Here is a 53,530-nt window from a genome sequence, read left to right on the forward strand (position 1 = left end):
TGAGAATTACAAAAGAGGGGGATGCAGTGATGAGGCTAGGTTCTGGGTAGAGTTGAGGCCTTTCAACAAACAGTAGCTTTTCCCTGGGGCTATTTTGTGAAAAAACTCACAGCGCCCAGCCTGGAGCCGTTCTCAGCGTTTCTGTTTTTCAATTGATTGTGGTGGCTGCTAGAGGGAGTGGCAGCCTCTGGCTCTGGTTACCCAGTGAGGAAAGCCACTCCAATGGCTGGTGCCTGAGCTGAGTGACTTTTCCCTGGATGGAGCTGAGTCTGGCAGGTCACTTCGCCGTTAAGTTCTTGTGACCTGCTAAAAGACTCGTTTTATTCCAAGGCCTGAGCTGGAGCTAGCAGCTCCTCCGAGCTTTGTCGATATCCAAGATGGAGATCACCGGTGCTGGGGGGGGAGGGGTGGCCTTCCCTCCTCTGCTCCCTGAGAAGGAGTGAGGACGTCGGGCTTGTACTCACGCCGAGTCTTGGATCCTGGGTCGTCTCTGGTCTGCAAACTGCAGGATGAAGATGTCCGCTCCTTGTCGGTTCTTGCTGGTGTTGAGTAGAATCCACTTGTCTGCTGCATCTGGCTCCTTCGTCCCGGACTCTCTGTGTCTCAGGTATGACCCCACGGCGGTGGTCACCGCCGCGACCCTGCCGCCGCAGTGGCAGCTGCTGGCAGGCGCTCAGATGTGTCTCCTTGGCTTCCCCTCTCTTGACTAACTCTCTGTCCTGTGATGGCACACTTGGTGTGATTTTCTGGCTTAGGACTGTTCACTGGAACTCTAAAACTGCTTTCTATGCGAGAGCTTGTTCAGATTCCAGCTTCTCCTCCGCCATCTTCCCGGAACTCCTTGAAGGTCCTATTTCTATGTCCAGATTAATAGGATACTGATTACAGGCTTTGCCAAAATAACTATCCAAAGCTTCAGAAACAGGTTTTAAGATTATATTCAGTTTTTTAAAAAAATTGTTGGGTCACCTATTCTTACTGCAAAACCTTCAGATATTTTAAGATAATTATTATATATAAGATAGCAATGATAATATTGTTGAAATCTACATTTCACTGTGAAGCAAAATGTTGCCCGTTACCTGCTATCACCTCAACCCTGAAAAATCCCATTAATAACATTGCTACAGGTCTCTATTTGAAATGGCTTTTTGCAAATGTGTACCACATTCACATACACACTATTCAAGATTGTGTTTTTATCTTTTCTACAAAATGACATCATAGAGTGTATAGCCTTTGAACTTCCTGCTCATTAGTTCTTTCCATTCTGTATATTCAGGACTAGTGTTCTAACACCATGGCTTAATATTTCTTTGCAAGACTGTATCTCTAGGCTTCTACTGTTAGATATCCCCTAAGTATTAAATAGAACCATGTGTTGTTATCTAGACAGACAGTACTAGAGAACAGTGAAATCAAAATCAAAATTTGTTCTTTCATAAATATCTCTTTATTTTTTCAGAACCATCCCAAAAGCCTTTGGAGAAGAGAGAAATGGTAGGAAACCCATGCAGAGGCAGAGGCAGAAGCAAAAATAAATGCAGTTGGTGGTTGAGCAGTGACAGGTTATCCAGCCCCTTGCAGCACTGGAGTTGACCCATTAGAACTCCAGGCTTCAATGGATTCATGGGAAAAAACATAATGGCTTTATCTTTAGATATAAGAGCCCAAAATAGTACTAAGAAATGTTTATAGATAGCTCAACTGACAAGCCTGAAGGTTTCCATACTGACTTTAATGTCTATATATAGAGGGAGGGGGGAGAGAGAGAGACAGAGAGAGAGAGATACAAAGCCATCCAAAATTTATAGTCCACATCAGACAGGCTAAAAGGAAGACAGTTTTGCGCTGTTCATGGGATAGTGCTTCTCTCTTCCTGCTAGTCTGCCCTTGAAACAGAATGTTTATTCAATTTCCTCCTGGTGCCTTGTCCTTATCTAACCGAGATAATAGAAGAGCTTTTGGGTAAGCTGTGAATCTCTTAACATTCTAGCCACCAGAGTTAGGCCAAATGAGAGAAGGCATCCTCATTCATCCACTCATCAACCAATATTCATTGAATGTCTATCTGCCATCTGCAGAATCCTACCCTACATATGCAGGATTCAGCCCCCAACTCAGAGAGCATAGGTTTTATAGAGGAAAGATTAAAAAGTAGATTAAATTATATAGTATATTTTAAATGATGAATGTTATAAAAAATAAACTTGGAAAGGGAGCTAGAGATTAGTGACTGGGGCTTTCCCATTTCCAACATGTACTATATTGTTTCCTGGGCTGCCTTAAAATGCCTCAAATAAGATGGCTTAAAACAACAGAAATGTAATCTACTACAGTTATCAAAATGAGAAATCAAGGTGTCAGAGAGGTCATACTTGCTCTGAAAGCCCCAGAGGAGAAGTCTTCCTTGCCTCTTCTAGTTTTTGGTGGTCTAACCATCATCAGCGTGCCTTGGCTTGTGAAGGCATAACTTCAATCTCTGCTTCCATTGTCACATGGTCATCCTCCTGTGTCTCTGTGTCTGAGTGTCCTCCTTATCATTATCCTATTCTGATATGACTCATTTCACCTTGGTTTCATCTACAAAGACTTTAGTAAGGTAGAATTCATGGTTATAAATTAGGACTTCATATATCTTTTGGGAGGACACATTTAATTTACAGTAGTAGATAGGAATGTCTCAGTGAAAGACTGACATGTGAGCAAAGTCAAAATAGTGAAGGAGTAAGTCATACAGATATCTGGGTAAAAGAATTCCAGGCAGTGGGACAGGAGAGTGCAAAGGCCTGGAGGTGAGAGGATAACTGGAATGTTGCAGGAACACCAAGTGGTCATTGTGGTAGGAACATGGGGACAAGGACAAGAGGAACTGGTGACAAGGTTGGAGAGGAAACTGGCCTGTCCTAGGGTTTTACTGGATAAGGAACTGAGCAACAGGATCTGACTTGTGGTATGAAAGGCTCTCTTGCTATTGTGTTAAAAACAACTGGAGTGTTGTGACCCAAGCCAAGATATGCCAGCAACTACCAGGAGCTGGATGAGGCAAAGGGCGAATTCACCCCTAAAAGTCAGAACTCCAAGGTTCAGATCTATGCTCTTGAGATCTATGAGGAAATAAATATTAAGTAAAGAAGAAGTAAGAGGAAGGAGGAGGAAGAGGAAGAGAAAAAGGAGAAAGAGGAAGAGGAAAGGAGAAGGAGAAAAGAAGAGGAGGGGGAGGAGAAGCAGCAGGAAAAAAAAGAAAAAAGAAAGAGGAGGAGGAAGAAAAGGAGGAGGAGACAAAGACCAAGATGAAGAAAATACTGAAGAGGAAGAGGTTGGAAACTGGGAGGCATAATCATTGTATGAAAGGATTGTTTGCCTTGGTGGTTTTTCTGAAGAAAATATGTTTCATTATTAAACACAGAAGAAAAATCAATTGGAAGATTGCTGAGAAGTGGCATTCTAAGCAGAAGAGAAAGTAACCATTAGACCACAAGCAGAAACAGTGTAGACCTTACAAAAGAGCCCTGGATATCTCTCCAAGGAGGGCTGACACCAACTCACTAAGACATGTGAAAGAAATATTCATGGGGCTGGGAAGGTGGCTCAGTGGTAGAGCACTTGCCTTGCATGCATGAGGCCCTGGGTTTGATTCCTCAGCACCACATGAGCAGAAAAAAGCTGGAAGTGGTGTTGTGGCTCAAATGGTCGAGTACTAGCTTTTGAGCACAGAGAGGCTCAGGCACAATGTACAGACCCAGAATTCAAGCCTCAGGATTGGCCAAAAAAAAAAAAAAGAAGAAAGCAATATGCATGTACAATGTCAACTCCACAAGGAGTTGTATCCCAAAATCAGAACAAAGTACCTACAGAGTGTTTATTGACTGACTTAGACATGCATTGAATGATTGATTGATTACCTAAATGGATGAATGAATGAGCAATGAAAAATAATATCTCTTATTTTCCTCCTATCTCTCAGCTTCATGTATGTTTAGTTGTCTAATGGCAAGAATTTTGTTTTGTTTTTTGTTGAAATAGGCTCTCACTTTGTAGTCCACACTGGTCTTCAACTTGCAATCCTCCTTCCCACACTCACAAATACTTGGATTATAGACAAGTGCCACCATGTCTGGCAAGACTTTTTTTTAAAACAAATTTCTGGAAAATTATTTCAAACTCCAGCTGAAGATGTCTACCTATTTCTGACAAAGGTTGTTTATTCATAGTGACTGAGCAAGGGAATAAGATCCTGGACATTGGAGTTGGCACAAGACACTCAAGGGAAATGTGCTGGAGAGTGGCCAGTCCCCAGGACTCTCCCCAGGACCTCATGGCATAAGCACCCCACGATCAACATGATGGAACAGCACGAGAAAGCTGACAAAGACAAAAAACCCAATGCAAATCCACAAGTATTTTTGAGGCAATAAAAACTAATAGAGGAATGATAGATTTTTTAAAAAAGCTGGGCGCCGGTGGCTCATGCCTGTAATCCTAGATACTCAGGAGGCTGAGATCTGAGGATCGAGGTTCACAGCCTGGCAGGAAAGTCCATGAGACTCTTATCTCCAATAAACCACCAGAAAACTGGAAGTGGCACTGTGCCTCAAGTAGTAGAATGCTAGCCTTGAGCTGAAGAGCTGAGGGACAGCACCCAGGCCCAGAGTTCAAGCCCCACAACCAACCAAACAAAATGAAACAAAGAAAAAACACTACACACCCTTCTGTAACACAAAACAAAATCCTTCACAGAATTAAAAAGAAGACAAAGCTAAAGAAAGATTTTTGCAACCCATCTAGGTAACTAGGGTTTATTGTCTAGAACATTTAAAGGATCTCCACAAGCCCTCCATAAATAAGAAAAAAATAAGCCATCAATTTAAATAGGAGAAAATGCAAACTTATGAAAATGTGTTTAATCTCACTGACAATTAGAGAAGAATTAAAACAATAATGTACATACCCATTGCAGTGGTAACATTAAAAAAATGTGGTCAGATGGAATTTGGCCAGAGTGTGGGAAGCAGATGTGATCACATGATCCCAATGGAAGTGTAAATTAGAAGGGCCACTTTGAGGAGCAATCTGGTAGTACCTACTAAAAAGAATTGAAATTCCCATCCCATTTAACCAAAGTATCTCACTCCTCGGTAACTATTCTGAAGAAATACTCATTTTTATGCATACCCATGATGTTCAATGCAATAACAATAAAAAGAGGAAACAATCTGAATATCTAACAGTGGGAAATTATGAGACATACTTGAGAGTAGTATGCAACATTTTTAAAAGAAAAGGAGACTAAGTGGTAAGATTGTTTTTCCTTGGAATGGACAACTGAAGATAATTAAGGCCTTACCTTTGCAGGAAAATTTCTACAGTAATTAATAATTTCAAACTCCAGCAGAAAACCTAACCATTTCCAACAAATATTGATTTTTCATGATCTTCAAGATATTATTAAAAACCAAAGGAACCCGCAGGAACTGAAAATAGGGTACTATTTATGAAACTAGGAAAGAAGGTGAAAGACATGACTAATGGTATGTGGGCCCCCATAAGTATGTACATAACAGAAAGAACTAGAAGGAAATATAGCCACTAAAAATATGGTGATTTAACTCTGGGAAGGGAGAGGAAAGATGAGGGGGAAGTTTACTTTTACAAGAAGACATTATATTATTACTTGAGTGGTTGAAAATGAATTATTCAAAATACTAAAATAAATTATAAACATTGTAAGAAATCAATAGAGGAGTATGAGGAAATTGTTGGGCTTCATGGGAAGTAAGAATGCTGGGTTTTCAGAAGTGATGTGTGGAGGGTACGGCCTAACATGTAGGATTCCTCTCAGTGGCAGGAAGAATCTGAGTGGGGACTGGGGTCCTTGAAGCATGATGTGCTTAGAGAACAGGAAAGGGCTTGCTGGATGTATACTTCTAAAAATGGATGCATACTTTTTCTAATTATAAGTCATCCCTGTTTATTTTCCCAAAAGCCAACTGACACAGAAAAATACAAGGAAGAAATAAATATCACCCCAAATTCCATCTTCCATAGGCAATCACTACCGGCATTTGGGTGTATTTACTTCCCGTGACTGTTTCACAGGACCCGAGCATAGTCATTGCCCATCAACTAATAGCTTTCATTGCAGCCCTTGGAACAAAATGATTAGTCCCAGAGCACTAGGTTGGGATTCAAGCAAAGTGTGTCTTCATTCATATCCCCAGGTAGGCCATGTAAAAGAAGGAATTATCCAAAAATTCACAGCCCTGCAGGTGAAAGGGAGGCCTTTTAGATGGTTTAAACATTGTTTTTTTAGGTGGAGGAAATAACTATTTCTCAGAACTGCACCTTACCCCTACTAAAATGTCTGTTTCACGTCATACACTGTCAGCAAAAGGCCAATGGTCATCATTGTTTTCCAGGAGGAGAGAGGACAGTTGGCTGGATGCCAGGGGCATGGCTGGACCTACTGAACTTGTTTTCAAAACAGCCCAAGGTTCTTGACCAATGAAACAAAGGCATTTGGATTTCAAATGCTTAGGTGGAAAAGTGCTTTTCTTCATTCCTATTGATAACCCACAAGACCTTTATGGCCAGTTGCTTGTCGACAAGAGAGGCTTAAGAGGTAGGATAGGAGGTTGCTGAAATGTTCCAAACTGGGACAGGAACTGGGATGGCTAGCTGATAGCTCTATTTAGGGTAGATGCTTCATTTTTCTCCTTAGAAGGGCAGAAATTGTCACAGACTCATGTTAGGGTGCTCAGATAAAGCCATGTTTCCAAGGTGTCTCTGATTGGAAGTCAGGTAAGGGATTGGCTATAGTTTACAGCTTTTCCTGGATTGTAGATGGGCACAAGTAGAGACGCTGTGCCTTTTCTAGTAGTCCTATTTTGATAGCACCTTCCATCCAACACAGCCATAATGACTGGAGTCTGACAGTATAGGGAAATTTTTATCCAATTCTATACCATACTTCATCTCAAGGAACTTGTAATCTAGTGGCTCAGACAGATACAAAAGGAAATGACACTAATACAGATGGCATTACATAGATTAACTATAACCGCTGCAAGGGAAGAGTAGGAAGGCAAAGGCTAAGAGTGAGCACAATAGTTTTCCAGCAGACCATGTATAGGGGTGCCTTTAGTAGTCAGGGCTTTTTCCAGCAGCCAGCCAGGCTATTGGTTGGTGTATTATGAAGTGTGTTCACTGTTTCCACAACATTAACCCAATCTTCTAGCTTCTTTCTTTTCCCTTATTCTGACTGATCACAGGTGTGCCTAAGGATCATCCTTGGGTGCTGAGTCAAGTCATAGTGTCAGTTGGATCAAGTGTTGGGCAAACATACTCATAAGGGCCATAGATTGAGTGTAGCAATGACCAGAACTGGGGCCTTTTGCTAGAGTAACAACCCACAGCAGCCTCACATTTTGCCCCTGCTGGTGAATAGCATGGTCAAAGGTGGGCACATTGGAACTCTTCAGCCCAATCCTTTCAGGCATCCTTTCCATGGACATTTAGGGTCACTGTACTCAATTCATACCTTTGCTTGAGTCTCTGTTTCAGTGACCTTGGATAGTATGCATCCTTCAGATGCCCCTCAGAAACAGAGTTGAATAAGACTCTGATGCTGCTCTGCCTTGTAACCTTGGAACCGTAGCACTGGATCAAATGACTGTGATGATTAAAATGACCCTAACAAGCTGGGCACTGGTAGCTCTCTCCTGTAATCCCAGCTACTCAGGAGGCTGAGATCTGAGGATGTGATTCAAAGCCAGCCCAGGCAGGAAAGTCTGTGAGACTCTTATCTCCCATTAACCAATAGAAAACCGGAAGTGGTGCTGTGGCTCAAGTGGTAGAGCACTTGCCTTGAGCCAAAGAGTCCAGGCTCAGAGTTCAAGCCCCACAACAAACAAAAATCAAAATAAAAAAAAATGACCCTAACCATCTCTCCAGATGTGCCTGGCACCAAAGCTTGCATTTTAGACCTAGATTTGAAGCTGGTTTGGAAACCCACCAACACTTTCCTCTTTACTGTGAGTAATTCCCAATTTCATGCTTGTCCTCACAAGAGCTCAGCCTCTATTTGTCTATATGTCATAAGCTCTGATTCTAGTTTAGGTATATTTTTACAAATTTTTCATAAGTTTTAAAACATTTTCTGGGGGATTGTCTTCCAGATTGTCTGAAAATAGGAGCTACTTGACCTCCTTCCCCCATTAAGCTTGGTCTAGGACTCTGCCAAAAGGTTTCAGAATTACCTGTAGCCCTCTAGTCTTGGAAGAAAAGAGATCCAGGAAACAATTTCACAATGCCTCAAAGAATCTAACGTCCTTGGTTAAAGACTAGCCTCCTTTAGAGAGCCCTCAAGTTATGGCTGGTCCTCCTCTAACCCTCCTCCTATTACCCACCCCCACCCCCCATACACTCCTGCCCATCTCTACTATCACTGCCTCTGCTCCACTGGAGAGAGTAAAGAGCCTTCAACCCATACTTCTGAGGTGCTATTCATTCCCCATGCCCCATGCAATAGTTTCTTGAATTTTAGGGCTCCCAAAAGTACCTTTGACCAATCAGCATGCGCTTTTTTCTTCTTGGACTGAACAGACTAATTTTCTTTGAGAAACTACCTTTTATTGTGTGGCTTAGAATTGTCAGTCAATAGGCCTTCATCTGCTTCCCCAAGGGGTAGGCCTGTGGTCCACGCCAGAATAGTTATATTGTGAATATTAATAAGAAAATTAATAAGAAAAAGCAAGGATGGGAAGAGGCACCAGCCACCATGACTACCACTAAAGATCACTTATTAAATCTTGTGAACTCCTGTAGCTCAGGCAAGATTCAGTCTTGCCTTTAGCTTTCTTGTAGAGTAAAGGAGAATTAAATATATTCTCTGCTAAAAGGCTGTGATTATAAAAAAAAAATTGACCTTAGTTTATGTAAAAGGGAAGAGAGATATCTATTATAAGTATATCTAGTAGTTCACAGACTTAAAAGGAAGACTAAAGAATCAGGAGCTATTGTTTGAATGTGTTCCCCAAATTATGTGTGTTGGAAAGTTAATCCCCAAATTCATATGTTCAAGGTATTGGGAGATAGGACTTTGGGGAAGTAATTGGGTTTGAGGGCTCTGCTCTATAAATGGATTAATCTATTCATGGAATAAAGGACTATTGGGGGAGTGGCATTATAAAATGAGTTTCTCTGGTACGTTTACCCTGCCTCATCCTATGATGTCCCCATTACCATGCCATGACCTACCAGGGTGGCTCTCACGAGATCTTAAACAGAGGCTAATGCCAGGCTCTTAGACTTCCTGGCCTCCAGACCATGAGCTGAATAACTTTCTATGCTTTACAACTACCCACTCTCAAGTGTTTTGTTGATAGCAACAGAAAATGATTAAGATATCACATTTGAAAATTAAGGAAAATATGAATGATCCCTAATCAATTCTGTCAACTAAGTCCATGAAGCTGCCCTTTTCTAAACCTGCTTATCCATGCTTTCCTTCAATTCTGGAGAACAATGTCTTTTCATCTGTATATCCCACTTGTAACTTCACTATACTACAAAGGCTGGGCCAGGATGAAGGGTAGAGATGAGATGACTTTGAAGTTGGTTTACCTTCAAAGCTGCATGGAAATGAGTGAGAGTCCTTTCCCCAGGACTCTTGCTTCTCAAAAACACAAGTCCAAAACTTAGTGCTTGTGCATTGCTTTATTTTTTTGGTCTATGTAGGGTTCAACCATTGAAAGAGTGCAACAAGGACAATAAACACTTTCTTTCAGGGACCAGATAGTAAATATTTTAGGCCATATAGCCTTTGTCACAGTACTTGACCCTGAAAGCAGAAAAAAAGTCCCAAATGATGCATAAGCTAGTGGGCATGACCCACTAAAACATTACTTAACGAAAATAGGCAAGTGGCCAGTGGATTAGTGTTTCAACCCTTTCTCAAGAGCTGAAAAAATATACCAATATATCAGTGCAAGATCTGAATAAGCAAAGATATAGAAGGAAATGTCCTAGTGGCCAATTAATACATAAACACTTTCATCTCCCTAGTTACCAAAGTTTGTGATAAAAATGCCTTTCCTAACACAGCCCAAGAGAGCCTCCAGTTACTTTTCAGCTGGCAAGAGGCATCCATGGAAATAAAACCAGTGATTAGAGCGCCCTGAGGTAGCTCTCCTCATGTGAGATGAGGAGACGGGGCCCTGTCTGTTCTCATACATGCTGAAAATGTCCAGGACCCCCGGGCACCTTCAGATGCACTGAAAAAATGCATCTCCCACTGCTGAGCAAGTGGAGGAGGAAATAGCATGTGGGAAAACCATTGATAAGGGACAGAGAAAATATCCATATCATCCTCCTTGAAGGTGAAATGTTTTCTTTGTAAAAGGAGAGCAGGACAATGAAATAACAGCAGAAGCAAAGAGACTTCCAGAGGACTTCTGCTTGGTCAGCTGTAATACGTTTCCTCTGAACACTGCTGATATCATACATTTTAAATGAGCCCAGCTTAAGGAGCGCAACCATTAAAGAGACATCCCACCACCCTGAAGTGTGATCAGCAGGAAAATGAATAGCTGCAGAGCTTGCACAACACTCCATCTTCCCTGGATTAAGTTTGCAACCTGGGAAAACATGAAGAACAGATGGCTCACAATCTGGGTTTAACAATCTGACAGTAGCTGAATTTCTGCCTGTGGTAAACTAATGAAGAAAAGCCTGTGTGCTGCCTCTAGAAAGAGTGGTAGGGTTCTAATCATGTTGGTAAAAATATTAAAAAGGACCTTCCCTCCACTTCTTGCCCAAAAGACAGCATTTAAGACTCCAGGCCTATCTCACCAATTAAGATCATATAATTCTGGTATAAGCTGTCCATGATTTGAAAACTTCCTTATTACAAATGTCAATAGCTCTTGTTTGGGCAACATGGCAGATGATGTCAGTCAATGGCAGATGATGTCAATCACATCTGACTTAAGCATAAGATTTGACACAGGTTATTCTCCTTCCCCTAAGAAACTTCAAATTGTGTTTCAGTATAAATGTCACCACTGTAGGATGGCCTCTCATCCTCATCCTGTCCCCTTTGCAAACCAAGCCAGATCAGTCTGGTAACACTCAGCAAAGGCCTCGGAGAAACTTGTTAACCCAGGACCTCAGGACTCTGTTATTCAAATATGGCTCCTTTGTTTAACCACTCTGGTTAAAAATGCCTCTGTATTTGATTCCAGTGCCCTGCATCTTGTATATACATTTTTCTAATTTGGGGAGGGGAAGGAAAATAACAAAATGCTGAAATAATATATAATGATATAGGTTAACCCACTGTAACAATGAGATATACAAGACACTATGTTGAAAACGAACTTTACAACTTCCGGGGCAGTGTGGGAAGGGAGGAATTGGGGAGGTGGGGAGGGGGATAGCAGGGGAAAAACAAAAGAAGGGATAACAATACTCAATAAGAAATGTACTCATTACCTTACTCATGTAACTGTAACCCCTCTGTACAGTATCTTTACAATAAAAAATATATTTAAAAAATGATGGGCTGGGAAGGTAGCTCAGTGGTAGAATGCTTGCCTTGCACGTATGAGGCCTTGGGTTCGATTCCTCAGCACCACATAAGCAGAAAAAGCCAGAAGTGACACTGTGGCTCAAGTAGTAGAGTGCTAACCTTGAGCTGAAGAGCTGAGGGACAGCGCCTAGGTCCAGAGTTCAGACCTCACAACCAACAACAACAAAAAATGCCACAGTTTTTTGTAATGATGATGGGAGGATATGTTATACCTTTGACAACTGTTTCTCAACAACTGTTTCTTCAGAAATTATTTTCCCTAAAGCTCACATGACCCAAGTTGTACCTTAGATCTCATTGGAATGCAGGGATAGGTACCAAAATTCTAATGTTTATTTTCCAGGCTCTCACCCATCTCTGACTTGTTCCATATAGGTGGTCCATAAATAGCACTGGCATTCCCCATAGATGACACCCATTTCAAGCAACTAGCAACCAATACAAACTTGCCTGTGAAATAAAACCAATTTGCTATTCCTAATGGTGTCAGTGTAAATACCTGAGAGACACAGGTTTTGGGGGGTTTTGTTTTGTTTTGTTTTTCTTTTTGCCAATCCTGGAGCTTGAACTCGGGGCCTAGGACCGACCCTGACCTTCTTTTGCTCAAAGTGAGCACTCTACCATTTGAGCCACAGCACCACTTCTAGCTTTTCCTATTTATGTGCTACTGAGGAATAGAACCCAGGGCTTCATGCATGCTAGGCAAGCACTCTACCACTAAGCCACATTCTCAGCCCTGGGAGACACAGTTTAAAGGAGGAAATATGTAGTTTGGCTCTTGGCTTCAAAGGTTTCAGTCCATGGCTGGCTGGTTCCATTGTTGTGGGCCTACGGCAAGGTTGAACATTATGGCAGGGAGCGCTTGGAGTAGTAATGCTGCTGGCCGCTTGGCAGACAGGAAGCAGAAAAAAGAAGAAAAGGGATAGGGGATAAGATATATTGTTTGAGGGCATCTCTCAGTTGATCGTCTTCCTCCAACTTGGCCTCATCTCCAACTTTCACCACCTCCCAATAGTACCATCACATTATGAATCCATCAAGAGATGAACCTATTGATTAGTTCAGAGCCCTGAGGATGCAATCACTGCACAAAAATCTATCAGACTTCAACCAAGCCCCTAATGTATAAGCCTATGAGGGACATTTCATATTCAAACCTTAACACTAATCAACTGTGTATTGATGACATTGGATCCTAGAGATAATAGAGATCGATAAAAATAAAATGCTGGCCTTTGAGTTACAACAGCTGGATACCTAAATATATAGCACATAGAATTTGATGTAGGAAAGCTACAGTAGTTAGGGGAGGCTTTCTCCTTCTGTTATTTGGGCTATCTCATCCATGGGATTCTATTATGCACTAAAGCAATTAGGGACTCCCACTTCCCATCTGTTTCCACTTTTCCCTTTGGTTCTCTCCTGAAGCCATTGGTATATATCAAGAAGCCTTCCCATACTCGGCAAAGAAGGAGAAAGTGCTGAGCAGTGTTTCTCAGATCTGAAGTTCCAAGAATTTTGGCACATAATTCTGGGGACTAATAACATAGGATTGGCTTTCTGTTAATTTCCAAGAGAGGCACTTGGGACACTAAATTAAAGTGATAATTGCAACACAAGGATTCAGTCTCTCTCCTCACTGTTGCTAGTCTCACTCCATACTGAGATCCTTGTATGTGTGATTTTTCTACATGTTGTATACTTAGCAGAACCTGGTATTTATTCACATGTACTCCACACTCCCCTGAAAAATCAATTAAACTGCTTACTGAGTCAACAATTCAGATGTTTCTTCTCTCCTCCCTTCTCTTCCTTTCTCCCTCCTCCTCTTGCATCCACTGTAGAGATTTAAGGTCTGGGCTTGACGTGCTATATTATGAAGCCTGTGACCAAGAAAAATGTTTATATATGTTTGTCTATTTTAAAATAAATTTTATTATATCAAAAAAGAGAATATTAGGAAAACAAATACCACTCATTACAATCATTTCCAAAAAGACAACTTAGTACTGAAAAGTATTCTCTAAAATGATGTATTTTGGGGTTGTGTGTGTGTGTTTGTGTATGTGTGTGTGTGTGTGTGTGTGTGTGTGTGTGTGTGTGTGTGTGCGTGCGTGCTTGTATATATGTGTGCTAGTCCTGGGGCTTGAACTCAGGGCCTGGGACCTGTTCTACCACTGAGCCACAGTGCCACTTCTTTTTTTTTTTTTTTTTTAATTATTTAGGTAGCTAATTGGAGATAAGAGTCGCATGGTGCTTAACTGACCATGCTAGCTTTGAATTGTAATATTCAGATCTCAGCCTCCCAAGTAGCTAGGTAGAATTACAAGTGTGAGCCATTAGCACCCAGAAAAGGGTTATGTTTTTAAATCAAATACATTTTGTTTTGTGTAAAATTTTCCACATTAGACTTAAATGCTTTGTTTCCCTTGAAACCAGTGGGGCCATTGTCAATGCCCAGCACAATCCAAGGACTGGGTTTGATGGCTGTCAGGGGTTCCCTGAGCCCCAGAATCAAGTCTAGGCAACTGCAAGAAGAAAATAGAGTTGTGCTGTTGCCTCTGAGATGAAGATATAAATTTGCATTCTATAAAACAAACGAGTTAAAAAAATAGTGGCTTATTCAGGTGTTCTGATGATACCTACCTATAATCCTAGTACTTGGGAGGCTGAGGATTATGAATTCAAGGGAGTCTGTACTACCTAGTGAGACCTTATCTCAAGGCAAAAGAAAAGAAAAAGAAAACATGGTGGCTTGTTTCCATTGACACCTGTCAGAATAGTTGTATACTTTGGGTAAAATTGCATGTTATATAAACTTCTCTAAACTGAGTTGGGAATTCAAGCATTCTATCTGAGGAATAACAAAGTATCCAAAGAAATGGCTTGCAAATGGATTTTAGGGAATAATCTGATCAGAAATGAGAGATGGGTTGCATTCTCGTTAGTTGGCCTCCTTTAGATTCACCATATAGAACTAGGCTCACTCCAAATCCACAGATGCAAATGTTGGTGTGGGTTAGGTGACTCTGTGCTTTAAAGAGCTATGAACATTTTCCAAAAAAATGTGTTCTCTCACCTAAACCTAAGACAGCTACTTGGACCATAGAAAAAATTTCCATCTGGGAATTGGAGTTCTCGGTTCCAGTTCTGATTCTAATATATATTAACTTGAAGCCTTTGGAAAAGCGTGAGATGGTGTGTTATACCTTTAAGCTCCTTCCATTGCAAACATTCTATGAGTTATGACTTCTTTTTTAGAGTAGGTCATAGATAGTAACAGGATCTTTCCATAGCTCTTTTTCATTTTTTTGGTTGAAATTATATCTTCATTTTTATGACTTTTCCAACCCAATACTGTTGCTTTCTTTAGTTGGGACTGGATTTTAGAGACCCAGATTTGGCTGTTATATTCACAAATCCTCTAGACAACAGATAACGAAAGAATGTAGGAGATAGAAACTTGAAGTGCTACAATTTGTAGTCCCCACTGGGATTCTGATTTGATTAATCTGTCCCACCTTAATAAATTAGTGAAGCTCCTCTTTTCCCTGAATCTTTCTGTATTTGTTCCAAAGAAGTCCAAAGAATATGATCTAGGAGCTGGCCAGCTCCCTAGTTTGAAGGTGAGAGATGGCTAGGTGTCACCCTGAAAAGGAGACCTCTCTGTTAGACGCTTTTGTGTTTCTGAGCTGACTGTGAGCTTCATCTTTGCCTTGGCAGAAGAATTTGCTGTTTGAAAAGTTATTTCTAGCCCAGCACAGCTGTTCACAGCTCGAGTTCAGCAAATGCCATCACTTCTGCAGACTCAGTCTCAATACACCCAGAAAAATTATGGCGACTCAAGCGTTGTGACTTTGATGAGTGAACAAAGAGTGACCGCATGCCCAAGGTCTCCCAAGAGTCATCCATTGGACATGTAATTGTGCTTGATCATCTAGCCTAATGTTGGCTGTTAGAAGGGGGGAAAAAAAACCTTGAAAACTTTTAGCACTAGGATCCTGACCTAGTGTTTCACAGGAGAGATTGAGGATTCAGGTGTTAATCATAATGATAATAATGATAACAATGACAATCGTATCTCTCATTTACTTGGTGCTTATTATGTTGCAGATAATGTACTAGATGTTTAAAAAACTATTACTTTTTTGCTATTTTATTATACTTTTTATTGTGATTAAGTGATACTTAAATTTCACAGATTTCATAGTCTTGTGAGATAGTGATACTTAAAGTCACAAACACATTCTAACCTTCATTGGGCAAATTGTCTATATCGTGGTCTATAAAGTTAGTTGATTCGATGAGCTTTGACAATATAGCTATTTCTTCCACATTGGGTGATATGTATATTTCTTTCCTTTTGCTTAGTGTCAGCTGTTCCCTCTTTCCCTCTCATTATTCTCATTTTTAGATGAGAACAACTAAAAAAGTGGCTTAGCACGATTACATAATAGCTGGGTACCAGGGGCTCACGCCTGTCATCCTAGCTACTCAGGAGGCTGAGATCTGAGGATCACGGTTCAAAGCCAGCCCAGTTTGAAGCCAGCCCAGACAGGAAAGTCTGTGAGACATCTCCATTAATTACAGAAAAAGTTATTAGTGGTGCTGTGGCTCAAGTGATAGAGCACTAGCCATGAGCAAAATGAGCTCAGGGATTGCTAGCACAGGCCCAGAGTTCAAGCCCCAGGACTGGCTGGGGAAAACAGTAACAACAACAGCAAAAACAAAGATCACATAATATGTGAGCTTCATAGTTAGGAAATAACAGATTTAGAATTTAAACTCAGGGTCAGCTGGACAAAAGGCTCCTTTTATTGCAGTAGGGTCCATGTACTAAAATACTGTCTAGGAATGTAGCTGGGGAGATGTGGAACTCCTCTGGCTCCTTCTCACTACAGATCCTTGTAAAATTTCTCAATAGCTTCTCTGTCATTCTGCTAAAATAATAGTCATCTCCCCAGTATGTTCCCCAGCTAGATGAAGCCAAAACATCTTCCTCTGCCTTTCTTCTGTATCTCTGGGAGCATCTCAGTGGCAATGGGACATTGCAGCAGACACAGCTGTCCTCTGATGTCCTCCAGCAGCCATATGATGTGGTCTGTAGCTTTCTCAGATCAGCAAAGCTGCAATGTGGTGCCTGTAACCTCCAATCAACCTTGGGCCATCTTCCATTCCTCCTCCAGCTGCTTATGGGCGCTGAAGTTCCTGCTCACTCTGGTTGGAGACAGAGAGGATCTACCTTCGATGCCCTGTTTTTTTGTGTTTCATTTTGCCTGTGTGTGGTGGTAGGAAGATGAAGATGGGGAATTGCCTTCCTTGGGCTTCTCTGGACTTACTTTGTCTGACTCCTACCATCTAGCACACATAAGCGCAGGAGGGACAGGCTCAGAGCAGTTCACAGAGTGCCATGCTGTGCTGAGACATGTGGCTCTTTTTCTTTTTTGGTCCTGTGGCTCAGTCAACTCACTCAGGGTCCCTTTCTCAGTAAAAGGATATTTTTTTCCCCAAGATTCCAGTCCTTCCCTGTAATTTGGTGTCCATGTTTGTATGTGAGGCCACAGCTCCTGAACCCACAGAAATCAGGAAACGTGGCTAGAGGGGGTGAGGTGGTATTTCCTAACAGATGCTTAATGCCCAAATCTCAAGGAAACCAGTAGAGGTGTGGTGTGTGGTGTGTTAGCTAGATAGTATTTTTAGCTTGATACCCATTGTCACTCTTTTCCTCTTATTTCTGGTTTTCCTCTTTCTTTCCTTCCTGTGCCCCCACTTAAGCAAATGATAGTTGACTGGGTTCCACCTCTCAGGAGGTAGGTGGCAGGCCATAAAGAAAAGACTTCCCTTCCCACCTTTGGAAGCAAAAGCCTAAGCTCTTAGCAGAAGAAGATTCAATCTCAAAAAAAAAAAAAAATCTGGAGAAGCACTGTGTGGAAAAAAGCAATTTTCACAAACTAGAGAGGGATCCTGTCTGGCTGACAGAAAGTAGAGGCAGTGGTAACAGAGAGCTGAATTTGTGGGCTCTGGAGCAGAGAGTGAGTCCTGCTCCCTGGGAGAGTGACATCAACGTGATACATAGGTGGCCTTGACAGAAACACTTGGGGTTGGAAGAGCCACAGCACAGACAGTGGCTGGGCTCAAGAGGGACGACAGCCAGGCCAGAGCAAGGTTGTCTCAGAGATAAATGGTAGAGAAGCCAAGACAAGGCGGGCTTCGTCCCAGAGGCTTTGGCACTGTGTGAGCTCAGAAATGCTGGTGCTAGTTACCCTAGGGAGGGGAACCCCAAGGACGATGGAGGTGGCACACACTTGCTTTTTTTCTTCTGCCAGCCAGAGATAGAATATCCTAGCATTAGAAATTAACTTGTCCTATGAAGAGAAGAAGGGGGAAGAATACAGTTATAATATTCAATGCATATCCCATGAAACTAAAAGAAAATTTGAGGACGGAGGTTGGGTTGGAGGATGGGGAAGAATGATGAAAGGGGTGATATGGATCAAGATATATTTTCCTTATAAACGGATTCGTTGATTGGTAACCTTTTTGTGTAACCACTTAATGACATATCTAAATTGTAATCAAAACTAAATAAATAATTTCTTCCCCCTTTTCCCAGAACTGGGGCTTGAACTCAGAGCCTGGGCACTGTTCTTTAGATTATTTTTACTCAAGGCTGACACCCTACCACTTGATTCACAGTTTCATCTCTGCTTTTGAGTAGTTAATTGGCCATAAAAATCTCACACTTTCCTACCTGGAGTGGCTTCAGAACTCGATCTTCAGCTCTCTAGCTAGGATTATAGATGTGAGCCACCAGCACTGGGCTAAGAAAGTAATTCTTAAACTATATGTTTGTGTTCTGTGGTTCATAGCCTCAATCACCTGCCACTACACTCTTCGGGGTAAGCTGGTGAGAAGTAAAAGTGTATGTTTAAACGTTGGGCATTTTATTAAACTTAGATCTTCTCCTCTGGACCAGAATACATGGCTCTGACCATGAATGCCTTCATATTCTGTTTTCTTTTCCATTTCAATAATCATTCCACAAAACAGTTTAAAATGGAAAGTATTCAGTAAACATTGTTCCATGTTCCAGAACCTTAAACTTCAGAGGAATGTTGCAAAATCATCTCCAGAAGAGTTTATAGTCCTTGGAAGGCTAAGAAGATGAGTCCTTCAGAAAAACTCTAATTGAACACTGTGGGGCATTCTGTTTCTTGCATTGCAGTTGTGATGGATGGCATTTTGTCTTTAAACAACACCTCATCTTTAAAATGATTCTGCTGAGAAGCTTCACATTTTCCCTACAATAGGCCCACTGTGTATATTAAATTGACTAAAAACATTTAGAAGGAGGAGCACAAATCAGATCCAGGAGAATGTGTAGCACGGAAGAAGTAGGTGGGGTAGAGATGTCACCAATACTTAAAATACACTAAATTTCTGATGAAAGTACCAGACTCAATTCCGTACAGACCTCTTAGAACACACGGACTGTTGAAAATAAAATGGAAAAAAATGTGATTACCCACTGGCATCAGCATCTAATTGTTTAATGAACATTGTGTGGCCTGGATCAGATTACTAATGTTTCTCCTCTTCGCCATATGCCCGCCAAAGGGAGGAAAGTTCTTTTTGGGTTGCAAAGTGGCCTTCAGAAGTTGGACACTATGAGAGATGACAAATAGACAACATCATTTTCTTCTCACTCACAAGTAAATTTTGGGCAGTTTTTGACAGGTCTTAAAACACATGAAATGCTAAACTTAGTCGGTTGTTAGATATTTCCTTAAAGTTGAAAAAAAAAAAAACGTACTTTTTTCCTTATGTCTACTTTTTTCCACATTCTCAACTCTGACATTCAAGAGTACTTCATGGATTGATGTGTAATAACATTTGGAAGCCAAGTAACATTTGAAAGCCCTCATGCATCCAATTTCCTTTTTAAAGAATCTGTAGTGTATCAGGCAAAGTTTACCTTAGCATTCTTGAGACAAGCAAATGAATACTGTTTTATGAGAAACTTGCATGCTATTACAAATCTGTAAGCACTTAATAATGTTTGAAGTTGTCCTAGTTTTTATCATTTGGCTAGCGTGCAGACATTTGTCAAATCCTTAGAAAAGGGTCTCACTTGTTAGTTTCTGTGATAGTCTCTTCCGTGGGGTCCTACCTGTCCTCTAGAAAATGCTTCTCAAACACTTTTGCAGGCTCATCAATAAGTTGCTCAGGCTTTTATCCATGCTCCTCGTTTTTCTCTTACTGTAATGCAAATTCACTAGATGCTGTCTACCTCAAAGGCTTGCTTTAATCTGTGAGGAAACTGCTGACATTCATGTCTCAGCACAACTTCTTCTTTCTTGTTCTTCCCCCAGTGGGTTAGCCGCAGTGTCTAAACCCACTCTCTGTTGGGGGTCTAAGCCTAAATTTCTTTAACACCTCTCTTCCTCTCTAACGCCATTCAAAATAACACTTCAATCTTTCAACTTCTTTCCTACTGTTCCAACTTAATACTGCCATCATCATTTCTCGTCCAAGTTTTTAGTCTCTTAAGTGGTATATCTCTTCTAATACATTCCTCACACTGAGACCACAAGGGATCTTTCCAGAATACAAACCTGAATGTGTCACTTCTCTGCTAAAACCCTTGTTCCAAGTACTCACTGCCCTTAGGAGAAAGCCCAAACTTAGTGTAGGGTGAACAGGGCCTTCATGATGGAGACCACAAGCCCCTCTCTGCATTACCTCCCAACCCTGGCACACAGACTGAATTACTATTTGTGTTGTCTGTTCCTTGTACATAGAATATCCTCCCCCTCACCTTTGCCCCCTCTTAGATCTATTAAGATTTCTTCCAGCTAAGGTTTCACCTTCCCTGGGAAGCTCTGTCTTCTTCTCAGGACTGCACAAGGACCTCTCCCAGGTGCTCCTGGAGCGTTTGGTACTTTCCTATCACCCCATTCTTTACACTGAATTGCAGGAGAAGCTTTCCTTATGAGTTTAATCCAGAGCACTGTAAATGCTTCCAAGAGAGATATGTCTAGTGCATTATATCCCCAGTGATCCATTCATTCTGGAGGCTCAAAAACTATTTGAAGGACAGATGAATGCAGTTGCCTTAGGTATTTGTTTCTCAATTTTCTGATTCTAAATTCTGAACAGGAAGATTTTAATTTGTTCCTCTGGGATTGGATTCCACCCATGATCCAATAAGCTAATCAGAGTATGAGAGCAAGGATGGAATTTCTTAGAAAGAGTGAGGAAGGTTGAAGTAATGGGAGGTTTGCTTGCTAGACTTACATCATATCCTTCATTAAAATAATACTATACTTTATTTTTTAAACACAAAGCGTATATTATTCACAAATTCATATAACTGCTCTGACTAGCCCATCATAAAGACAAACTATACTTGTCCTTTAACTCATAAAATAAAATTACCCACCTTTTTCTTACTCATTGTTAGTCATCCACCCATTTAGCCATCCAGTTATACATGTATCCATCCATCCTCCATCTACAAACATTACTAAGCATCTACTATATGTATAATTCTGTGCCAGGTACTTAGAAGACAGTAGACAATGAATAAAAGCCCCTGTTGTCATGGTGATAACTTTAAAACATAAAGATTCACAAGCATCAATTTCAATTTTAAAACTCACTAGACCACTATGTTGGAAATGAACTTTACAACCTGAGGGGGAAGAGAGCTAGGGGGACAAGTGGGAGGAAATAAAAGAGGGGGTAACACTGTTCAAGAAGAAATGTACTCATGGGGCTGGGAAGGTGGCTCAGTGGTAGAACGCTTGCCTTGCATGCATGAGGCCCTGGGTTCCATTCCTCAGCACCACATAAGCAGAAAGGGCCAGAAATGGTGCTGTGGCTCAAGTGGTAGAGCACTAGCCTTGAGCTGAAGAGCTGAGGGACAGCGCTCAGGCCCAGAGTTCAGGCCCTTTGACCAGACCCCTCCCCCCAAAAAAAAGAAAAATAAAAAAGAAATGTACTCATTACCTTACTTATGTAACTGTAACCCTCTGTACATCATCTTTACAATAAAATTTAAATTAAAAAAAATCTGAAAAAAAAGAACAAATGAAAGTTAATAAAGTCAGAGATTACATTAAAAAAAACAATCTGGAAGGAAATAATAGCTCAAGGAGAAAGAATAACTGGGGATGGAGGGAATGATTCAGATGTAGTAGTCAAGAAGGCTTCAAAGGGGAAAACACTCTCTCTCTCTCTCTCTCTCTCTCTCTCTCTCTCTCTCTCTCTCTCTCTCTCTCTCTCTCTCTCTCTCTCTCTCTCTAAAGTGAAGACCTGGTTTCTCTGAACAGAACTTGGGAAAGTGGGAGGTAGATGACAAAACAGAGCTGGAGCTCTCCATGGAATTATGAGTGTCAGCAAAAGGCTAATGTGCTAACAACTGTGAGGGAAAGAGGTAAATGGGTTTGGGACACTTCCATAGATAGAGCTGATGCACTTCTGAGAGGCAGAATGGCAGAGTGAATCAGAGTGAGGTGCCAAGGCTAACTTTTTGGGGACAGGAACTCAGATGCTAGATTAGAGATTAAATCCTAGTTCAATTAGTAAGCAATATGACCTTTGGCAAGTTATTTAACCCTACTATGCCTTGGTTTCTACTTCTATGAAGTGAGTGATAATAATAGATTACCTCATAAATTTGCTGTGAGGATTAAATAATTATTATACAGAGAACAATTCATTTTTACTATTCACAAAACATTTCAAATATTACTTGTATACAGGCTCTTTTTTATATACAAAATGAAATGGATTAATCTGTTTCTAGATCTCTGGCTGAGGCAATGCAGGTAATATTTATTGAGAAGAGGAAAAAAAAGTGATTTGGGCAAAGTGAAGATCTGAGTTCAAATTTAGACACAAGCCTATAATTGCTGCAGACCCCTTGGCATCTATCTTTGGATAGGAATCTGAGCTCAGAAGATATGCTAGTGCTGGAGATGTCAGTCTTTGAGACTTCCAAATATAAGCAGCATTTAAAGCCCAGGGAATGGAAAAGAGAAGAGAAAATGTATAAAGTAATGTGTATAAATAGGGCCATGGGATGACCATTAGGGTTCTCAGACCTAAAACAGAGAAGCCAGCAACTGGGTTATATGCAGAGCTATTATGCATGTACTTCAAACAAGTAGAAATACGAACATCTGGTACACTGAGAATGTAAGGAATACTGGCACAAAGGCTATCTCTTCCATTTCTGTTTTTGTTTTGTTTTTGCTTTATTTGTGCTGGGTCTTGAACTTGGGGCTGAACTAGGTGCAGGCCCTTAACTTTTCACTTGTGCACAGGCTCATTTCCAGCTCTTTGCTGGCTAATTGGAGGCAAGAGTCTCCCAGATTTTTCTGCCTGGCCTGGCTTCAAAGGCCAGATCTGAGCCTCCTGGGTAGCTAGTATTACAGGCATGAGCCACTGGAGTCTGGCTCTACTCCTGTTTTAATGGAGGTTAAAAATTAAACCCTCTGTTTCTTTTTATTAAATTGATTTTGTGTCTTTTCCTATTACTCAGTAGAATCTCTTCCTCTAAAGATTTAAAAGAAATGCTGTGTATTTGGAGATTGAAGTCGTTTTGTGGCTGGATCTGCGATGGAGAGGATAGTAGATGGAACATGTAGTTAGACTATAACTAGAGAATGAAGTGTTTTATAACTTGTGATAGGCACTTGGATTAGATAACAATGAGGAGCCACTGAAGAGTAATAAGCAAGGGTGAAGCATAGCCATTTTGCATTTTTGAAAAATCACTTTTGTAAAATGTAGAGAAGGGATTGGAAAGAAGCAAAACTGCAGAAGATTCATGGCTTCTCTGCTGCAGGGACCCAGGACATAAAACGCTAGTTGGGACAATGGGGGAGGCAACTCATTCCAATTTAAGGACCACTGTGAAGGATAGGTGACTGACTAGCTAGAGAGAGTAAGGCAGAAGTGACACCCAGGTGATTTCTTATTTTTTTTGCTTTAAAACATCACAGTTTCCCTAATACATCTTTGTATTTCACACAGCACTCTCAACAGTTTCTATAGTGATAACCTGTTAATTTTCAAATATGTTCTCACCCTATCTCCTGACAAACACACACAGTCATTAAGAGACTCAAAGTTAGAATAATGATGCAGATTTACTTCACATGGCTCTGTAATATGAGCTTCAGGCCTGGGTAGAGAGGAAATGAATTCTCTCTAGATAATACTAACTTAAAACCTCCATCAAAAAGGAAACATATCCGTGACCTGCAACAACTGGCTTACTTAAGTATAAAAGCATTAATATACTAGACCTTAGTTATAAAATAATGTAATTCATCCTTGTGAAAGCAAGCCCAGGCTCAGGTTTCAAAGAGCTGGATTTTTGTAATAAGGACGAAATTCCACTGGACGCTGGTGGCTCACGCCTGTAATCCTAGCTACTCAGGAGGCTAAGATCTGAGGATCCCCATTCGAAGCCAGCCCAGGCAGAAAAATCCCCATGAGATTTTTATCTCCAATTAACCACTCAAAAACAGGAAGTAGTGCTGTGGCTCAAATTGTAGAACACTAGCCTTGAGCACAAAGAGCCTCAGACATAGCACCCATCCTGAATTCAAGCCCCACCACCGACAGAAAAAAAAGAAATCCCTTCACTGACTCAGTTCAAATCTATTTGGATTCCTGTTAATGGATAAGATTTCCTAAGAGTCTGTACATGCTGGCCCCCTTTCTAGCTATATGTAAATGTTCATTAATAAATAGGTGAGCATCTCTTTGAGGGGAGCTTGAGGACCTCTAGCTATCTTTTCTAGTCTGTTATGTTGTACACAGTTATCATATTCCTCATTATTTCTCACACTCTTCCTTTATTTTTCCAATTCCCTATTAATTTCTTTTGAATTTATTCTTATCAGGCTTATGCCCCCCCCAAAAAAGCTCCATGAAAACTACTTACTAAGGTTGCTGATGCCTTCTATTTGCTAAATCCAATGTCCAAGTCTTAGTCTCATCCAGTCTTATGGTGTTAAATAATATCTTTATATTGGAGGCTTTTCAATTTGTATCTCCCAAAGTCCAGGCTTACATATCCCCAGTGCTTTTTCCATGTCTACACTGGGGTGCTGAATAGGCACCACAAACTCAACATATAAGAAAGATTCCCAATCTCCCCTCAAAAGTTTTTCTACTTGTAATTTTTCCCCATCTCAGATGATCAAGCTAATGCTCATTCTAAAAATCTTGGGAGTCATATTTCTTCTTTTTCTTACAATCCATGTTAGACAGAAATTTTGATGTTACTGGCAAAATTCACCCATAATCTAATCTCTATTTGCTTCTTTTCCTGCTTACTTTTATCAGTCCTTGCCACCCAGATCGTGTAATCCTTTAAAAAATTAATCCATAGTATCACTTTGCACAAAAACTTTGCAATGGACTAGAGTTAAAGCCAAAGCCTTACAGCAATGCCTTTTAGCTCCTACCTGTACTGCTCTGTCTCCTAGCTCAGTGCTTTCATCCTTTTCACAAAACCACCTTTTCTACTCTGCTCCAGAGACCTTCAACTCCTTGCTGTTCCTCATACCTGTCATATGAACTCTACTTGTGACGTCTGCCTAAAATACTCTTGGTCAGATATCTAGAAGTTCAGTTGTACAATTCTTTCAAGTCTTGGTTCAAATGCCACTTTCACAATGATGACTATCCTGTCATATTTAACACTGTAACTTGCTCCCAAGCTCGGTGTTCTCAGCCCCCTATCCTACTTTACTTTTTTCCTTTTCCATAGTACTAATCTTCTGCCACATATACAATCTGCCACATTATACAATACTAACCTTCTGCCACTTTATACAATTTGCTTGTTCATTAGTTTCATTATTAATTGTCTCCCCCTGCTGGAATTTAAGTACCACAGGGCAGAAATCTTGTTACCTTCACTAAGGTATCCTGAGCATCAAGAACAGTAGAACAAAGGAGGCACTCAGGAAACGCTTGTGGAATAAATGAATTATTTCAAGTCTTCAACCACAAGGAGTTTCTCTGCACACAAGAACTTCTTCAATATCTCCACATAGATATTGAATAGACAAACATGCAACAAGGCAAATATGGTTGAGAACACATGATATAAGGTAAGTATTACTGGGGACTGGAGCCACATTGATATTCGGGCCTTTAGTTTGACTATTAACATATCTTACAAACTAGAACAGACACTACAAGTGAGATAGATGTTTCTGTTCCAGCTCAGTCATTTCACGTGGTTTCATTTTTGTATTCTGGTCTTCTCCTCAGGAATGAATGCAGCCAATAGTTTCTTTCTCACAAGTTGTCTCCTCATTTGAATAATTTGGTCCACTTCCTCCTCAGCCCCATGTGGACCTCACAGTGACTCAATTCCTCAGGCCCTTGAAGTGGAAAAAAATGAGTAGTGACTCCATCAAACAACAACCACAGCCACCATCAGACAGTTATAAATAGTCAATATCACCATTAAACCAGATTTAGTTCCTTGGCTAAGGGTAGGGAAGATAATCACCAGACCTAAATAGCAAGAGAGAGGATAAGAAGTTCTAGAAAACACAAGCAAAGGGATGAAATGGAACCTCTCTTACTAAACATTAACAATCAGAGCACAGGCCGGTCGCTGGTGGCTCACGCCTGTAATCCTAGCTACTCAGGAGGCTGAGATCTGAGGATCGCGGTTCAAAGCCAGCCGGGGCAGGAGAGACAGTGAGACTCCTATCTCCAATAAACCACCAGAAAACCGGAAGTGGCGCTGTAGCTCAAGTGGTAGAGCGCTTGCCTTGAGCTGAAGAGCTGAGGGACAGCGCCCAGGCCCAGAGTTCAAGCCCACGACCGACAAAAAAACAAAACAAAACAAAACAATCAGAGCACAGGAAGAGGGGCAATACCACCAGGAGACACATCTTGTTTTGTACCTAAAGTGGACTTCCGGGTTTCATCATGGTGCTAGAACCTAAGGTAGCAACTGGAAGAGGCTCCTGGAGACACTACAGCCTGAAAAATACTCAAGCAGGTGAGTGGTGAGTGACCGTTCTTATCTGAGTTTTCCTGGAGACTCTAGACCACTCCCATGCCTCTCTCATCCTAATAATTCTCCACAACATTTTGGATCAGTTAGAAGAAGGTTAAACTTTTTATTCATTAAGTACTGAGTTCTTATGTATAATTAATACTAAAAAAAAAACTGTTTGGTTGCACAGCACTGTTTAACCTTGGTCAGAAGGAAATCAACATGGAAAGAACTAGGAAAAATAGTGCGTATTTAATAACTATTCATTCCTGCTTCCTGCATCTCTCTTGTTTTCCTGTAGAACCCCTGTAGTCTCCTTTGGGATGACTATTTTCCATGTTTGTCTCTTTCATAGTGTATCTGTACTTCTTATTTGGCCCCAGATGTCACATTGGCTTGTTTTACTCCAGGCTGAATCATTTGATTTCCTGTCCATGTTCCTAACCTTTCCAGATCCTCTTGTATCATTTCTCAGTCATTCCTGCTGTTTACAATACCTCTCAACTTAAAGCCATCTGTAAATCTCATTAGTAAACCACTGACTGACTCCTTCACAGGATATGTTGAATAAAATAAGATCTAGCACCAATTCTCTCTTCTCCATTTCAGGAACCTCCTCTCTGGCTTACTTGAACTTATTACCATTTTATATGATTATACTATTATTGTACATGTAATCTTGGTGTAAGTAAATCTAAATAGGTGAAAATATGAATTAACCATTTTTAAACTATAGAATTCATTTTACAAGTCAATTATTAATTCCTGTGGCCAATTACCCTTCCTGGGATACTTAAAATTCTTAGCTTGAAAAAAGTAATCACTCTACTTCAAAAAAAAGAAAAAGAAAAAGAAAAAGAATCTTTTGTTTAGAAATGGCTTCTTATTCATATCACCCATAATTTACTGGCAGAACCATCTTTCCAGTAGCAAGTAGTGTTATAAGATAGAGCTCTGATTAGCCTCTCTCCTCAACAGAGCCTAAAGCTATTTCTTTCTTTTTTTCTGTGTGTGTGTGTGTGTGTGTGTGTGTGTGTGTGTGTGTGTATAGTAAAAATACTGTACAGAGGGGTTACAGTTACATGAGTAAGGTAATGAGTACATTTCCTATCAAGCATTGTTACCTCCTCCTTTGTTTTTCCTCTACCATTCCTTCCTTTCCCACCTCCCCAACTGCTCCCTCCTCCCCCACCCCAAATTGGAAGGTTCATTTTCAACATAGTGCCTTGTACATCTCATTGTTACAATGGGTCAACCTGTATCCTTATTTCAGCATTTTATTATTTCCTTTCTCCTCCCCAAATTAGAAAAATGTATATACAAGATGCAGGGCACTAGAATCAAATACAGTGGCAACAGGCGTTATACCATAAGGGAAAAACATACAAAAGAAAGAAAAAAAACACATGATACATTATAAATACATTAAAAACAACAACAAGAAAGATAAAACCACTTGTGTCCCTATCTTGGGGTTCATTTTGCTTAGCATCATCTTGTATGGCCTTATGTACATAGCTTTTGACCTCTTCTGCTTATTCTAGACATATACTAGTTATTGCAGATAAGGGAAACCATGGGATCTATGTTTCTTTGGGTCTGGCTTACTTCACTTAATACAATTTTTTTCAAGTCTTTCTATTTCCTAACAAATGGGACGATATCATTCTTTCTGATGGAGGTGTGTGTGTGTGTGTGTGTGTGTGTGTGTGTGTGTGTGTGTGTGGTATATATATATATATACACATCTATATGTGGTGTGTGTGTGTGTGTGTGTGTGTATATATATATATATATATATATATATATATATATATATCACTTTTTTTTTGATCCATTCATCTACTGAGGAGCATCTGGGTTAGTTCCATATCTTAGCTATGGTAAATAATGCTTCAATAAACATAGTTGTGCTGGTAGCTTTAGTATGACCTTGTTTGAATCACCCTACTTTTTAAAACTAGTTTCAGTCTTGAATATAGATGTTTCATATTCTTTATTCCCTTCAGTCTGGAAGAAATTGTTTCTTGGTATATCTTTAAGAATAATATTCAAATGAATGCTAACAGAAAGCATCTATGGAGCCCAATATTTCTCTGACTACAAATTCATCAGCTCCTGGCTTCAATTTTTTCTCCATTTTTTTCCTGATATACTCAAAATATTTTCAAATCTTATTCATTCTTCATTCCTCAAAAACTCTTTAAGCCTGGTGCTTAAAGCCCATGGCTCAGGCCTACAGTCCTAGCTACTCTGGAGCCTCAGATCTAAGAATTGAGATTTGAAGCCAGCTCAGGCAGAAAAAACACTGAGACTCTTACCTCCAACGAACCACCAAAAAGTCAGAAATAGAACTATGGTTCTAGTGGTAGTGTGCTAGTCTTGAGAGAAAAAGCTAAGGGCCAGTGCACAGGCCCAGAGTTCAAGTGGAAGTACAGGCACCAAAAGAAAACAATAACACCACCACCAAAAATACTTCTTTGAGCCAAGTGTGATGTCACATTCCTAAAATTTTAGCACTTAGGAAACTGAGGAAACAGGATTGTGAGGTCAGGCCAGTGTGGGTTAGTTACATAATGAGACCTTGTCTGGAAAACAACAATAACAAAAACAAAACCTTTTTAAGTCCCTTCTTTTACAAGTGCTGCGCTAAATGCTGAAATACAATGAAGAAGACATATTAGTGTACACCTGTAACCTCAGTTACTCCAGAGATAAAGGAAGATCACAATTTGAGATCATTCTGAGCAAAGGTAGAAAAGAAACTAACAAGAAAAAGACCTAGGTTATAACCCAAGTGGTAGAGCACTTGTCTAGCGCTAAATTCTATCCCCAATACTGTATCAACTAAAAGAGGGAAAAATGTGTCCATCTTTACTAGATTGAGTTTTCAATCTAGTAAAGAAGGGGAATAATACTATTGAACCTATAATATATGATATCCACATACATATATGTATATATAATACGTTACCAACAATACAATTTAATGTGCAATGTGTTAGACCCCACAATAATCATATCTCACAGCTGAGAAAAGAGACTAGAAGTTAAGTAATTTGATTTGATGCAATACATGAATAGAAATATGTATTATCCAGACTTCTGTTATTGTAACAAAATACTCAGGCAACTTACAAAGAAAAAGTATTTATTCTGGTTCAGAGTTTTGGAGGTTTCAGTCTATGATCCATATGTCCCAATGTTTTAGCCTATGGTGAGGGCGTGCATCATGACAAGAGTGTACAGTAAAGCACTGCTCACTTGGGGGCCAGGAAGCAAAAGAGACCAAGGATGGGGCTAGAGTCCCACAATCCCCTTGGAGGCACTCCATTAATGACCTAAGACCTCCCAGTAGGCATCACCTCTTAAAGGTTCCAGCACCACTTTGGGGACCAAACTTTTAACATACAGGCCTATGGGGACATTTAATATCCAGAATATAGCAACAACTTACAGAAGAAATGAAAATGAACAATAGCTATTTGAGGAAATATTACTTACAAAGGAAGCGCATATTAAATAATTAAACACTATTATTTAACTACAAAGTCAGTAAAGCTGGCGGGGTTGAAGTAATATAGGCTCTTCTGTGTAGAGATGTAGAGAATATAAAGAGGAACAATCCACCTGAGAAATAGTTTAATTATATGTGACAAGGACCTTTATAAGAGGAATTAACCTTAATGTCCATTACAAGGAAATCAACTAAAATGTTGGTACACCCTTACACTAACACTGCACATAGCCACTAAAAACCAAGAATTTTCTAAACATTAAGGGAAAGAAGCATACTACAACTATTATTGTACTCATTATGCCCACCTTTGGTCCTCAGCTCCACCCAGACCTGAGCTCCTCCCAGCCCTGGAGTTCCAGCTGGCTACTCCCTCTCTCCATCCAGACCCACCTGAGCACCCACCTACCTCAATTCCTGCCCTCAGACCCTCCTGCTTCCTGAATAGGGACAGACACCATGTGCTCTCTCCCCTGGGGAAATATGACTCCTCTAATAAACCTTGTAATAATCTTTCTCCTGAGCCTGCCTGCCTCTGCATGGTCCCCTGGGATGAGTGTGAAGGATTCCTTTCATTTATTCTGAGATTACCATGTGTGTGTGTGTGTGTGTGTGTGTGTGTGTGTGTGTGTGTGTGTGTGTGTGTAAAACCAGGTATAAGTTCACAGAGGTTGTTCATAAGAGTTGGAATTTTTTTGTATTGCTATCTTGTAAATTTTGTAATAAAAAACTCAAGCATTATAATAATAATGTAGAGTAAGAGTCAGGCTACTTGCAAAATCACCAATCTGATATATTAACTAAGCATAGACTTTAAACTCCAAAATCCATTCTTCTTATACCACATCTTTCTTCAGCCCTACAACCCTGAATAATCCTAGCTGAGTAATCCCTTTATGACTTGTCTTGTTTTGACCTCTGCTTTTTATCACAAGATAAATTTCTCCCACTAAGATGGCTTGCACCTGCACCTCTAATCTCTGCAACCTGGCATTCTTAAAGCAGTAAGCATCCCCCCCCCCCCCCGCCACTTTTTTTTCAAAGCCTGCTGCAAGTCATCCCAAATTTCATCATCTGCTTCTGTTTTGTAAGGCTTGACCAAGGCATACAAGGTCTTCAGGATCTGTCAGCTGTGAACAAGCAGTATTTGTGTTTGGACAAGTCTTTGTTGGTCAAGGGCATCCCCACCCTGGCCAGCTCACATTTTTTTTTCTTTTCTTTTCTTTTTTTTTTTTTGGTCAGTTGTGGGGCTTGAACTCTGGGCCTAGGCACTGTCCCTCAGCTCTTCAGCTCAAAGCAAGTGCTCTACTACTTGAGCTACAACGCCACTTTTAGTCTTCTAGTGGTCTATTGGAGATAAGAGTCTCACAGACTTTCTTGCCTGGGCTGGCTTTGAACCATGATCCTCAGATCTCAGCCTTCTGAATAGTTAGGATTACAGGCGTGAGCCACCGGCACCCAGCCACCACTACACATTTCTAAACACACCCCACGCATGGACATCTGAGAACCACAATGATGGGTCCCCACCAGCCCACCAACCTCATCTCTACTCCCACATTCTCTGGTTCAATACCCAATCGCATTGGCGTACCTACTGCTCTTCTGGAGAGGCAGGACTTTTAGTTTTATGACAGTCCCTACATTAAATTCTCTCTCTTTTAAGATTGGCTCTTTATTCATTTGCAATCTTATCCAGCTTTCCCAACAGTAAAGAAACCAACAATGATATTATCACTGGTTTCTTGTATGCCCATATCTGTAAACCTCTACCATGAAGTTCAGGATCTTGTATAATCCTACTTCAAAACTACATCTGTATTCTTCTTTGTCTTCTATGCTTTGGTAGAGTATCTGTAAATTACTCTGTGGAACAAAGAGAAAAACTGTGGATGCCAATCATTGGTACTTGCTATGGTTTTAATGTTCTTTAAAGTCTATGACTTAGAAACCTAATTTCCAATGTAATCATGTCCAGAGGTGATGATAACTTTGAGATTAGGTGATGAGGGCTCTGAGGATACATTTAGCTTCTTTTTTCTCTTTCATTTGCACTCTCTTGCCCTTATGCCATCCATTATGGAAGAAAGCACTGAGTTAGGACTCTTGCTAGCTGTAGATCCCTTGATCTCAGACATCCTAGCTTCCAAAACTCATAAGAAATATATTTTCTTTCTTTTTATATTCTCTGCATGCAAACTGGAGCTACAGTAATATAGAAAGAGGTAAGATAGCACAAAATTGAATAATTGTACTAAAATTATATATATCTCTCTCCTAGTTTGAGCTCCCTGAGGGCAGTAACCTTCTCTTTGTATTCCCCCAAAATAAACTAGTGTGTAGAAATTGAAAGCACTTGATCAATACCCCTACATCAAGCTCCTCCTTGAGATTAAAGAAGCAGTGCTGGTATAGCAGATACTGCTGTGGCAGCTCATGGCTTACATGTGGCATTACTGACTGGGCACTGAATGTGGCATGAATGTACTTTGGACAACTCCCACACTAGAGATCTGATTAAGTTTGCTGAAATTCTTGTTAGTACACAAATTTCTTCAGCGATTACATTTTCTACATATTTTCTTTAGTTTTGTGTGCATTTACATACAGGCTTTAATTGTTCCTTTCTTATTTTTTCCACTCAATTTTTGTCTTTTCTGACCATCCCCAACACCTTTTCTAAGCCATTTTAGCAGTAGTCACCATGTGAACTGAACGTTATATCCTGAACATGTAAAATCATGTTTGTTAAACTAAAACAGCAATTTTCCTTCTCATGGAGAAAACTGGGACAACACATATCAAGAGGGGCATCTTCAAATATATTTAGGTTTTGTTTTGTTTTTTGCATTTAAAACTGGTATCTGTTGAGTCTTGTTATATTTAGAAATTGCAATGCTTTCCTCTATATTAAGAAAGTTTTTAACTTTCTCAAATGTGCAGATCACCTTTCCCAAATTAGAATTCAAGGAACCAATTCTTAATTGTATTTATAAATGTTAGGTTTTTCCTGCTCTCTCTACTTTCCTGCTCAAAAAGGGCAATTATAATAGTTTCTCTTCCACTTAGAAGCACAATTTTTGGAGCCTTGAGTTGGCTGACTTCAAAATTTGAAATGTCTCTGATGATACACAGCTGTCTTCATTTCTTAATCATAGATGTCTAAAGCATTCCAGGAGGCTGACTCATGTACCTGGAGAAATGGACCATGTTTTCTCATTCTCTCTCATGAAGCTCTTGTCAGATTAAGAGGTTTCTGCTTTATTCTGCAAGGGATTTAATTACAAGATGACTGGATACATTCATACATTTCTTTGCCATCTCTTTCTTGTTCTCTTACATATTTATCTCAAACCCAAATGCACTACTTTCTGACTTTCCTTTCCTTCAATCATTATCCTATGGCAATTCACTTAAGCCACCAATATGGCAAAACTTCATTTTCTTCCAAACAGCCATTTGTGGTCAAGGAAAAACAGATCTATTTGTGTTGTATGTAGCCTACCACTCACCGCAGGCTATCACATTAAATAGACAGGAGTTTTTGAGCACCTCACATAGGCTATGCTCAAGGGTAAGCAATTCAGAAGGAAATTTTCTTAAGTTCTTCGTTGAATGGGTCTCAGCTTGTGACTCCCAAACAGCTACCTTTCCTCAAAAGAATTCCATTATTCTACAACAGCAGCTCTTCTCTCCTGCTCTTTCAGAGAGCAGGTGATTTGCTAAGCACTTCCCTCCACCCCAGGAGCTTCCATCTGCAACCCAAAGCTCATCTATAATGAAACTTTGTGTTTGTTGGGGATAGAAGAATCAACAAGGATGCAGAGATATACTTACATACCTGAACAATTCCACTTGAAAAATCTACACACTTGACTACTTGTAAACTATACCTTAATAACTCCACTAGCAAAACCACCCAGCCTCTCGATATACCTACTATTTTATATAACAGATATAACAGAATTGTCTATATACATGTATTCTATCCCCAAAGGCAAACCAGCAAAATCAAAATCCTTCCTACCTAAAATTTTATTAGTTTTCTGTGTTTTCCATTCAATTAAATCAAACATCATTAGAGTAAACAGGAAACTTTAAAGAAACTCATAGAAGTGAAAGGATCAGGAAACAGCTCTGAAGAGCTGTAGGAGAACCTAAGGTCACAAGTCAGTGGCCCAGAGTCTTCTAATTTCTTTAGTGTACAAAGACCACATGTGAAGGTCTCAAAAGTATCCTAGAAAGAATGGGTAGAAGAAGAATCCTCTATCCAGCTCCGTCTCTGCACTTAGTTACTTTCAACCACAGAAAAAAAATCTCTTCAGTAAAAACATTCACCTTAATAAATCATATTACATGGAGAACTAATAAACATTCAGGCAATTTGAGATTTTTATTGAGAAAATAGCCATTTTGACATTATATCCAGTTTTTCATTTGTTAGAATAAACTTTTTACAATATTGATCATTATTAACACTTTTAGGTATTTATACATAGTCTCTGAGTAAAATATAACCATACTAGGCAAGGCTAGAATACTGATATTATAGTCAACATAGCTTATTTTAAGACTGTTTACTTTATAATGAAACTAGAATTTGCATGCTAGAACAGATGTTTAAAATGTTTACAGTTCAAAGATAGGTTTGATGGGACAAAACCATTTGGAATATAAAATATTTCCTGTTTTCTGTCCATCTTCCAAAAAACTAGTTATGTTACAATCAAGTCACAATTTTCCTTGGACATAAATTTTAAAAATGAAAGATATTATTTCCTTTTTTTCAAAAAAGGAAGAAAATAAATTCATAAGCGGAATAAAATTCATCTTTATGCAGCTAACTTAAAACCTTGAGTATGTCCCTCTTTCTCCAAAAGATAGCTGCCAAGAAGGCAGGAGAAGCAGCAAATGATCCGAAGAACAAATGGCTAGGACAGCCTTCTTCACAGTGCATGACTTGTTGAGGACTGATGCAAACCCTGGCAAGTCATTTTTTGATGATCTGGGATATGTAAACCAAATGATTAAAAGACACTTTTCTAAATTTGCAAAAGAAAAGCTGAAGAATCAGAAGAACTTTTCATGTGGCTAGATGTCCATCCTTGTACCATAACTCAAAGCCTAAGGCAAACTTCATACAAACACTTCCCCGAAACATGGAACTCCAAACATGAAAATGTATATATTGCAAAAAACAAAAAACATCCTTGTGCCTCATTAGTGGTCTGGTTTTACACTCTGAAGTGAAATAAAATCTATCTGAAATTTGGAGACTTTGTGAAGTTTACATTTTTTCAGATGTAGAGTCTGCTAATTAAATGTTAACTATAAACTCCCATCCTAGAAGTATACACACATAATCCTTGTTTAGACTATGACTTTAATAACAGAAAACAACTTGAAACTATTACACTTATTTGCTTTGTCATTGAAGCAACATAAAATCATTTATAATAATCTCCATTGTCTTTTTTGATACTTTTTAAAGCACAAGAAGAAAAGGCTTGGAAAATTGTTCTGGAATTACAAGTTAGTTCCCATTGCCTAATAACTGTTCCTGACACAAACCACCAGTTCAGACCCCTACCCAGCCGTGCCAGGTTTACTAGAGCTCTGGGAGAAAGGGCTGTATTAACCAGGGTCACCCCACAAACTAAATAACAACGAATCTACATCTGGCCTTTCAAGTCCATGGTCCAAGGGAATCCTGATTTGTCTCATATTATCACTGTCATGAGAGGGCAAGGCGAACACTCTAGGGCAACGTTTTCACAAGTATATTTCTCAGAACACAAATCCCACAACTAAACATCTATTTTAAAAATCCACGTGTAAACAAACTAGGCAAATGGTGTATGAAATAGAGGCACTTAATGAAAACCATAAATGCTCCTCCTATGAAATGCATGTGGCACACTCATACATGCAATCATTGTTTAGACTATTTCTTCAGTAATGAAATAAAAACTTGAAAATTTTCCAAAGCTTGAAGAATGGGAAATGCACATCCAAGGTTCTGAGAAGTCTATAGTAACTTAACTTTGCTTAGTCCAGCATTTTCTAAACTTATTGGACTACAGGAAACCTCCATTGACAAAATCTATTATACTTCTTTAGGAGCTACTTCACCAATAAATGTAATGATGCTATGTTTTTAATCTTATAATTTTAAATTAATGAAGACACAATTAGAACTGTCTTTTGGGGGTTCCTTAAAAAAAAAAACTATTTTGCTCTGAATAAGTTTCTTTTCTTTTTTCTTTTTTTTGGGGGGTCCGGTTGTGGGGCCTGAACTCTGGGCCTGGCCGCTATCCCTCAGTTCTTCAGCTCAAGGCTAGTGCTCTACCACTTGAGCCACAGCGCCACTTCTGGCTTTTTTCTTTTTGCTTATGTGGTGCTGAGGAATCGAACCCAGGGCTTCATGCATTCAAGGCAAGTGTTCTACCACTGAGCCACCTTCCCAGCCCCCAATAAGTTTCTATTATAACATTCCCCTCTCTACTCATTGCACAAGGATGTTCATTCTCTCTAGTAATTCATGAAATACTTCTCTGGAAAAACTAATTTCTGCATCCTTCTTTATTTCCCAGAGTATGCTTCTCTCTCAATCTTAAATTAATTAGTCTTATTAAGACAGATAGTCTGGCTGCTAGTAGTTACTATCTACCCAACAATTTCTAATTTACTTTGCAAACCCTTAAAAGCCAAAGCAAGAAATAATAAAAAAAATTATATATCTCTATGAAAATCAACATTTTGAAGACCTAATAAAACTCAACTAAACCTGAGTATAATGGACTGTTGATTTCCTGTACCAATGAATTTCTGAAAATAACTATGAAATGACACTAACAAGTAAATATAAATCCACACAGCTGCACAATAGCAAAAAAACGATTTAAAAATATTTCTTACCACTAAGAACATCTTTTATAATACCATCATCACAACCCAAATCATCTCTACTGTTCTGCTCAGGATTCCAATTATAAAAATAACTAAACCAAAACAAAGTCAATTACAAACTCCTTTTGAGCTTAAAATAGCACATAGGCATGTCACACCTTCTTCATGGGGGGGTGGTGTCTTAGTGAACATCTCAAACTGCCTATCTGGAGATGATAAATACAACACAGAACTAGTGCATGAAGATTCAGAACTTTTTCAAAACTTTTATTCTCAAAAATGCCCCAGTTACCATAGAAAAAAACATATAATTAGAAAGAAAAAAAACAGATTTATTGATATCCCAAGGAAAAGATGTTTTTGGTTTTACATTGCCCTCCCTCTCTTCCCTGATCCCTTTCTTTTCTTTCTCCCTTCCTCCCTCTCTCCCCCTCTCTCTTTCCCCTTCCCTTCTTCCTTCCCTCCATTCCCAACTTCCCTGCCTTTCCTTTATTTAAAAATATTTAATTTATATTATGTATATTATATTTCTGGAACTAAGTATGTTTGGACTATTACATTTTTAAATCATGGTTATGTGGATAATGATAAATTTATTGAATTTTGTTCTTTAAAAACCATTTTATTTAGAAATAGAGACTCACAAGACATTATAAAAATAGGAGATATCGCATGTCCCCATTACTCAGCCTCCTGTCTATAAACAAGCATTTATATGTTCATTCTAAAAAGGTCAAGGTTGTTGACAGCTTATGAAAAACTGCTCCCAAAATCTACTAGGCCTGGTAAATGCAAGCTTTCAGAGGAGGCACCAAAGAAACAAACCATCAAATTCAAGTATCTCTTTTTTTGAATCCCTAGTTTTCTAAGCAAACCCTTACTGTTACCAGTTGTTATCTCTTTTTGTGTTTGTTTTCCAATTATCATTGATGTACAAAAATTTTTTTTTTTTTTTTTTGGGTCCAGTCATGGGGCCTGAACTCTGGGCCTGGGCGCTGTCCCTCAGCTCTTCAGCTCAAGGCTAGCGCTCTACCACTTGAGCCACAGCGCCACTTCCGGCTTTTTCTTTTTGCTTATGTGGTGCTGAGGAATCGAACCCAGGGCCTCTGGCATGCAAGGCATGCGCTCTACCACTGAGCCACCTTCCCAGCCTCTGATGTACAAAAATTTTAACTTAGCTATGACTGAAATAATCCTTCCCATTCTTTCATATATGTATAGATATGAAAATAGATGGATCAATATTATAAATGGAAACAAAAATACATGTTTTTATAAAATCTCTCATCCTTTAGTACCCCCCCAAAAAATTCAAGCACACCTAAGCTAAAATTTGATATGTTATTGTCAATCTTTTGATGAAGTCAAAAAACAGTTTTGAAAGAAAAACCATCTTTAATGTTCCTTATAGTCTCTTTAGTGTTAAGTAGTTACTATTATGCATGATTGATATGGACTGTTGGTGAAGGATTTTCTTCTTATGGAAATTATCTAGCCATTTTTTAAATCTTATACTATCAAAAATAAACACAAGCATACTCCCTCCTTTTCATATTATCTTCCACCATTACCTGTAAAAGACAATGGTTCACAGTGTTCTGTTTAAGGTTGTGGACCATTTTTCTCAGTAAATTCAAACTATCCAAAATAATATCCTGACACTGTGTCTATAGACCTTGTGTAGCATAAAAGAAAAAAAAAAAATTTTGTCCAAGAGCTTCCTCTATGTGTGGCTGGCTCCTAGTTTATGCTCAGCTATAGCTTTCTTATCATTTCATTTGTATATACAAAGAAAACTCAAGTATCCCAACATAAAAATTGTCAAATTACATTTTGCATCTCAGAAGTGGTAGTCTGGAAGCACAATATATAATAGAATGTAAGGCTATAGGCAATGCAAAGCAGAGATGACCAAAAAGTAAACAAATCATTTTGATAGTATACAAAAAAAAATACTTGTTATGTTAAAATGACCCTTTTAAGTCAAATTCAACATATGAAACCACACAGTACTTCTTAGTTGAATTCTGTGTATCATGAGAACATGACTCCCATATTCTTATAAATATATAAACATTTTCCTTCCTCACAGTCTTTTGTAGATTTATCAAAAGAATAACCTATATAACCTAGCATTATCTTTTCTTTTTATCTATGGAGAGATTTGAGGTCAGATGTATTGTTCACTTTTATAATCTGTTACTGTTGATAGAGTTTTTTCTTCTACAATTTTTTTTTCAGAAATTAATTATAATTGTCCTGTTTTACATGTGTTTTGCAATTGTAAGCCACTTCAAATGCTTTTTGGAAGGTCTAATACAAATCATAATTGAAAATGACTAACCCTGACTAAAGCATAAACAGATGTCTGATTAATGTGCTTAACTATTCTTTCCCAATATTCATCAATTCTAGAAAATAATAAATCACAGTCATTATTTCCAACACAAAATATTCATACAGATTTCAGAATGCTGAAATAACAAACTGTCTTTGAAGATGAGCAACAGCCAATCCCACCCCTCCCTCACTCCCTCTCCCGCCCCCACATACAACCATTGTTAGAGAAGTAATGTGAAACTCATTGGTACTTTCACTAAATGCATCTAATCTTCACCACCATGATTACCTTGTTTCTCACATAGTTAAAACTATCAAGAGAAAAAAACAAAACCTCTTGTATCATGTATAAACACCTACCTAAATACAGAACTGGGAGGATGAGGGTCAAACACAAGTGACCTCCACTCAGCTTATGAGTCTCTTGACAACAAGGCTTGTTTTCTTAACATATGGGTTTCTGCAGGACTCGGTAACATTTGCTGAGCACCATAGTAATCTTTTAGGACACTAATAAAAAAGAGTCCTATTTTTTTTTTTAATCCCAGAAGTGGGATTTAAAACAACAGAAGCACCTCACCACTAAAATAAGCAAGTTTCTATTATAAGGAAAACTACCACACAGCAAATCCTTGACCAATTCAGCAGCCAGTAAATAGAAAATAGTCATAAAAATATGCTATTTCAGATTTATTCCTCTGGATCCTCAACAGTAATTAAAATATATGGAACACAATTAGTCATCAGAAAGCTGTGACTACATATATGCATGTTATGAAAGAACACTGGTCTGAGTCAAGCCTAGAGAACACAGACCAGATGCACAGTAGGTGTTTCAATTACCCTGGCCATAGGCTTCTCCTGAGTAGTATCTAACAACTGGGTAAGGTTTACAGCTTAACACAATAAAGATGACCAAGACATTCAGTTTTGGAATCAATACATGAATAAGACAATTGAGATGTTCTATAAATACATACATCTAAAGCTGCCATATTTACCCTGTAAACTAAAAGACCCCTAGAGACCACTTATTAACCTATAAGGAACACATCAGCAAAAATTATGCTATTCTGAAGTGCATTCATGAGATGAATATAATATGCAACCACTCTTACTGTTTATATATGCAGTTCTAAATCCCCAAAAGGTTAGACTTATGAGCATAAATAAAAGCACATTCCTCATTGCTTCTTAAAGTTAAATACAAACCTTTCTACTGAAATGAAGTAATTTGTATTTTTCCTAGATCCTAAAATAGGCATCAGATTTCTAAACAGAAGAAATAAAGTCTCTGCCAAAGAGCCATATATTATATATGCAGACAAGTATAAGAAAACCAAGTTAATAAATTGAATAAATTATCTTGAATAAATTAAGAATACACATTCAGAACAGAATTGTAGCTTTTGGTCAGTAACATATGAGCAAAAGGCAAAAATCTGCCAAGTTTAAGGCAGGTTTTTTCATACAAAGTACAATGTGTTTTCTCCCCCCACCCACCACATTCATTTAGCATTCACCTTTATTTAAAAAGCAGTGCCAAGCTAGCATACAAGCTTTTTAGTTAAAAGAAAAAAACAAATATCATAGAAAGTTTCTTTTGTGTTAGTCTTCCTTATACCTATGAATGGTATATTCTATTTGCCTTCACACCCGTGGTGTTAAGAGATTACCGTGACAATCATAAGACTTGGCCACAAAGCACAATAACTGTCAGGGTGACAGCCTGTGCGAAGAATTACTCTCTTCTGCTGGAGTCAATTTAAGTGTTGGCAGTTTCCGAGGAGGAAGCTGAGGGCTTTGGCGAAGGTTGTCATCCATCTGTAGAAAGTATAAAAGATACATCTGACTAAGGCTGTGGCACCACTTATGTGGACTGTGGCCTCCCCATCCAAACTACAGCAGAGAACCATATGTTTGCAGAACTGCTGGAGAAATCTTTTTCTTACAAATAGTCTCTCAAGAATTGTAAAGGTCATACCTCAAATACCAGCTGACTCAGTATCTGTAAAAAAAAAGCAATGTGGCTCATTCTTGATACCTTCACAAAATTACCCTAACTCCACAAAATGAATACTCTACTAAATTACATCATAGCTCACCCAGTTTAAGAGGCGTTTATAAAAATAAAAGTTAAAAATAATAATTCTGTTACCCTAATGTCCACTGCTTATGAAGTATGTTCATGTACAGTATCTTGTTTGATTTTCCTAACAAGAAGAAAAAAAGGGCAGACATCATACTTCCCTATTATTCAGATGAACCAAATGAGGTTCAGAAAGGGCAAGTGATGTGCCCTGGGCCCCACGGCTGATATTTGTTGCAATGTGGTTGTTCTTTCAACTATACCTATTTAAATTAATCACTGTGATTAATATTACACTCAAAAAAGATGAGCTTTCCCAAGCTAAAAGTATGCAGACCAAAGGAAACTAGTAATGGGGCAAAAAGAATAAATTCTTTAGATTTAAGAGGTTCTCCAAACACTGGATCAGTTCTAAGATTGCCTTAAAGAAACAAATTAATATGGAACATGTTAAGAAAACGTCCAAGAACTTCAGACTTAACGCAAAACATATTAGTATTTTTCAAATACTAGGATAGGGATTATTCAGCACTCAACCAGACCCTCAGTGAACTACTCTTTTTTTTTTTATATTTTTAAAAATTTCATTGTGAAGGTGAGGGGTTACAGTTACGTAAGTGAGGTAATGAGTACATTTCCTTTTGAACAGCATCACCCCCCCTCATTCTCCCTCAGTTTTTCCTCTTCCAACTTCCCTCCCCACAAAGTTGTATAGTTCTTTTTCTAGTGGGTTAGGAACTATTATTAATCACAGTATCCCACAAAGTGCAAGTTTCAGGTCCTTGTGTTGAGGTCACTATCTGTTTAACTTCAAGTTTCAAGTCCTTGTGTTCAGTTCACTATCAGTTTAACTTCATAAAAGACTTTAAAGCAACTGCCATCAAAACACAACACCAGCAGAAAACAGCATCTTATTGTCTATATGATAGGCAGGCTCTTTTACAGTTTTGTATTTGTACAGAGTATTCGATTCTCCTGCCGTAATCATCTCAAAATTCTTTTATAAAGCACAGAGGGAGCATTTTGGCAGAGGTTATGGGGGGTAGGGGTGCAGGGGTAATAAGAATAAAAGATAAACTTTTGTTTTCCAGTGGACAAAGTATTAACACTGAACTATTTTGGGCAATGGTGTTGAGCTATTTTCTTTCTTACAAGAATTTCTTCAAACATCATTCATTTTAGATTTTCTACCAAAGTGAATAGCTATGGCTAACAAGATTGGTAGCTCTACCATCTTGTTTTTACCAGCAAACCACAGACTTCCTACAGAAGAACAGGTATGAGCAAAAAGGAGTGCCTAATTTAATATATCAGAGAACTCTGATACACTGATGATGCTGCACAAAGATGTGTACAAAGTGGTGACAGGATCTCCTGGCTTTACTGCTGAATATGTGGGCATTTCAGTTTTCTTTCCATATTCGTCATGAATTCTCCACATATAGAAAATAGAATCTATAGTGGAGTGATCTTTCCTTAATCCACATGTAAAACTTCATAGACTCCTCAGATTTACTGGACTGAGCAAAGAACTGAGCCAAATCAGGGTTTAACTCAGCTTACAAAACTAATAATAATGAACTCTTCCAATTTTACCACCCAATTTTACTCATTTCTCAAATTATCATAATTCATGAAATAATACCAAAAAAACCCCACAGGTCATTCAGAGAATAACAGTGACATATATACTAGCAAATCTAGTCTGTAGTAACAGTTCTGTAATTTCATCCATCAGCTAGATGGCTGACTACTGAAGAAAATAAATGAAAGCTTATGCCAGGCACATTTCTAGGGATTAAGTTTCCTTTCTACTTTTTTGTCATCTGAGAGACCTTGGAGAGGTGACAAAGCTACTCTCAAAGCTTCAGAGGCCTTATGCATAAAATGGGTAGTGTTAGTATCAGCATTCAGAGATGTTATGAGGCGAATGAGATAACCCCATATATCTAGAAAAGAATAAAACACTGTTCATTTGTATAAGAAACAAGTGAGGAGAAAAAGGGCAACACTCTTGTGCTTTTCTGAATAGAATTTCCCTTGAAATGTCTACTGTTGGCTCTCTCCCTTATATTGTTCCTGAAAATCTCTCTCAAAAATAAACACCCCCTAAAATGGAAAAGCATCCATAGTGGGGTAAAAATGTAGACTACATTCAGAACAGTAAAGGACACACAGGAGAAAAACAAAAAAAAGTACATGTGGAAGAAAGAAATGGACATTATGGTGCTGTTAATAAGACAGCACAGGTGCTTATAATCCCAGGAAACAGAAAACATTTGTAGTTTGTGTTGTCATTGTTTTGTATAAAGCCAATCTTTAGGGATTCCAAGCTTAATAGATACATACTGTGTGGTAAAAATAAACCTATACCATTGTCTATTTTTCCCACAGCAAATAGGCCACTGTTGGCTTCAAACACTAAATTAGGGCTGGGAAGGTGGCTTAGGGATAGAGTGCTTGCCTTGCATACACGAGACCCTGGGTTCAATTCTTCAGCGTCACATAAGCAGAAAAAGCTGGAAATGGGACTGTGGCTCAAGCGGTAGAGCACTAGCCTTGAGCTGAAGAGCCGAGGGAGAGCACCCAGGCCCTCAGTTCAGGCCTCACGACAGAGAAAAACAAAGCAAAACAAAAAAACACTAAATTATATGCAGTTTAGTAAAAGTACATTTAAGATGCTATCTGAAATATAAACTTCTAAAAAAAAGAAAGAAGGTAAATTAATGCATAACTCAAATTACAACATTGGCTACAGAAGGAAAATACTAGTCTACTTTAAAATAATGATTGAAGTAAACATGACCTTTTCAATCAAGTTGGATTCCTTATTTACAAGTTGTGTGAGTTTCTGCAGATTTGCATCTACCATTTCTTGTCCAGCGGGAGAGATGCCTAAGAAGCCAGGATAGAAATCAGAAAAAGATAGGAAATTTTGAAAGCCTTGAAAGCTGTTTAGATTGAAAGACTTTTGAGTCTACTAACCCTCCCAATTACCTCACCCTCCAAAATATAAATATAGACAAAGGGAAAAACCATTCCGGGCTCAAAAGCAATGTTAGGAGGTAATGTCCAAAACCAAACTCGAAACAAAAGGATTAAAATGCATTCATGAAGACTATGAGCCAAGTGACATGCAGCTAGCCATAGTAATTAGTAAAAACACAGCAGTCTTTCATTCCTCTTTTCCTTCTGAAATTTAATTGTATCTTTCCCTCATTCGTTTTAAATAGGTCTTTGGCCATAACTATTTGAATAGTGTGGTAATACAGTGACTGCTAAACAGTTATCCACTAGGTGTTAAAACATTTACAGGGATTTTTAAAAGAACAAGTTTCTGGGCATTATCCCTAAAAGATTCCGATTTTGTAAGCCTGATCCAGGACTCAAGATTTTGCTTTGCTATATTATCAGGTTTTCTGGCCACTGCTCATTGTCTCCCAATCTACTAACACTCCCTAGATACCAAACACATAACCCAGCTTGAAAAATAAACTGTCCACTTAAGCCAGTTAGTTTTAACTGTTGTTTCTTAAGTGGACAATTTCACCCAACTCTCCCAATACTAATTTAGTATTACAATCAGTTAAGTACAAGGCCCCACACTCAAAAGAATCATATCCTCAGTGACAGGTGTCCTCTACTTACTATATACCTCCAGTCTGATGCAATCAGTTTTCAAGTAGTGGAATCATAGGAGTGTACCTCACCAAAATCAATCTGCTACTGATTTCTGTTCACGCAGGAAAATGCTAGAAGCAGCAGGTATAAATCATTTAAAGTAATTGGCTATTTGCATTAGGTTAAATACTATTTTAGCAAGGACTCAATAACTGTGGTTGTTAATCTTTCAGAAGAAAATGTGATACTTCAAAGGGGGAATGTTTAAAAAGGAGACTCACAAAATAAAATCCAGAGGAACAAATAAAAGGCAAATTAGTCTAGTCTCTATTTAACTAAGAACTATCATGTGGATTAATACTGAAGTTGGAAAAAATGCAACTTCTTCAAGTGCTATAACCCAGTACTTAAAGACAATACACAAGCCAGGCATGGTGGTACTTGCCTGTAATCCCAATACTCTGGAGGCAGAGACAGTAGGATCATAAATTCAAGGCCATTCTGGATTACATAGTGGGTCTGAGTCAGCCTGAGTTATAAAGCAAGACTGTGTCTCAAAAAAAAACACCCAAAGACTAAGGACACAGTTCAATGGAAGAGTGCCTCCCTAGCATACTCAAGGCCTGAGGTTTGGGAGAATATGAAGATATTCAAGGCAAATACACATTAGCTGATGAGAAGCCAGCTTACCTCCGAGACTGAGCCTAAAGTAACTGTTTAGAATATCATCACAAAATCGGCACAGGTTGGAGAGCTGCTTCAGATGTTCTTGTAAGTGAACTTTAGGAAACCGTATTTTATAAAGAGGTGCAAGAAAACCAAACACATAAGCATCCAAAGTAGAAGGCCTAAAAATAAAGTAACATTTTTAAAGTACATTAAAAATATTAACTTGGGATTCTGATTAAATGAAGTTTTCTACAAATAGACTTGTCAAATCTGAAGTATATAACAATGCTTTAAAAAGTTACTAACCATTTCAGTTCACAATAATTATACAACTAGGGTTTACCCTTTAGGAAGATTGAAAAATACTCTATTATTTAGAAGAAAATTAAGTTGTAAAATACAGGTTCATTTTTTTCCTTACAAGTGTAATTTAAACTTGGGCAAGGTAGGAACAGCCTTGGATATTTTAAATTCATATATACCACACCTCAAGCCAATGTTAATTATCACTGATATGAAAAGTTTCTTACAACTAAAAAAAATAAACATATCAAATCCTTCTTTAAGTGACAAACTCCTTTTTGAAGGGGTAAGGGGACATGCTTTAAATTACTTTTTACTGAATATACATGTGCAAAAATATCAAAATGATTTTCAAGGGCATGAACTTACATATCTCCAAAGAAAAACTGAGATGTTCCCAATCTGTTTGACAGAAGATTTAGGCACTCCTTGGCATCTCTGTATATCTAACAAGGATGAAATTTTATCTCAAAAGTAGGAAGGATGCTATGAAGCTGCTTTTAAGGCAGTATCCCTAGGTTAAGATCATCTGTGCTCTTCCTCCTATCCCTTCCCTGTAGAGCTCTGGTTTGGAGAATAATCAAAAACATACCTGTGCTTCCACTTCTTGGACATGGTAGAGGGGAGGCTCTCCTCTTGTCAAGAGAATCCTATTCAGTGCTCCCCTAGACATTCTTCCAGGTAGGATTAAACTCAAGGGAAAAGGAATTCGTGAGGCAAACCATGGCTTTGTCACAGTGAAGTAATTGTCCGTTTCAACCCAGAATGTGTGAAGCTGCCAAAGGAAAGAAAGAACATTCTCAGGATCTTCTTCGGTCAATTACTATTATTACTCATTCAATGTGATAGTTTTTCATAAGTGAAATAAAATGATCTCATATAAAATTTTCAAATGTATGAGTGTTATTGTTATATTCTAAGAACTAGAACAAAACATAGCACATAGTTGGTACTCAATAAATATTGGCTGAGGGCTGGGAAGGTGGCTCAGTGGTAGAGCGCTTGCCTTGCATGCTTGAGGCCCTGGGGATTCCCCAGCACCACATAAGCAAAAAGAAAAAAGGTGGAAGTGGCGCTATGGCTCAAGTGGTAGAGCGCTAGCCTTAAGCTTAAGAGCTGAGGGACAGCACCCAGGCCCAGAGTTCAGGCCCCACAACTGGACCCAAAAAAAAAATAAAAAAAAAAATAAATAAATAAATAAATATTGGCTGAATTGAGTGAATTACCATTTAACCAATTCTATTCATGGGATTAAAAATGTTTCAAATCCCACAAAGAATGTTTATTTTCAAAATGACATTGGGTTTGTAGATACAGCTCAGTGGTAGAGTACTTGCCTAGCTTGTGTAAGGCCCTCATATTAATACCTAGCAATGAAAAAATAAATATTTTAAAATTAAAATTAAAAAAATTAAACATTATCTTTCATTTTAGTATATCACATACCAACTGAAGTTCTAACCATCCAGTTTCACATTAGTATGAAAAAGCAAGATTAACAAATAAGTGAAATTTCCTCTTTTAATCTCTTCTCAATATTTTCCTTCTACAGGGATTACACTTTCACTGAAGTCACTAAAATGCTGTAGAATTCAGGCATGCATACCACAGCAGGGAGAAGCTTTTCTTCAAGTAGAGCTATGTAAGCCAGTGTATCGGCCCCTTGCTTTGCTGAGAGTTCATAATCTGCATTATAGTTCTATGGAAAAACAAAACAGAACAAAAGTTTAGAACTTCCCAAAAGCAATGAACGACAAGAAAGAGTATCCCAAGAACAATGAAGCTATATAAGTTAGGATTCTTATTTCTCCTCACAAATGGCAAACATAATGGAAAAAGGAAAAAAGAAATACAAACCAATGAACAGCCTTATTTAATGAACATAAGGTTCTCAGTACTGTCAGGCATACAATAAATATATGGTAGTTATAATTTTTAATTAACGTCTATTATTTAAAAAGTTGTTAAAGACCTACTTTATAACATGGCATGTAGTTACAAAGTTAACAAATAAAAGTAATTACTGGAAGAGAAAACACTTCTAATTGGTTACATTTTTCTCCAGGAAAAAAAAAAGAAAACCTAATTTAGAAAAAACACAATTTTAATACATTGGAGTTTTATCTTATTTTGTTTTTGTGCCAGTCCTAGGCTTGAACTCAAGAGGCTGAGTGTTGTCCCTGAGCTTTTTTGCTCAAGGCTAGTGCTCTACTCTTGAGCCCCACTTCTGGTTTTTAACTGGAGCTAAGTCTCATAAACTTTCCTGTCCAGGGTTGCTTCAAACCACAACCCTCAGATTTCAGCCCCCTGAGTAACTAGGATTACAGGCATGTGACACTGGCACCTGGCCCGCACAGTTTTGCTTAAAAGTATTCTAAATACATTAGGCAATATTACATGTTCAAACACTTCAGATACACTGTTTCATAAAACATTTAATTTATTCAGTCATATAAATGCTTTTTAAAAATAAATAGCTGCTATTTGGTGAATTCAGATGTACCCAGTACAGAATGGATAGCACTGTGTAAGTGAACTGACTTTGCTATGAATAAATATAATAATGAATAGTTAAATTGAATCTTATTTTATATTAATTTCAATAAAAATCAAAACAAAGTGTATGAAAATAAACTGACTATACTTTGCCTTGACTTTTTTAATATCCATAATTTTATTACAAAATTTTTAAAAATGCAACATCCTAAAAAACCCAAAATTTATGATACTCATTCCTATGAGGTTTGCTGTACTACAAGAAATTAAAGAAACCATTAAATATTTAGGAACATTTAACATCAAAAGCTTTAAAATCTGACTGTAAGTGGTAGCCCCTCAAAAAGCTACCATCTGCATAATTCACCATGACTTTTAAATCAAAGTAAAACTCATGCTTTGCAGCAGTGATTATCAAGTCTACTTGGTATGAACTTCTGGTATCTCCAACTGTCTAATGGATTTTTAAAATACTAGAATCAAACAAATTAATGGAAAAAAAATATCATTCGGGAATCAAAATCTACTTCACAAGGAACCACCCACCTGTTTCCTTAAAAAGTTTAGTATTTTTGCAGGCTGAGAAACAATGCTGTCTTCAGTTGTCAAAATTGGTACATCACCTATAATCAAAAACAGATAACATACAAGGAGACATTATGATTTCCTCTAAAAATTCGAATACCTTAAGAAACAATACCAATTGCACAGTTGGAAGGGAAAAATGAGTAAGACTGTCTCAGGCTTTATTTTTTTCCCCTTTGTTTTTTCAATGACACAAAGAGCAGCTCTGAAGAACATTTTCACTTCTCTTGGTTTCCACTGAGTTGGCTTGCTGTATTACTCAAATCCTAAGCAACACATAGCCAAAGGCATGGAAAGAAGAAACTAAAATCCCAAAGTACCCTAGAGCTGTATGCCTCAAAACTTTAAATAGAAGGAAGGGACTTTAAAGGGGCAGAAAAGGGGTATCTAAAAATGCACACTGTACCTCTTGAACCTCTCCAGGTGTTATCTATAACATTGACTTTCAAGGGCGCACCAGAAAACTTGGCATAAGCCTGTAACAGAGTTGGCAATAAAACGTTTTAGACCGAGGACGTCATGCAAATGTGCAGCGCAGCTTTGGTTCACATTCCCTGCTCCCCCTGAGAACAGCGGCCTGCTCCCCGCCCGCACCGAGAGGCCCGCACGCGCGCTGCAGCTACCGGGTGTGGGACTCCAAGTTCCCAAAAAGGTCCTGGGGGTGCGGGGACGCCGCCGCGAGGCCGTGGCGTCTCGGGGCCCAGCGCGAAGCCAAGAGGGTCCCGCGGGGTCGCAGGCCGGGTGGGTGCCAGTGAGCCCAGGGGGCGCGGCCAGCAGCGTCCCGGGCCGCCAGGGCCCCGCCGCGCGGCGGGCAGCCAGAGCCAGGTCCACCCGGCTGCTAACGCCGGGCCCCTCCTCCCGCGCCCAGCCCGCGAGGCGTCCTCACCAGCACCACTAGGGACTCGCTGTGCACCGACGGGAGTCCCCAGCCGCCTCCCCAGCAACTGAGCTCCATGGGGGCCGCCATCTTGCCGGGAACGACCTCTGCTACCCGGAAGGACTTTGGCACGTGGGAATGCGGGGCGGGGCCAGAAGGAGAAGACATTTTGACGTCCTGGAGAGAGGCGCTGAGGATCACGGGAGGATTTAAAAGGGCATTTAGCTGCAGCTTGGTCTGGGCGCCACATATTTGTATTGACTGTGTGATAAGCCTTCCGACGGCTTTGCTGGCTTGATATTCGTCTCTGTGTAAAATAAGGAGAAGGTCATTTACGAGACTGTTGTGTTGAAAGTGATGACATGGCGCCGGGAGGTAGCTCAATGGCAATGCACTTGCCTAGTAAATGCAACATCCTGGCTTCGAGCTCCAGTGCCAGAAAGAAATGACAGAAACAGAAACAACAGCAACAATAATAATGAGTGGAGAGTATGAGCTCGGCATGCATCAGGCCCTTGGTTTGTTCAATCCTGCATCCCATGTGTGGGTCCTCTACCGGCCTTTCCAGTCTCAATCCAAGTTGCATCCCTATATTACATTGTTCCAATCTCCTTAAAAGCAACCACATTCCTGACATATAAAGGTAAGTTTTTCCTTCCTTCCGTGCTACACCAACCTGAAATAGCTTTTTTCTCCATTCAACCCTTCCCTGAAAATGAGCTTCACTATCCTTTTCTTAGGCTGGCTTTAGAAAGTAGGACCTTCTCCTGGCTTCTTGCCAGTCCTTGTACGTTTTTGAAATTTGCTTGTATTAGCATTTATAGACCCTTTTTACTTTCCACTATAGAAAAGCTTTTTGAGAACAGAATGAATTGGTTTCATAAGTGTGTGACCATAGAGTCATACAAGGGTGTATGCTTAGGTAGGCTTCTCATTTAGCTAATGGTCTGCCATTAGTCCCCTCATTATGTTTTGGAATTTTCTTCTTTCTTCAGTCCCACTGAGATGGCTGGGTTCCGTTAAACAGATGAAACCTCAAAAGAAACCTATGAAAATTTTCACAAAAATACCATTCAATAAATATTTGTTAGATCCTCCCTTACTACTTACATAGCTGGCTAAATTACACTTGCAATGAAAGATGATTTTTTTTCATGCTTCAAAAACATTCCAGAAATGGGTGGCTAATACCTGTAATGCTAGCAACTCAGGAAGCAGAGACCTCAAGGATCATGATTTGAAATCAGCCTGGCAGAATAGTCTTTAAGATTCCATCTTTAATCAACAAAATAGAGGCATAGCTCAAATGGTAGAGCACTACCTGTGAACAAGAAAGCCAAGTGAAAGTATAAGGCCCTGAGTTAAAACCCTAGTACCTGCAAAAACAAAACAACAAGCAAACAAACAAAGCACAGAGTTCTTAGAAATAGAAAGGAAAAGATATATCAAAGACCTGGGAAATATATGGCATATACACAGTTAAGTCTAAAAACCCATTTATTGAGCAGGTAATATGTCTTAGACATTAAGATTCTGGGAGAATACAGAAATAGATAAGGCATAAATTATATCCTCAGGAGTTTATAGCCTACAAAGGATATATACAACTAGATATAGGGAGTTAAATTGCCATGAGCAAATTTAAAGATATGAATAAAACACTCAAAAACACAAAGTAGTGATAATGTATCCTAAGGAGGATTAGTGAGGGCTGGCTATTTTGTTTTCAGCATAACAAAAGTAATCTAAATTTTCAGATTCAAGTAATGGACCTCACTGTTTTGGAGAATTAAAATCCAAAGTCATGCAACTCAGAATCTGTTGACTGCATTTGAGTCTTTTTAAATGCTCTCGCACAGAGAATGTAGCTTCCCGAGTCTTGTTTTTAGAGTATATGGAGGTTGAGGGATGTAAATGAACATTCTTTGTGCACAGAAAGTCTGATTGCTGAGTTTGGCTTTTTCCCTCAGTACTGCTACTAGATATAATTATTTCATTTGCATTAAAGAAAAACTAAATCTCTTAGTACTGAATTGAGACAGAGAAACATGTTTCATTGCATCTGATGAGAGAATATTCACATAAATTTATTTGTGCCTAGTTAATAGTAATCTTTTACTGTTGTAATTCCTCCTGAGAGTCTATATCTACTAGATTGAATTTTAAAGCCCTAGTGTAGCTGATTGCACAATCAAGCTGAATATTGTTACAGAGAACCACATGGAAAGCTGAAACCTTCAGAAATTATGCCTGGTATGGGTACTTGGCCCCTGTGCCTTTTTCTGGCTGCGAAGCGTATTGTTCAGAGTTCATCAAAATCATAATTTCAGATTTTTACCAGAAAGGATACTATCTGCAAAATATTCATGTATGTGTGGGATGTCCTGAATCACAGCTTTATAATGAGTCTTCCAGACAGTGTTTTCCCTGAAAAAGAAATTTTATTTTTCAAAAGATGGACATAAAAATGGATTCATGTACTGCTGGTCATTTGAACTCAGGAGACCTGACTTTGGCATCCATTCTTGTCTCTTATGTGTTTCTTAACTTGGGAACCATGATGAACGTCTGGGAATATCTTTTGTTTGATTCAGAATCTATGAAGTAAATGTATCAAAATGGAACCCCCTTGTACAACTAATAGATGCTAAGAAAAAATTATTCTTAAAAAAAAAGGAGACTGTGAAATGGAGTTGCTGGCAAGGGTGAAGGATTTGTTTTAAGTAAATTTGCAGCATAATCCTTTATAGAGAGTTAAACTGAACATCTTTTATTGTCCCTTAGGGAGGAAAAGACTAAATACAGAACAGAATTTAGGAGAGTTGTGTTTTAGGTTGGCCCCTCGACCATGTTTTTTGTTTTGTTTTGTTTTTGTCAGTCAGTGGGGCTTGAACTCTAAGCCTGGGCACAGCCCCTAAGCTCTTCAGCTCAAGGCAAATCTCTACCACTTGAGCCACTTCTGGTTTTCTCGTGGTTAATTGGAGATAGGAGTCTCATGGACTATCCAGCCTAGACTGGCTTTGAACTGTGATCCTCAGATCTCAGCCTCCTAGGTATCAAGGATTACAGGTGTGAGCCACCCTAGCCTGCCTGGCCATATGTTTTTTTACCTTAAGTCTTAAGCTCTTTACTTAATAAACCTTTAGTTCTTTTAAATTTCAAGTGTTCTGAGTTTATGTGTAATGAACATTGGGAAATAATTGCCCCCTTGAAGCAATTTCTACACGCTAAAATTGTGTGTGTGTGTGTGCGTGTGTGTGTGTGTGTGTGTGTGTGTGTGGCAGTGCCTCATGCCTGTGTTCTGTCCTTTAGCTTTTTCCCTCAAGGCTACTCCTGGCTTTGCTGGTTACTGAAAGATAAAAATCTCACACAACTTCCTACCTTGATTTCACTCAAAGTGGCAATATTGATGACACAATCAGCATTACTCTTGTAACAAAACTTTTCACATTACGCTATTAAACATATTTGTTAAGGAGCTTCTGTACACC

At 38.9% G+C, this 53,530-nt stretch overlaps 1 protein-coding gene across 7 annotated transcripts; it reads right to left on the reverse strand.

Moving 5' to 3' along the window:
- Positions 1–13,359: 13,359 nt before the first annotated feature.
- LOC138837141 (metaxin-3) lies at positions 13,360–50,130 on the reverse strand. Of its 7 annotated transcripts, XR_011375200.1 has the most exons (11): positions 50,049–50,130; positions 49,569–49,638; positions 49,124–49,200; positions 47,688–47,780; positions 46,674–46,856; positions 46,451–46,527; positions 45,800–45,957; positions 44,295–44,383; positions 41,076–41,223; positions 19,116–19,255; positions 13,360–13,473 (listed from the first exon to the last, which is right to left on the reverse strand). XR_011375200.1 is itself a non-coding variant. In XM_070035937.1 (10 exons), exons 1-9 carry the CDS (start codon positions 50,127–50,129, stop codon positions 41,116–41,118), a joined length of 936 nt encoding a protein of 311 aa, XP_069892038.1. In that variant the 5' UTR covers position 50,130; the 3' UTR covers positions 25,661–26,004; positions 41,076–41,115. The 7 variants fall into 7 exon arrangements, 4 of the variants coding, with proteins under 4 accessions (XP_069892038.1, XP_069892037.1, XP_069892040.1 ...); XM_070035937.1 differs by lacking the exons at positions 13,360–13,473; positions 19,116–19,255 and adding an exon at positions 25,661–26,004; XM_070035936.1 differs by lacking the exons at positions 13,360–13,473; positions 19,116–19,255 and having other exon boundaries at positions 34,525–41,223.
- Between the last annotated feature and the right edge of the window lie 3,400 nt (positions 50,131–53,530).

Source organism: Dipodomys merriami, unplaced genomic scaffold, assembly GCF_024711535.1.
Source record: "Dipodomys merriami isolate MVZ:Mamm:240054 unplaced genomic scaffold, mDipMer1.0.p SCAF_263, whole genome shotgun sequence".
In the NCBI taxonomy this organism is placed as follows: Eukaryota; Metazoa; Chordata; class Mammalia; order Rodentia; family Heteromyidae; genus Dipodomys; species Dipodomys merriami.

Bases quoted from the DNA above. Each gene is read 5' to 3' on its own strand.
- LOC138837141 (XM_070035937.1), bottom strand. From the start codon at position 50,129: ATGGCGGCCCCCATGGAGCTCAGTTGCTGGGGAGGCGGCTGGGGACTC. The intron at 45,958-46,450 runs GTAAGTTCATGC...CTTTATTTTTAG, and splicing joins CAGTTTTTCTTTGGAGATAT to GCCTTCTACTTTGGATGCTT. The intron at 44,384-45,799 runs GTAAGCTGGCTT...CTGGCTTCTTAG, and splicing joins CTTTAGGCTCAGTCTCGGAG to GCATCTCTCCCGCTGGACAA.